The sequence below is a fragment of the Nicotiana tomentosiformis genome, chromosome 11 (assembly GCF_000390325.3).
Source record: "Nicotiana tomentosiformis chromosome 11, ASM39032v3, whole genome shotgun sequence".
In the NCBI taxonomy this organism is placed as follows: domain Eukaryota; kingdom Viridiplantae; phylum Streptophyta; class Magnoliopsida; order Solanales; family Solanaceae; genus Nicotiana; species Nicotiana tomentosiformis.
This window is the reverse complement of record NC_090822.1, coordinates 34,667,816-34,739,904: the sequence shown is the minus strand read 5'-3', so window position 1 is coordinate 34,739,904 and position 72,089 is coordinate 34,667,816. Positions and strand designations below refer to the sequence as shown.

Below are 72,089 nucleotides of genomic sequence, written 5' to 3'. Positions count from 1 at the left end.
GCAATCAAGTTAGAAACTACGAGAATATTGTTTAAATCCAATCCATGTGGATACGATATTATACTATACTATATTTGAATAGCGAGCATAATTTAAGTGTGTGATTCGAGCTCGTCAAGGAACCTGCCCTCGATTCCAAGCTTGTACTTATGAAGAACTTAAGAACAAAAATAAAAACTTTGAACAACAAAGAGAATTGAAATAAATTGCCTTGATATGTGTATTACAATGTGTCGCATGAATAATAAGCTTTTCCCTTTATATAGTAGGGGAGTTTTACCCTAAGTACAATTCTAAGTAAGGTAAAAATCTTATGTTTCGCTAATCACTAATTTTCTGCCGATACGGGCCAAGATTTACGTTGTGATATCCAGTTGGGCATGGACATCACGTCCCTTTGTAAGTCGTGTACAGCTATTTGGTTATTCTCCGAAGTCTTGATCCTCAAACCGGACCTGGAGGACATGGTCCCGATACCCCCGAGGGCAGATGTTTTGCCCGAGCCCCAATACGAGAGGCTCCTTGCTTTGACTCTGATTCATTACGGTCGTGCTCCTACTCCGTTTGACTCACCGGAAAATCGAGGTGTTCAGTGGACTCTATTTTACCCGTATACAGGCATACCTAAAAAAGAGAGGTGGCATTGTTTCGATTTAATTTACTCATTTGACCCAAAAAAAGGTTGTGCCTAACAATGAAAAACCTCTTTATTAGTCTTGAGTAGGGGTGACAAATTGGCGGGTCGGGTCGAATATTCACGGGTCAACAACGGGTAATTCATAAATGGATAAATTATCCGACCCAACCCGTATTTGAGACGGATAAAAAATGGATTATCTGGCGGATAATATGGATATCCATATTATCCATGATTTCTTGAATATGATCACTTATGGGAAAATTCCTAGTCTCTCAAACTTAAGGAACTCCCAATTTGAGGTTTTATAAATGTAAAAGCTAACACATTAGTTATCTATTGGTTATCCATTTGGTTAACCATTTTTTAAGTGGAGAATATGGTTCTTATCCATATTCAACCCGTTTTTAAAAAGTTCATTATTCAGCCCATTTTTTAATGGATAATATGGGTGGATAACTGTTTTTTTTTACCCATTTTGGCACCTCTACTCTTGAGTATAGTTTTATACTAACTAATACATAATTGATTTAGTGTGTATAAATTACCTTATGATTTATAAAACTTTTTCTTTTTTAATTTCTCCACACTTAGATCTTCTCAAGCTTTCGATAAGTAGCAACAGAGATCTTATAGATAATAAAATTGTTGTTTAGAATTTTGGCCAAGTAGCAAGAGTGCAACCCGTGATGTATAGGTTAAATGTGTCACAAGTTCGAACCATGCTCTAAATAAATATTGATATTTATGTCACGACCCAAATTCACCTGTAGGTTGAGATGGCACCCAACACTACAGCTAGGCAAGCCAACTAATAAATGAAGCATACGTTGATAAAATTTAAAACCAAGAAAATATAAACCCAAAATCTACCAATGTGTGTGCCAAGACCTGGTGTCACAAGTGAATGAGCATCTAGTAGATTATAAAAAATTTCAAATACTGTCTGAAATGAAATAGATAGAATGTAAATATAAGAAGAGACACTGGTAGCTGCATGACGGCTCAGAAAGGCAGCTCACCAATATGCCTCGGGATGACGTGGGTATGTGATGATAGGTCCTCCACTAGTGCATGTCTCAGATCCTGCACAAAAAGTGCAGCAAGTGTAGTATGAGTACGTAAACAACGTGTACCCAGTAAGCATCAAGCCTAATCTAGAAGTGGTAGAGATGAGATGGCCGACTTTGAAACTCACTATGGGTCAATAATAATAACTGAAATAAAACTAGAATTTTTAACTCAGCATGATTTACAGAATTTACGATAATTTATTAAATCAGCGGAAATAATCAAATTCCTTCCAATGTAAAAATTCTCAATATATTAATTAAATTCCTTCAATTCAAATAATTTCCAATTTATAAATTAAATCTCATTTACAAGAGTAACAATTAATTCCTTAACAAGCAAGAATAATAATTCATTAAATTCCAAGGATTTTTTAATTTATTAATTAGCTTCACAAGCTGAAATAAATTATTAAAATATCGTGTAATTATTATTATTAAGCACGATTTCTGCCGAGGACGTACGGCCCGATCCAAAGTGTCGTGTACACTGCCGAGGGACATGCGACGCGATCCATAGATGCATCTATCCTGTCGAGCCGTTCGGCACGCTCCACAAGAAAGGAGGACATTTTCTTAAGTGCCTCCGAAAGGAGAGTATATTTATTATAAGGTAAATTCGGGAGGAGAATAATTTTTTTAACAATTAATTGATTTAAAAAGAAAATCAAGCCTATGAGATTTCCATCCTTTAATATCTTTATCTAGCAATTCACAATATATTCATATATATCAATTAATATTAATTAATCAAAGAATACAATTTATACAATTAATTCATGCTTTGAGTCTTAAACTACCCGGACTTTAGCATTAATAGTAGCTACGCACGGACTCTCGTCACCTCGTGCGTACGTAGCCCCCGCAATTAGCAACAATTATTCAATTTAATCCATATGGGGTAATTTTTCCCTCACAAGATTAGACAAGAGACTTACCTCGTCTTGCTCCAATTTAATCCACTATAAGGCCTTTTCCATGATTATCCAACTCTGTCTGGCTCGAATCTACCCAAAGTAATTCGATACAATCACTAAAAATTATAGGAATCAATTCTATAAGAAAATACTATATTTTAAATAAAAATCCCGAAATTAATTAAAATTTTGTCCGTGGGGCCCACGTATCGGAATCTGGCAAAAGTTACGAAATCCGATAACACATTCAATTACGAGTCCAACCATACCAGTTGCACTCAAATCTGACTCCGAATCGATACCAAAATCTCAAAAATTCGTTTCTATGAGATTTCTAAATATTTCCCAAATTTAAATCTCAAAACACTAATTTATGGTGAAAACAATGATATACTTGTATATGTAGACCAAATCCGAGTTAGAATCACTTACCCCAATATTTTTCCCTTGAAAATCTGCCAAAAGTCGCCTCTGCTCAAGCTCAAGTTCGTCAAAAATGGCAAATGGGACGAATGTCCTCTGTTTTTATAACTTACAACTATGTCCAGTTCGATCGAGGAGCTCGATCAGGGGAGCTCGATCTCGGGGAGCTCGAACTCAGGGAGCTCGATCTCAGGGAGCTCGATCTTGGGAGCTCGATCAAGGAGCTTGATCAAGGAGCTCGATCAGGCCTCGAGCCTGGGAGCTGGTCATGGCCTCGATCAGGCCTCGAGCCTGGGATATGGTCATGGCCTCGATCAAGTTCGATCTTGGGTCTTGATCCTGGCCCTCGATCCTTGCCTTTGATCGTGGCCCTCGAGCCTTGCCTTAGATCAAGGCTTCGATACTGAGCCTCTTCCCTGCCTTTGACTCAGGCCTCGATCGTGGGCTCGATATCTGGGTTCGATCTGGGGCTCGATCACAGCCCAGAATATACAGCAGAAGGGAAAATTGCAGCAGCTTTTTAAGTCCAACTTTTGACCCGTTAACCATCCGAAACTCACTCGAGGCCCTCGGGACCTCAACCAAATATACCAACAAGTCCTAAAACATCATACGAACTTAGTCTAAATCACATCAAACAACGCTAAAACCATGAATCATACCCCAATTCAAGCTTAATAAAACTAAGAGTTTTCAACTTGTACATTCGATGTCGGAACCTATCAAATCAACTCCGACTGACCTCAAATTTTACACACAAGTCATAAATTACATAACAGAGCTATGAAAATTTTCGAAACTGGATTCCGACTCTGGTATCAAAAAGTCAACTCATCGATCAAACTTCCAAACTTAAATTCTTGTTTTTAGCCATTTCAAGCCTAATTTAACGACGGACTTCCAAATAAAATTTCGAACATGCTCCTAAGTCCAAAATTACCATACGGAGCTGTTGGAATTATCAAAATTCTATTCCGGGGTCGTTTTCTCAAAAAGATGACCGAAGTCAAACTTAGCACTTTAAGGCCAACTTAAGGAACCAAGTGTTCCGGTTTCACCCCAAACACTTCCAAATCCCGAACCAACCATCCCCGCAAGTCATAAATCATTACAAGCACCTACGGGAAGTTTTATTTTTAGGGAACGGGGTTCTAAAAGTTAAAATGACAGGTTGGGTCATTACATTCTCCACCTCTTAAACAAACGTTCGTCCTCGAACGGGTTCAGAATTGTACCTGGAGTGCTGAATAAGTGTGGATATCTGCTTTGTATGTCTTCCTCGGCCTCCCAAGTCGCTTCCTCGACTGGTTGGACCCTCCACTGGACTTTTACTGCAGAAATCCTCTTGAACCTCAACTGGCGAACCTGTTTATCAACAATGGCAATTGGCTCCTCTTCATAACCCAAGCTATTATCTAGCTGAACTGTGCTGAAGTCTAACATATGTGATAGGTTGGCATGATACTTTCGGAGCATAGATACGTGAAAAACTGGATGAACTCCCGATAGGCTGGGAGGCAATGCAAGCTTATAAGCAACCTCCCCAACTCGTTTCAACACCTCAAATGGGCCTATAAACCTTGGGCTCAACTTGCCCTTCTTCCCGAATCTCATAATTCCCTTCATCGGCGAAACCTTCAAAAGAACTTTTTCATCTACCATAAATGATATATCACGCGCTTTCTGATCCGCGTAACTCTTTTGTCTGGACTGTGCTGTATGAAGTCGCTCCTGAATCAACTTTACCTTTTCCAAGGCATCCCTTACCAAATCGGTACCATATAACTTAGCCTCACCTGGCTCAAACCATCCGATAGGTGAACGACATCGCCGACCATATAAAGCCTCAAATGGAGCCATCTCGATGTTGGATTGGTAACTGTTATTATAAGCAAACTCGGCCAAAGGCAGGAAACGATCCCACTGACCTCCAAAGTCAATCACACATGCCCTTAGCATATCCTCCAAAATCTGAATTGTCCTCTCTAACTGTCCATTGGTCTGCGGATGAAAGGCTATGCTGAGCTTTACACAGGTCCCCAACTCACTCTGTACTGCTCTCCAGAAATGTGAAGTAAACTGAGGGCCTCTATCTGATATGATAGAAATTGGCACACCGTGCAACCGAACTATCTCCTGAATATAAATCTGGGCCAACCTCTCTGAAGTATACCTAGTCACAACAGGAACAAAATGTGCCGACTTAGTTAACCTGTCAACAATCACCCAAACTGCATCAAACTTCCTCAAGGTCCGCGGCAACCCAACTACAAAGTCTATAGTAATTCGTTCCCATTTCCACTCTGGTATAGTCATCTGCTGAAGTAGGCCACCTGGCCTCTGGTGCTCATATTTAACTTGCTGGCAATTTAGACACCTAGATACACACTCAACTATGTCCTTTTTCATTCATCGCCACCAATAATGTTGCCTCAAGTCACGATACATCTTAGTAGCACCTGGATGAATAGAATACCGAGAACTATGTGTGTCATTCCAGGATTTTTTTCCTCAGTCCATCCACATTAGGAACACATATACGATCCTGGAGTCGCAGACCACCATCCGCTCTAATAGTAACTTCCTTGGCACCACCTCGTAGTACTGTTTCACGAAGAACCATCACGTATGGGTCATCATACTGTCAAGCCTTGATCTACTCCAATAGTGAAGATTGGGCCACCACACATGCAAGAACTCGGCTGGGCTCTGAAATATCCAGCCTCACAAGTTTGTTAGCCAAGGACTGAATATCTGAGGCTAATGGCCTTTCCTCTGCTGAAATGAAAGCCAAACTACACATACTCTCTGCCTTCCTGCTCAAGGCATATGCAACCACATTTGCTTTGCCCGGATGATACAAGATAGTAATATCATAATCTTTTAGTAACTCCAGCCATCTGCACTGCCTCAAATTTAGATCCATCTACTTGAACAAATGCTGCAAACTGCGATGATCAGTGTAAACTTCACAAGACACCCTATAAAGATAATGTCTCCAAATCTTCAGAGCGTGAACAATCGCAGCTAACTCCAAATCATGTACTGGATAATTCTTCTCGTGGGCTTCAGCTGACATGAAGCATATGCAATAACTCGCCTTTCCTGCACCAATACACAACCCAAGCCAACGCGTGACGCATCGCAATACACTGTATATATTCCCGAACCAGATGGTAACACTAACACGGGTGCTATAGTCAGTGCTATCTTGAGCTTCTGAAAGCTTGACTCACAATCATCGGACCATCGGAACTGAACACCCTTCTGGGTTAATTTAGTCAAAGGTGCTGCAATAGATGAAAAACTTTCCATGAACCGACGATAAAAACCTGCTAAACCCAGAAAAATCCTGATCTAAGTCGCCGAAGTGGGACGATGCCAATTCTGAACTGCCTCAATCTTTTTGGGATCAACTTTAATACCTTTGCCCGATACAATATGTCCCAAAAATGCTACACACTCTAGCCAAAACTCACATTTAGAGAATTTAGCATATAGCTTTTGTTCCCGCAATGTCTGAAGCACTACTCTCATATGTTGCTCATGTTCCTCCTTACTGCGTGAATAGATTAATATGTCATCAATGAAGACAATGACAAACGAATCAATATATGGCATGAATACCCTGTTCATCAGATCCACAAACACTCCAGGGCATTAGTTAAACCGAAGGACATCACCAGAAACTCATAATGACCATATCTAGTCCAGAAAGCAGTCTTCGGAACATCCGAATCCCGAATCTTCAATTGATGGTACCCCGACCTCAAGTCGATCTTAGAGAATACCCTAGCACCCTGCAACAGATCAAATAAATCATCAATACGTGGAAATGGGTACTTATTCTTAATAGTGACTTTGTTCAATTGGCGATAATCAATACACATCCGCATTGTTCCATCCTTCTTTTTCACAAATAATACTGGTGCACCCCAAGGCGATACACTCGGTCTGACGAACCCTTTGTCTAGTAACTCTTCAAGTTGTTCTTTCAATTCTTTCGGAGCCATGCGATACGGTGGGATAGATATAGGCTGGGTATCTGAAGCCAAGTCAATACAGAAATCAATATCACAATCAGGTGGCATACCTGGAAGATCTGACGGAAATACATCGAGGAACTCCCGAACTACAGGCACTGAATCAATAGACGGGGTCTCTGCAGTAGTATCCCGAACATAGGCTAGATAAGATAAACAACCCTTCGCAACCATGTTTTGAGCCTTTATAAAAGAAATAACTCGATTAAATGAACTAACAGGCGAACCCTTCCACTCCAGCTTAGGAAATTCTAGAATAGCCAAGGTAACAGTCTTGGCATGACAATCTAAAATAGCATGATATGGAGATAACCAGTCCATGCCCAGAAAAATTTCAAAATCGGTCATCTCAAGCAATAGGAGATCTGCTCTAGTTTCATAACCACAGAATGTAATAATACAGGACCGGTAGATCCGGTTCACAACAACAGATTCGCCCACAGGAGTGGACACATAAACAGGAGTACTCAAGGACTCACGAGAAACACCCAGGAATGGAGCAAATAGAGATGACACATATGAATACGTAGATCCTGGATCAAATAATACTGAGGCATCTTTGCTACAAACAGAAATAATACCTGTAATCACGGAATCTGAGGCCTCTGCATCTGGTCTAGCCGGAAAAGCATAGAACCGAGATGGAGCACCAACTGTCTGGCCTCCGCCTGGCTGACCTCCACCTCTAGGACGGCCCCTACCCACCTGTCCTCCACCTCTGGGTGGTCGGACTACTGGTGGAGCAACTGGTCCGGTAAGCATAGGCTGCTGACCCTGCTGTACTGGTCTACCCCGAAGCCTAGGGCAAAACCTCTGCATGTGACTGGGATCCCCGCACTCGTAATAACTCTTCGGTGCGATGGGCTGCTAACTAAGTGTCTGGCCCTGGGGACGTGAATACCCACTGGGAGGACTCTGAATAGCTGATGGGCGGTAAGAACTCTCTGGGATAGCACTGAGATAAGGTCGCACTGGAGCACCTCGAGGAGGTGGTGGTGTTGGATATGGGGGTCTGCTGGACTGCCCCCTCACTAACTGACCTCTGCTCCCGGACGGAGCACCTCTGAACTCTCCAGAGCACCTGAACCGCTTATCTCTCATAATCTGCTCTCGGCTCCACTGACGTACACCCTCAATCCTTCAGGCTATCCACAACTCGCTCATAAGAAGTACTCATCTCAACCTCTCGATCCATAGTGGCCTGAATACCAGCATGTAAACCGGCTACAAACCTTCGCACTCTCTCCGCCTCAGTAGGGAGTATCATTAGTGCATGGCAAGATAATTCAGAAAACCTCGCCTCATAATCAGTCACTGACATCTGACCCTGCTGGAGCTGCTCAAACTGAAACCGCAACTCTTTCCTCTGGGAGGGTGGAATATACTTGTCCAAGAAGATACGGGTGAACCTGTCTCAAGTCATGGGAGGAGAATCTGCTGGTCTGCCAAGAGCATAAGACTGCCACAATCTACGGGCTCTACCCTCTAGCTGAAAAGTAGCGAAATCAACCCCATGGGATTCCAATATCCTCATGTTATACAGTCTATCCTTGCAACGATCAATGAAATCATGTGGATCCTCATGTCGCTCACCCCCGAAGACAGGAGGATGTAGTCTAGTCCATCTGTCCAATAATTTCTGAGGATCGGCGGCTACAGCAGGCCTGGGCTCAGGTGTAGCTGCTGCCACTGGCTGGGCTCCACCCACGGGTAGTGCACCCTGGGTATGATCTACAGCTGCATGTCCACGGTAGGGGTCTATTCTCCCCCGCCCGCCTGAGATGTGGTTGGGTCTGCCGGAAATAAACCGGCCTGAGTCATATTGTCCATGAATCGCAGCATACGACCCATGACATCCTGAAATCCCGGTGCAGATGTGAAGTCCACCAGAGCTGGCTCTGCCACAGGCACCTCACCCTGCTCCTCAATAATGGGATTCTCTGCTGGATCCACTGGCGGCATAACTGGAATAGTCTTGGGACGTCCTCTTCCTCTACCACGGGCTGGAGCCCTCCCTCTGCCTCTAGCAACTGGGGGGGTAGCTCTTCCCTGGTCTGGAACTTCATTCGAGCGCGTTCTCACCATCTGTGAGAAAATAGGAGAGGGATGTTTAGTGCTACATTAATTGCACGATGGAATGTGAAGAAAGGTAATTTCCTAACACCCTATAGCCTCTCGAAGATAAGTACAGACGTCTCTGTACCGATTCGCAAGACTCTATTAGATCTGCTCATAACTTGTGAGACCTACGTGAACCTAGTGCTTTGATACCATGTTGTCATGACCCAAATTCACCTGTAGGTTGTGATGGCGCCCAACACTACTGCTAGGCAAGCCAACTAATAAATGAAGCATACGTTGATAAAATTTAAAATTAAGAAAATATAAACCCAAACTCCACCAATGTGTGTGCCAAGACCTGGTGTCACAAGTGAATGAGCATCTAGTAGATTATACAAAACTCCAAATACTGTCTGAAATGAAATAGACTGAAAGAAAATATAAGAAGAGACACTGGTAGCTGCATGACGGCTCAGAAAGGCACCTCACCACTATGCCTCGGGATGACGTGGGTATGTGATGATAGGTCCTCCACTAGTGCCTGTCTCAGATCCTGTACAAAAAGTGCAGCAAGTGTAGTATGAGTACGTAAACAACGTGTACCCAGTAAGTATCAAGCCTAATCTAGAAGTGGTAGAGACAAGATGGCCGACTTTGATACTCACTATGGGTCAATAATAATAACTAAAATAAAACTAGGATTTTTAAATCAGCATGATTTACAGAATTTACGATAATTTATTAAATCAGCGGAAATAATCAAATTCCTTTCAATGTAAAAATTCTCAATATATTAATTAAATTCCTTCAATTCAAATAATTTCCAATTTATCAATTAAATCTCATTTATAAGAGTAACAATTAATTCCTTAACAAGCAAGAATAATACTTCATTAAATTCTAAGGATTTTTCAATTTATTAATTAGCTTCACAAGCTGAAATAAATTATTAAAGTATCGTGTAATTATTATTATTAAGCACGATTTCTGCCGAGGACGTACGGTCCGATCCAGAGTGTCGTGTACACTGCCGAGGGACGTGCGGCACGATCCATAGATACATCTATCCTGTCGAGGTGTTCGGCCCGCTCCACAAGAAAGGAGGACATTTTCTTATATGCCTCCGGAAGGAGAGTATATTTATTATAAGGTAAATTCGGGAGGAGAATAATTTCTTTTAACAATTAATTGATTTAAACAGAAAATCAAGCCTATGATATTTTCATCCTTTAATATCTTTATCTAACAATTCACAATATATTCATATATATCAATTAATAATAATTAATCAAAGAATACAATTTACACAAGTAATTTATGCTTTGAGTCTTAAACTACCCGGACTTTAGCATTAATAGTAGATACGCACGGACTCTCATCACCTCGTGCGTACGTAGCCCCCGCAATTAGCAACAATTATTCAATTTAATCCCTATGGGGTAATTTCCCCCTCACAAGATTAGACAAGAGACTTACCTCGTCTTGCTCCAATTTAATCCACTATAAGGCCTTTTTCACGATTATCCAACTCTGTCTGGCTCGAATCTAGTCAAAATAATTCGATACAATCACTAAAAATTATAGGAATCAATTCTATAAGAAAATACTACATTTTAAATAAAAATCGCAAAATTAATTAAAATTTCGTCCGAGGGGGCCACATCTCAGAATCCGGTAAAAGTTACAAAATCCGATAACTCATTCAATTACGAGTCCAACCATACCAGTTTCACTCAAATCCAACTCTGAATCGATACCGAAATCTCAAAAATTCGTTTCTATGAGATTTCTAAAAATTTCCCTAATTTAAATCTCAAAATACTAATTTATGGTGAAAACAATGATATAGTTGTATATGTAGACCAAATCCGAGTTAGAATCACTTACCCCAATATTTTTCCCTTGAAAATCTGTCAAAAGTCGCCTCTAATCAAGCTCAATTTCGTAAAAAATGGCAAATGGGACGAATGTCCTCTATTTTTATAACTTACATCTCTGTCCAGTTCGATCAAAGAGCTCGATCAGGGGAGCTCGATCTCGGGGAGCTCGATCTCAGGGAGCTCGATCTCAGTGAGCTCAATCTCAAGGAGCTCGATCTTGGGAGCTCGATTTTGGGAGGTCGATCTTGGGAGCTCGATTTTGGGAGCTCGATCTTGGGAGCTCGATCTTGGAAGCTCGATCAGGCCTCGAGCCTGGGAGCTGGTCATGGCCTCAATCTGGCCTCGATCAGGCCTCGAGCCTGGGACATGGTCATGGCCTCGATCAAGTTCGATCTTGGGTCTTGATCCTGGCCCTCGAGCCTTGCCTTCGATCGTGGCCCTCGAGCCTTGCCTTAGATCGTGGCTTCGATACTGAGCCTCGTCCCTGGATTTGACTCAGGCCTCGATCGTGGGCTCGATATCTGGGTTCGATCTGGGGCTCGATCACAACCCAGAATATACAGCAGAAGGGAAAATTGCAGCAGCTTTTTTAGTCCAACTTTTGATCCGTTAACCATCCGAAACTCACTCAAGGCCCTCGGGACCTCAACCAAATATACCAACAAGTCCTAAAGTATCATACGAACTTAGTCGAACCTCTAAATCACATCAAACAATAATGCTAAAACCATGAATCATACCCTAATTCAAGCTTAATGAAACTAAGAGTTTTCAACTTCTACATTCAATGTCGGAACCTATCAAATCAACTCCGATTGACCTCAAATTTTACACACAAGTCATAAATTACATAACAGAGCTATAAAAATTTTCGGAACTGGATTCCGACTCCAGTATCAAAAAGTCAACTCACCGGTCAAACTTCCAAACTTAAATTCTTATTTTTAGCCATTTCAAGCCTAATTTAACTACGGACTTTTAAATAAAATTCCGAACATGCTCCTAAGTCCAAAATCACCATACGGAGCTGTTGGAATCATCAAAATTCTTTTCCGAGGTCGTTTTCTCAAAAAGTTGATCGAAGTCAAACTTAGCACTTTAAGGCCAACTTAAGGAACCAAGTGTTCCGGTTTCACTCCCAAACACTTCCAAATCCCGAACCAACCATCCCCGCAAGTCATAAATCATTACAAGCACCTACGAAAAGTTTTATTTTTAGGGAACGAGGTTCTAAAGGTTAAAATGACAGATTGGGTCATTACAATTTAAATGAAAAAGAGTGGAGCACGAACCCATTATCTACTAAAATTAGAACTATTCAACACTAGTCATCGGAGATCTCTTGATTATAAAAATTTATAAAATAGGTATGCCGGCTGATATGAAGAACCAAGCTGATAATTGTCTTGTCCCATAAAAAGTTCTTGTGGCAAATGTGTTTGGTAGATCATCTCATGGATATTCTAGAAAGCAAAGGGATGATTCTCCAACATTATTTGAAAGAATTGCCTCTTTAAAATGTACTACTTTGACCAATAATTCAAAAGAAAAACTATATTTGGCACGATATATAATCATAAGTCTAGTACATCAAGAATTGGTCTAGTTAAAAATCATGACAAAAATGGGTCATACTCATTTTTGTAGCTTTCACCATTTCATATTCTCATTAATTAAAAACATGTTCAAAAAATAATTTGAATGAGGGACATTTTATTAGTAAAATTGAAAACAAAATGTTTAAATTCAAAATTGTCTCATAAAAAAAGTCTATGTCCAAGTTCCTTGGGAATTACCATCAAAATAAATTGGTCAACTCCTTTCAATAGACCAAATATAAAATTATAATTAAGACCGTATTTTACTTCGTTGGTACTACAAACCAACAATGTTACAGTTTACTAAAACAATAAGCTAAGTTTCATAGTTCGATGGTCTTAAAATGACTCTCACTATGATTAAAGATTTTTACTGTTACTGTTACTTAATCGAATTTACTTGATGAACTATCAATTTTGTTGAATAATATTTATTTGAATCGTTAAAGTAAACACATGTACTAAAATACTTGAACCAAACCAAATGTGAATTGTCAAGGAAAGAAAGAAAAAAAAAAAGAATTGTGAGTCATTGATAGTCGTGGGCTCAAGTCTTCCATTTGCCCATTTTTCCATTACAAGTCATTCTCTCTCTCTTTTTGTTTAATCCTGTGTTCAGAATACATCCAACTAATTCGAATTAATGTCATACGGCGTCTGACAAAGGGGAAGCGTTTTTACAACAAGTTTTTTTATTGTTAGAGTTTAAATTTAAAATATTTGTTAAGGGATAAATGGATCTTAGATATCACCATTGATGTATGACCTGCGAGGATGAAAAAGTGAAAATTAGATCAACAAAAAACTTTATTAAAATGGGATCATCGAAGATTTGGTAGATTAAGTTCCATGTATAGTTGTTGTGGTCAGCATCTCTTCTTTTCGACAAGTCCTTGGAGGCATTTGAATTTATTTTCTTATGAAAAAATTGGGTATTTGTTTTAATTTTTGAGATTCTTTTTTAAGAGATCATGCATTTTAGTTTTTGTGAAATTATGTGTTTGAGTTGTTTTTAGTTTTGAAAAATAAGTTCACTTATTTAGAAATTAATATAAATGTTATAATTCAAATATCACTGTAGAAAATTCTCTAAACCAATAAGTAGAATAAAAACTTCTAAAATGAAAATCGAAGGTTATCAATTAGAAGAAGCAACACATTTTTTTAGAGTAAACTAATAACTTCTAAGATTCCGTTTGACTGTTTCCTTACTATAATCAAATAAGCAACACAAAACAAAACACTCCACGCCACTAGGCTGTGTAAAATTACAAATAAACTATTTTTGAGATGGTTCACCAACAAAGAAAAGAAAGAAAGGGGAAAATGATGAGACAAGTGGTCAACTAATCAAACCAACATAAATAGGAAAAATCTAAAATCATTAAAATTAAAAAAAATCGCATTTTATATCTTAAATCTTAACAATTACCACTATTAGCTATGATCTCATGACCAATGTCCACTATTATCAACTACTGTAATTAGCTTTTTAGAGCATGTTTCATTAAAAAAAAAACTTTTTGTATCACCATATCAATTAAGATTCTCTATAAAATTTGTTGTTGTTCTAACATTTTTTTAATTGATTGTCTCATCACATTTTATGTTTTTGTATCGCTTTAAACTATGTTAATTGACAATTCGTTATATTAAATACAAAACAAAAATGAGTTAATTGTTTTCATATTTTGTAATGCATGAAATATATGATTGTATGAGTTAATTTTAAAATTTAATCCACACAAATCACATACAGCCTGAGAATTGAGATCATTTCTAAAAGTTCAATTTTTGAACTTTAACATATACTAAATTGGACGTTAGAAAAAATAACCAGCACAAATTTTGGATGTCACGACCCAATTTCATTATAGGTCGGGATGGCGCCTAACTCCGTTGTTAGGCAAGCAAAAATTAATCAATTTAGTGGTTTCCACTTTTAATATGTTTGCTTAGTGAATAACATTACTCATTGATAAACGTTTTAGCAATTTACAGATGTAAAGCAACTAAACGAAAGCAACTGAGTGCAAATCGAAGTCATAATATAGATCCAAAATCATAAGTTTACTAGTGTGTGTCAAGACATGGTGTCACAAGTATATGGGCATTCTAGTAGAATATACAAAAGAATACTAGTCTAGTGTCTGAAAAGGGAATAGACAGAAAATATAACAAAAGGAAGACTTCAGCTGCTGTAGGACGACTCAGAAAGTAGCTCACTATGAAGTATCGAAATGCAAGTCAAGCGTGCGCGCCAGACTGATATCCAGATGCACCTGCCTTAGTTCCTCCACATTTAAGTGCAGAAGTATATAGTGAGTACATAAACAACATATACCCAGTAAGTATCTAGTCTAACCTCGAAGAAGTAGTGACGAAGGGTCGACTTCGACACTCACTACGGGCCAACAATATAATAATATAGAGTTCTAATTAAACATGAATTATACAATGACAATAGAACTCAAAGTAGGAAATAAGTAAACAATCATTTTGTTCAAGTAAGAACTAAGTCATTTCTTTCATCTAAACCTTTCAATTTCCAAGTCTCTCAAACAATACCAAATAGGTAAGGTGGTTCCAATATCGTTACACACGAGTTATGCCGAGGACGTACGGCACGATCCATATAAATATATATATATAATATATTGTGTACTGCCGAGGGTCGAACGGCCCGAACCATATAATATATTAATAAATCCTGCTGAGGCGAACGGTCCGCTCCCATGAGAGTAGTGGAAGTTTACCCCGCTCGTGGAATATACTTGCGAAGCGGTTGAACATAGTTTTTCTTAAATTATCATAATACTTCTCAATTTCTTTTAACATAAGAAATTCAACTTGGAACTTAAAAATATTGAGATTCTCAACCTCCACTTTAATCCAACAGTTAGTAAACATAATCAAGCAACGGTATCAACAAATAATGGTGTAAGCCTAAATCTACCTGGACATAAGCATTAATAGTAGCTACACACGGACTCTCGTCACATCGTGCGTGCGTAGCCCCCACAAATAGAAGTACATATTGATTTAAGTTCACCTATGGGATTAATTTCCTCTTACAAGGTTGGAAAAGAGACTTACCTCACCTCAAGCCTACTTCCCGGTTCAAGAATGCACTCATACCCTCAAGTCGGTGCCGAATCAATCCAAAACTAATCAAATAGTATATAAACTAATCAATACATGCTCAAAAATTCGTACTCCAACTATTAAAGAGGTTACCCAATCCTAAATGTAAGATTCTAAGAATTCACCCCCGGGTCCACGTGCCCGGATTCCGGAAATTTTCAAAGAAAGCTATTAACCATAACCTTAAGAACATAAATATATAATTTTCACTAAGTTCCATAACTATTTTCGTGGTAAAATCCCATTTTTATCAAAACCTAGGTTTTTCATCTAAACCCATGATTTTCACAAATTTTCATGTTAAAATCAACCCATAATCTATGTATTAAACTCACATTAGGTAGAAATTACTTACCTTCAGAAGCTAGGTCGAAATTCCCTCCTTAAAAGCTCTCAAATCGCCCAAGAGTGAGAGAAATGTGTTAGAAATGGCCTAAGTCCTGTATTTAATGAACCCTTCTGCCCAACGATTTTTAGCACCTACAGTGCCTTGGTCGCATCTGCGGTCCCGCACCTGTGGCAAAATCCTCGTAGGTGCACATTTCCCTTACCTGGCCAAGCTCCACATCTGCGGACAAAAGGGGTCGCTTCTGCGAGCCCATCCGCTCATGCAACCACTAATCTCGCACCTGCGGTCATATAGGTGCGCCAAAACTTCCGCACTTGCGGTGGCTAGGCTTCCCTTACTCTTTTTCTTCTGCAGCTCCTAGCTCGCACTTGCGGCTGGCCAAGCACAAGTGCGATTATGACAGCAATTGGGAGCTTCAGCTGTTGCTCTCAATTTTCAACTTGGTCAAGCCTCGTCCGATTGACACTCGGGGCCCCCGAGGCCCCGCCCGAACATACCAACAAGTTTAGAATCATAAAACAGACTCGCTCGAACCCTCGGAATGCCCGAAACAACATTAAAACTAAGAATCACACCCCAAAATCAATTGAATCAATCTTGTGAACTTCAAGTTCTTCAATTGACTCACAATGCGTCGAAACGTACTTAAACTACTCGGATTGACACCAAATTTTGCGTGCAAGTCTTATGTGACATTACGAAACTATTCCCAATCTCAGAATTCTATTTGAACCTCGATATCACTAAAACCCGCTCTAAACCAAATTTAAATAACTTTTAAAACCTTTAAAGAATCAACTTTCACTATTAGGCGCCGAAATGTTTCCGGGTCATCCAAAACCCGATCCGAGCATATGTACAAATCCAAAATCATCATACGAACCTATTGGAACCATCAAATCCTGATTCCGAGGTCGTTTACTCAAAACATTGACCGAAGTCAAACTTGGTCTTTTAAGGCCAACTTAAGGAACCAAATACTCCGATTTCAACTCGAACCTTTCCAAATCCTCAAACTAACCACCCCCGCAAGTCATAAAACAGTAAAAGCACATATTGGAAGTCTTATTTGGGGGAACGGGGTTCTAGAAAGCAAAAAGACCAGTCGGGTCGTTACATTCTCTACCTCTTAAACAAACATTCTTCCTCGAATGGGTCTGGAATCATACCTGGAGTGTTGAACAAGTGAGGATATCTGCTCCGCATGTCCTCCTCGGACTCCCAGGTCACCGCCTCGACTGGTTGGCCCCTCCACTGAACCTTTACTGCGAAAATCCTCTTGGATCTCAAATGGTGATCCTGCCTATAAACAATCGTAATTGGCTCATCTTCATAACCAAGACTCTCATCTAGCTGAATCGTGATGAAGTCTAACACATGCGACAAGTTGGGATGATACCTCCGGAGCATAGACACGTGGAAAAATGGATGAACTCCCGATAGGCTAGGAGACAAAGCAAGCTCATAAGCAACCTCCCCAACTCGCCTCAATACCTCAAATGGACCTATAAACCTTGGGCTCAACTTGACTTTCTTCCCAAACCTCATGATTCCCTTCATCGGCGAGACTTTCAAGAGAACCTTCTCGCCTACCATAAATGATAAGTCGCGTGCCTTCTGGTCCGCGTAACTCTTCTGTCTTGACTGTGCTGTGTGAAGTCATTCCTGAATCAACATTGCCTTTTCCAAGGCATCCTTCACCAAATCAGTACCATATAACTTAGCCTCACCGGGCTCAAACCACCCGATGGGTGAACGACATCGCCGACCATATAAAGCCTCGAATTGAGCCATCTCGATGCTTGACTGGCAACTCTTGTTGTAAGCAAACTTGATCAAAGGCAAGAATCGATCCCACTGCCCTCCAAAGTCAATCACGCATGCTATGAGCATGTCCTCCAATATATGAAATGTTCGCTTGGACTGCCCGTCAGTTTGGGGATGAAATGCAGTGCTACACGGGTCCCCAACTCACTTTGTACTGCTCTCCAGAAATGCGAATTAAATTGAGGACCTCTGTCTGATATGATGGAAACAGGCACACCGTGCAGCCGAACTATCTCCTAGATATAAATCTGGGTCAATTTCTCCGAAGTATAAGTAGTCATCACAGGAATGAAATGTGTCGACTTGGTCAATCGGTCTACAATGACCCAAACTGCATCAAATTTCTGCAAGGTCCGCGGCAACCCAACTACGAAGTCCATAGTAATGCGCTCCCACTCAGGTATAGTCATCTGCTGGAGTAGGCCTCCTGGCCTCTGGTGCTCATACTTAACCTGCGGGCAATTCAGGCATCTGGCTACATACTCAACTATGTCTTTCTTTATCTGCCGCCACCAATAATGCTGCCTCAGGTCGCGGTACATCTTCGTAGCACCTGGATGAATGGAATATCGAGAACTGTGCGCCTCCTCTAGAATCCTCTCCCTCAAACCATCAACATTTGGAATACATAGACGACCCTGGGGTCATAGGACACCATCATCGCCGATAGAAACCTCCTTGGCACTACCTTGTAGTACCGTCTCCATGAGAACCATTAAGTGCGGATCATCAAACTGTCGAGCTTTGATCTGCTCTAATAGTGAGGATTGGGCAACGACGCAAGCAAGAACTCGGCTGGGCTATGAAATATCCAACCTCACAAGTCTGTTATCCAAGGACTGAATATCCAAGGCTAGTGGCCTCTCCTCTACTGAAATGAATGCCAAGATACCCATACTCTCTGCCTTCCTGCTCAAGGCATCCGCGACTACATTCGCCTTGCCCGGATGATAAAGAATGGTGATGTCATAATCCTTTAGTAACTCAAGCCACATACGCTGCCTCAAATTGAGATCCATTTGCTTGAACAAATGCTGCAAACTGCGATGATTAGTGTAAACCTCACAAGACACCCCATCTAGATAATACCTCCAGATCTTAAGAGCATGAACAATCGCGACCAACTCCAAATTGTGCACATGATAATTCTTCTCATGAGGCTTCAGCTACCGTGAAGCATATGCAGTATCTCGCCCCTCCTGCATCAATACACAACCCAAGCCAACGCGTGAAGCGTCGCAATACACAGTATACATCCCCGAACCAGAAGGCAACACTAGGACTTGTGTTGAAGTCAAAGCTGTCTTGAGCTTCTGGAAGCTCGTCTCACAATCATCAGACCAACGAAACTGAGCATCCTTCTGGGTCAATCTAGTCAAAGGTGCTACAATAGATGAGAAGCCCTCCACGAACCGGCAATAATAACCTACTAACCCCAAGAAGCTCCTGATCTCAGTCGCCGAAGTAGGACGAGGCCAACTCTGAACTGTCTCAATCTTCTTGGGATCCAACTTAATGCCCTCGCCTGATACCACATGCCCCAAGAATGCCATAGAATCTAACCAAAACTCACACTTGGAGAACTTAGCATATAGCTTCTGTTCCCACAAGGTCTGAAGCACCACTCTCAAATGCTGCTCATGCTCCTCCATGCTACGTGAGTAAATCAAAATGTCATCATTGAAGACAATGACAAACGAATCAATATAAGGTCTGAACACCATATTTATCAAGTCCATAAACGTTGCTGGGGGATTAGTCAAACTGAAGGACATCACTAGAAACTCATAACGGCCATATCTAGTACGAAAAGCAGTCTTCGGAACACCTGAGTCCCGAATCTTCAACTGAGGGTACCATGATCTCAAGTCGATCTTAGAGAACACCTTATCACCCTGCAACTGGTCAAACAAATCATCAATACACGGCAACAGGTACTTGTTCTTAATTGTGACTTTATTCAACTAGCTATATCATTGCACATCTGCATAGTCTCATCTTTCTTCTTCACAAATAATATTGGTGCACCCCAAGGTGATACACTCGGCCTGACGAACCCCTTTGCTAGCAACTCCTTAAGCTGTTCCTTCAACTCCTTTAATACTTTCGGAGCCATACGGTACGGTGAGATAGATATATGCTGGGTACCTGGAGCCAAATCAATACAAAAATCGATAACGCGATCTGGTGGCATGCTTGGAAGATTAGAAGGAAACACATCAGAGAATTTCCAGACTACTGGTACTGAATCAATCGCTGGGGACTCTGCAGTAGTATCCCGAACATAGGCTAGATAAGCCAAAAAACCCTTCTCGACCATATGTCGAGCCTTCATAAAAGAGATAACCTAACTAGATGTACTGACAGACGAACCTTTCCACTCCAATCTAGGCAACTCTGGCATCACTAAGGGAATAGTCTTGGCATGGCAATCTAGGATGGCGTGATATGGAGATAGCCAGTCCATGCTTAGGATGACCTCAAAGTCGGTCATATCAAGCAACAAAAGATCCGCTCTAGTCTCGTAACCGTAGAATGTAATCACACAGGACCGATAGATCCGATCCACAACAACAGAATCGCCCACATGAGTGGACACATAGACAGGAGTACCCAAGGACTCACGAGGAATATCCAAAAAGTGAGAAAACAGAGATGACACATAATCCTGGATCAAATAATACTGAAGCATCCCTACCGCAGACAGAGATAATACATGTGATCACGACATCTGAGGCCACTGCATCTGGTATGGCCACAAAAGCATAAAATCTGGATGGAGCGCCACCTGGCTGGCCTCCGCCTGCCTAACCTCCACCTCTGGGATGGCCACTACCCACCTGCCCTCTACCTCTGGGCAGCTGGACGATTGGTGTAGCTAATGAAGCTGTAATTGTGGGCTACTGACCTTGTTGCACTGCCTTGCCCCGAAATCTGGGGCAATGTCTCTTCATGTGACTAGGATCCTCGCACTCGTAACAACCTCTCGGAGCGGTGGGTTGTTGCCCTGAAGTCTGACCCTGGTGGCCTGAATACCCACCGGAAGAACCCTGAGGAGCTGGTGGGCGATATTGACTCTCTGGCATGGCACTGCAATAGACACTGGAAGAACCCTGATGACCAGAGTATCCACTAGAAGGACCCTGAATAGCTGGCGGGTGATAAGAACTCTACGGCATAGCACTGAAATAGGACTGCACTGGAACACCTCGAGGAGGTGGTGGTGCTGAATATGGGGGCCTTCTAGGCTGACCCCTCCCAAAATGACCTCTGCCCCCAGCTGGGGCACCTCTGAACTCTCCAGAAAATCGGGACCTCTTGTCCCGCTGCATCTGCTCTCTACCCCTCTGACGGTAACCCTCAATCCTCCGAGCAATCTCCACTACCAACTGATAAGAAGTCCCCATCTTAACCTCCCGAGCCATACTAGCCTGAATACTAGAGTGCAACCCCGCAACAAACCTCCGCCTCAGTAGGAAGTATTATAAGTGCATTGCGAGACAGCTCAGAAAATCTCACCTCATAATCGGTCACTGACATCTGACCCTGCTCGAGCCGCTCAAACTGACACCGCAACTCTTACCTCTGGGAGGGTGGGATATACCTGTCAGGAATAGGCGTGTGAACTGGTCTCAAGTCATAGGAGGAGAATCTGCTGGTCTGCCAAGAAGATAAGCCTTCCACCACCTACGTAAGTTGCCCTCCAACTGAAAGGTAGTGAAATCCACCCTGTGAGACTTCAATATGCTCATGTTGTGCCTTCTGTCCCTGCTCCTATCAATAAAGTCCTTGGGATCCTTATGTCGCTCACCCCCAAAGACTGGAGGGTGAAGCCTCATCCATCTATCCAGTAGCTTTTGCGGCTCGCCGGTCGCAGCTGGTCTGGGCTCAGGTATAGCTGCTACAACTGGTTGGGCTCCGCCCACGGGTAGTGTGCCCGGGGTCTGATATACTGCAACTGCATGCCCAGGAGCTTGAGCGGTAGGGGTCTGTGCTCCCCAATCCTGCCTGAGATGTGGCTGGGTCTGGTAGAAATAAACCAGCCTGGGTCATAGAATCCATGAACCGCAGCATACGACCCATGACCTCCTGAAAGCCCGGTGTTGACGTGAAATCTACCGGGGCTGGCTTTGATGCGGGCACCTCGCCCTACTCTTCGTCAATGAGATCCTCCACTGGATCGGTTGGTGGTGCAACTAGGGAAACTCTAGGACATCCTCGTCCCCTACCTCGGGCTGGTGCCCTCTTCCGACCTATGCCTCGGCCTCCCGCAATAGGGAGAGCAGCTCCTCCCGGGTTCGGAACATCTGTTGTGCGTGTTCTCACCATCTGTGAGAGAGTAAAAGAAGAAACTTAGTACACCATCAACTGCACAATAAGAGATGAATAAAGAGTAGTTTTCTAACACCCTATAGCCTCTCGAAGATAAGTACGGACGTTTCTGCACCGATACGCAAGACTTTATTAGGCATGCCTATAACTCATGAGACCTACGTGAACCTAGTGCTCTGATACCATGTTATCACGACCCAATTTCATTATAGGCTGTGATGGTACCCAAATCCGTTGTTAGGCAAGATAACACTGATCAATTTAGTGGTTTCCACTTTTAATATGTTTGCTTAGTGAATAACATTACTCATTGATAAACGTTTTAGCAATTTACAGATGTAAAGCAACTAAACGAAAGAAACTGAGTGCAAATCGAAGTCATAATATAGATCCAAAATCATAAGTTTACTAGTGTGTGTCAAGACATGGTGTCACAAGTATATGGGCATTCTAGTAGAATATACAAAAGAATACTAGTCTAGTGTCTGAAAAGGGAATAGACAGAAAATATAACAAAAGGAAGACTTCAGCTGCTGTAGGACGACTCAGAAAGTAGCTCACTATGAAGTATCGAAATGCAAGTCAAGCGTGCGCGCCAGACTGATATACAGATGCACCTGCCTCAGTTCCTCCACATTTAAGTGCAGAAGTATATAGTGAGTACATAAACAACATATACCCAGTAAGTATCTAGTCTAACCTCGAAGAAGTAGTGACGAAGGGTCGACTTCGACACTCACTACGGGCCAACAATATAATAATATAGAGTTCTAATTAAACATGAATTATACAATGACAATAGAACTCAAAGTAGGAAATAAGTAAACAATCATTTTGTTCAAGTAAGAACTAAGTCATTTCTTTCATCTAAACCTTTCAATTTCCAAGTCTCTCAAACAATACCAAATAGGTAAGGTGGTTCCAATATCGTTACACACGAGTTATGCCGAGGACGTACGGCACGATCCATATATATATATATATAATATATTGTGCATTGTCGAGGGTCGAACGACCCAAACCATATAATGTATCAATAAATCCTGCCGAGGCGAATGATCCGCTCCCATGAGAGTAGTGAAAGTTTACCTCGCTCACGGAATATACTTGCGAAGCGGTTGAATATAGTTTTTCTTAAATTATCATAATACTTCTCAATTTCTTTTAACATAAGAAATTCAACTTGGAACTTAAAAATATTGAGATTCTCAACCTCCACTTTAATCCAACAGTTAGTAAACATAATCAAGCAACGGTATCAACAAATAATGGTGTAAGCCTAAATCTACCTGGACATAAGCATTAATAGTAGCTACACACGGACTCTCGTCACATCGTGCGTGCGTAGCCCCCACAAATAGAAGTACATATTGATTTAAGTTCACCTATGGGGTTAATTTCCTCTTACAAGGTTGGAAAAGAGACTTACCTCACCTCGAGCCTACTTTCCGGTTCAAGAATGCACTCATACCCTCAAGTCGGTGCCGAATCAATCCAAAACTAATCAAATAGTATATAAACTAATCAATACATGCTCAAAAATTCATACTCCAACTATTAAAGAGGTTACCCAATCCTAAATGTAAGATTCTAAGAATTCACCCTCGGGTCCACGTGCCCGGATTCCGGAAATTTTCAAAGAAAGCTATTATCCATAACCTTAAGAACATAAATATATGATTTTCACTAAGTTCCATAACTATTTTCGTGGTAAAATCCCATTTTTATCAAAACCTAAGTTTTTTTATCTAAATCCATGATTTTTATATTAAAATCTACCCATAATCTATGTATTAAACTCACATTAGGTAGAAATTACTTACCTTCAGAAGCTAGGTCGAAATCCCCTCCTTAAAAGCTCTCAAATCGCCCAAGAGTGAGAGAAATGTGTTAGAAATGGCCTAAGTCTCGTATTAAATGAACCCTTCTGGCCAGTGATTTTTCGCACCTGCGGTGCCTTGGCCGCATCTACGGCAAAATCCTCGCAAGTGCGCATTTCCCTTACCTGGCCAAGCTCCGCATCTGTGGACAAAAGGAGTCGCTTCTGTGAGCCCATCCGCTCCTGCGACCACTGCTCTCGCACTTGCGGTCATGCAGGTGCGCCAAAACTTCCGCACCTGCAGTAGCTGGCTTACCCTCACTCTTTAGCTTCTGCGTATCGTAGCTCGCACCTGCGGCTGGCCAAGTGCATGTGCGATTATGACAACAACTGGGAGCTTCAGTTGTTGCTTCCAATTTTCAACTTGGCCCGAGCCTCGTCCGATTGACACTCAGGGACCCCGGGGACCCGCCCGCACATACCAACAAGTTTAAAATCATAAAACGGACTCGCTCGAACCCTCGGAACGCCCGAAACAACATTAAAACTAAGAATCACACCCCAAAACCAATTGAATCAAACTTGTGAACATCAAGTTCTTCAATTGACTCACAATGCGTCGAAACGTACTTAAACTACTCTGATTGACACCAAATTTTGCGTGCAAGTCTTAAATGACATTACAGAACTATTTTCGATCTCGAAATTCTGTTTGGACCTCGATATCACCAAAACCCGCTCTAAACCAAATTTAAATAACTTCTAAAAACCTTCAAAGAACCAACTTTCACTATTAGGTGTCGAAACGCTCCCAGATCATCCAAAACCCGATCCGAGCATACGCCCAAGTCCGAAATTATCATACGAACCTATTGGAACCATCAAATTCCGATTCCAAGGTCGTTTACTCAAAACATTGACCGAAGTCAAACTTGGCCTTTTAAGGCCAATTTAACTAACCAAATGCTCCGATTTCAACCCGAACATTTTCAAATCCTCAAACTAACCATCCCGCAAGTCATAAAATAGTAAAAGCAATACGAGAAGTATTAGTTAGGAAAATATGATTCTATAAAGCAAAACGACCTGTTGGATCGTTACATTGGAGGTACATTTTCACTTCAGCGTATGTTTCCATGTTATTTATTGCACTATCTAATAGTATAATTTACGAGATTATCTAATATTTTACAAAATTTAAAATTTATGAGGTAAAATCATGGTACTACTTAGCCAGGAAGATACATAATGGCAGGGATAAAAGTATGTCTAATCAAGTTATTGTTCTCTTCCTTAATCTTGGGCAATTTCTGATTAAAAATAAATTCAAACACGTTTTATGAATTTAAATCTAATGAAATTTTAGCCATTTAGAAAGGTAAAACATATGCTATTTTTGATACCACCGATCTCAACTGTTCTGGACAATGAGTCATGCTAACTGATAAGATTTCGAAAATGAGTAATTTATTTGGTGATATCGGTTGGATTAAATACTAAATGATGTCCTAAATTTGTATAGTTACTTAAATCAAGTGTTAATATTATGTAGCAGATTTGAAAAATAAGAAATATTTGATACTTTAATTAAGAGATGTTTGAACCAACGTTTTTCATAAGTCATCGTTTGATGACTATAAATTTGAAGATCATATGTCTGTTATTCTTCTTATGTTATCAGTTTGAATAATACTCGTGTTGTTGAACTAACTGCTTCAAAGACGGAATTCTTTTTTTTTGGGTTAACTGGATTTATATATATATATATATATATATATATATATATATATATATATATATATATCAAGGGAGTATTGCCCCCAAATAATGTGGCATTATCCACCATTATTAGAGCTATTACATGATATTTGTTTTTTAAATAGTTCTTAAGATGTCTGCCCAAAGCGTTTTAGACCCGAACATTGGAGTAACGACCAAAAAGTGAGTTCTCTCAGAGAGCTTTTGCTTAGCACACAGTAGCTATATCTGATGACTAGATTCCCCAGTTGTTGGTTCAAGAATGGTAGAGTCATAAGGTAGATGTCCATTTGTAATCATATCAATTACCCTTATTGAGTCTGTGTTGACTTGCAGAGGTGTGAAGCCCTTTATCAGTGCTAACTTTAGTTCCTGCATGATAACTAGTAGCTCTAAAAGGTTATTAGTCGTGTTGCAAAGTTCTTTCATGTATCTTACTATCTAGTCCTCCTTGTTATTTCGATTAACACCCCTATTCTTCCTACTCCATATTCCCCGTGAAGGAGCCATTAATGTTCAGTTTAAACCATCCATTGTCGGGAGGTTCTCATTTGACATGTAATATAACTACTTGCTGATTATGTTAGAATCAGAAGTAGGATTATGGTTTTTTGTCAAATGAGTTGTTGTTTCTGGAAAGCCAGATATTCCAGAAACTGAAAGGAAGGAGGTGTCCCCACTAATAGATGTATTAAAAGCCTTACTTCTGATATTATTCCAAGTGGTGGGGCAGTCAGTATGTTTGAATTTAAGCTGGTGGAGACGCGAAGTATTGTGTATTTCTAGGAAAGTTTGTGCCAGAATTATTGTGCATTCAAATAAGATATGTGGAATATCCTCTTGGACGTCAGAACAGTAATAACATAAGAGGCTCATATTTAGACCAATGAAGTGGATGCAGTGATTGGTTGGAAACATGAAATGTGAGAAATCCAAAGAAAGAACTTGATTTTATTAGGGTTTGGAGTTTCTAGATCTAGCTCATGTCAGCATCCTGCATGGCTCGATTACCCCTAGCCTAATTGTGGATAAACTGATAGGCTTATTTGGTGAAGAATAATTCATTAGTTGTCAAATCCCAAATGAATTTGTCCTCCTCAAATGGAGCATTAAGAATGAAGATACTTTTAATGGAGTTAAGGAGAATAGAGGGGAGAGTATAAGAAGGCCTGTTGAAGTTCCAAACAGAGTTGGAGAACATGTCAAAGATGGAATTCTATTGTTACTGATGCAAGGTTATAGATTGTCTTGAGCAAGACAAGTAAATATGTGACCTCTACGAATAGTTGTGAACAATTAGTGTTATGCTTGTGAATTTTGGATTCTAATAAGTTGGAAAAACTATAAATGCTAAGATTCGAGCAATAAAAAAAGCTCTAAAACAAGCGATTCAAAAGTAATGAAAGGAAGTGATACTTTCATTTGATGCAAAGTCTGCAATGACGTGATCCGCAAAAATGCTAGTTTTTCCAGTTAAATATAGTTAGTAATTTCGTTTTCAAATATAAATTTGAATACATTCTCTTTATTATTATTATTATTATTATTATAAATTTAACTTTTTTATAGTTTGTGAAGATATCATCTTACTTCTGTCACACAAATTTTAAATATATATTTTTGAAAGTTAGAACATACTTTAGTTAGATTATTTACCTTTTTACTTCAACCAAATGACTTCCAAGTTGGACCGTAAAATTCTCCTTCATATGCTTATCTCCTTCAAATCATATAAAGGCATGTTAACTAAAACATAAAGTAATGCTTGTATATTTTGATATTTTTATGGTCCTCACTAGGGTTGTGCATGAATCAGATCGGATTTAACAATTTCAGATTGAAATTTTAGATTTTGAATTCTACAAAATAGATCAGATCGGATTTTAAAGTTTGGATCGGATAAATATTTCGGATTGTCGGGATCGAATTGTACGCATTATTCCCTAACGCAGCCAACTCCCTTCATCCTCTCTGACCACACATCATTTCATCCATTCTGCATCAACAACACAGAATAATTTTTTTCAACACACAGTTTAGCAACATAAAAGGCAATTAGTGATCTCATAATGCATAAGATGCAAGCATGACTTAGTTAGATCTTCATTCAGTAACAACTTTAGATCATTTCATACCAAAAGATCTCTGCTGGAAGGTTAGGCAAGCTGAATTCATAGGATTATTCGAGTCGATAAAGGAAGAGGCGTCGTCCGGTTAGTACGAACATAGAGAAGAGAGGCGGAACAGAGCAACAGTCTCTCTGAAGAGAGCTTAGAGATAGAGAGGCTCGATGAAATAAGACCTAACCGTAAAATTAAAGTTTAGTATTTATACATGTCCTAATAATTTCGGATTTCGGATCGGATTGGGTTAAAATTATACCAATCCGAATCCGATCCGGATATCCGAAATTTTAAAAAACATAATACATATTCGATCCAAATATCTGAAATATGAAATTCAAAAATTTGAATTGTGCGGGTCGGTTCGGATTCTCGGATATCCGATCCAAATACACAGCCTAGTCCTCACCGTCCACAATATGGTGATACGTGCTCCGACCCTAAAAAAATTGTGGTTTCCATCAATTTGGCTATTGCAAGATCTATTCTACTCTTCAATTTAATATTAACGATACTCTTATATGTCAAAAAAGGAAAAAGAAAAGAAACCCCCCTCTCCCCCCCCCCCCACAGAAAATACGCAACATCATCATCAATATCATTATTATATCATCATCATAATCGCCATCAGAGACAGATATATCTCTTAGCTCTCATTTTCTCTCTCTGTTGATTTTCAGCTTTTCTAGAACATACCCACATTTCCCATCTCTTCTCCTTTGTTTATATACATATAAAATTGTAAAACCCATCATATAAGTTACTCTTCAATCCCTTTCCTCTTTGTTTGTTTCATCAAAGATTTGACCCTTTTCGTTTTTGATCCATGATCATTCCCTAATTTGGGATTTAAATGCAATTTAGGGTTTCCAAAATTGAGTCTTTTTTGTTCCTGAAGCTGAAGAAGAATTGTGTAATTTCAATCTAAGTCAAAGGGGCCCCTTTTTCATTTTGTGGGTATTAAGAAAAATAAAATGCTAGCTTTGAAGCAACTCAAGTGTGTGGTGATGCTTGTTGCTTTGAGTTGTGTATGTACTGCTATATAATTGGATTTGGTTTTTGGTTCTTTCTTGGATTTGAATGCTGGAATAGTTGGTTCCCGAGCCAGGGGCTCGGGTTTTGATTGTATCATATTTTGGGATATCAGTACAAAATTTTACCAATGGCAGCTTGTGATATGGAATCTCAACATCAACAGGAACAAGACCAGTTTTCACCAATTCGACAAGGGTTTATGCAGAAATTCAGGCTCTATCAAACTCTATCGGTAATAATTCATTCTCTTATTGCAGGGGATCAAAGGGTGTGCTTAAAAGTCTGTCGAAAGTACTTAAAGACAGTCCAAAAGTTAACAGCTCAGTCAAACTGCATTGCACAAGTTTGAATCTCATGTGGCGGATTGATCACTTGATTTAGCTAATTCGAATCAAGATCTTATGATATATTTGACCATTTTGACTTCCCTCTAGGATAATAATAGTTATTCAGTTTATGGAGTGCTAACAGTGCTTTATATTTGATTATGGTAATTTGTATTGATTCATAGGATAGTCTTAACCTGGCAATTATGCGGCGTTTCATTCTCTTATTCGAAAATGAGCCTGTCAAATCTCCTCTAGCTGGCATGTATTGTTTTGTTAGTACGTTCTTCTTCATCAAATAATTTTAATTACTTTCTATAACCTGTCAGGCGACCTTCAACTTGCTATGCTAATATAACACAATCTTCCTTATTTATCTGTTCAAAGTGCAATGATTATTATGGAACAATGGCATTGTGCGTGTATGGCGTATTTGGGGTCCTTTTCCGTCTTAGTGTCTTGTCCATGTTTTATATTCTTCCCCTTTTCTCTCATAAAAGTTTTCTCAATTGACATACTTTTATTTGTTGGAAAAAAACTGTTACAGAAATTTTACATGATAGGAAGGGACAAAAGTAGAACACACTGGAGAGTGTTGAAAATTGATAGGATGGAGCCTTATGAGCTTAACATACGTGAAGATTCCACTACCTATACTGAACGCGAGTGCTCTGACTTGTTGAGAAGGATACACGAGGGTAACAGGTCTACAGGAGGTCTGAAATTTGTCACTACCTGTTACGGCATTGTCGGTATGTGAATTCTTGGGTTTTAACTTTTCAGATACAAGAGGGTTCCATTCTTCTGATTCCAGTTATCTCTATGCTCTTTGTTAGGGTTCATCAAATTTCTGGGGCCTTATTACATGCTTCTCATCACGAAAAGGAGGGAGATTGGCGCTATTTGTGGTCACTCTGTATATGCTGTCACTAAGAGTGAAATGATCCCGCTTCCAAATGCCGCAACAAGGTCAAAGATGGTTAATTATAGTAGTGAAAACAGGTTTGTCTTTTTCTATGTTTGGGTTCTTTTTATATGATATTGATTTTGTATAAGGTCCATTACAATTTAAACTTTTCGAGTCATCTATATATTCTGGCTGTTTTTTGTTTGATTTGTTACTGGTGGAAATCACCCTTTTTTGCTCCGATGATAGAAGATTAGGCAGCAAACTATAAGAATGCTGAAATGAGTTTGAAAGCTCCCACTTCCTGCAAGTGAAGCTGGAGGTTAAGCACCATCCACCTTTCTCAGTTCCCCTGCATTGGTGGTACACCTTGGTTAATTGCATTTTAACCCAGTTTGCTGTACATCAAACGTTCTCTCGATATTCCTGACCTTGTCGACTGCACAAATTTGAGATTCAGGTCCAAATTGGACCATCTGTCAATGTCATTGGTTCATATGTCAATGCAATATCATGTTTACGATCTTGACAGTGAGCTTTGGTGTGGTAGAATTCAAATGCGCATATTTTTCTTAGCCTTAGGTGTTAACATCTCCAGCTGTTCTTGCGTATTTGACAGCTGGAATGTGGAGTCTGTTGAATGCCACTGAGTAATTATGCCATTTTTAGTTTGAGAAAAGTTCATGCATTAAGGTGTCATTTGGTTATCGGGATTAGAAAAATAATCTCGTATAAAATTTGATAATCTGTATTGTTGTTGTTTGGCATGTCATTTCTGGTATAAGCGATAGTAGTATATTTTTTATACCACAATGCCGGCATTAGTTTATATAGAATTCAACATGGGATAACTTATATGTGGATTAGCTTTACGAGGATAAAACACATAAAAGACTAAAATAACATTGATTTTATCTTTTTCACTTTTTATTTAAGTTAAAATTATTTTTAAACTTTTGCATTATGCACCATATATCCCATTCTTAATGCAATGAACCAAGTGTCCACCAACAACATATGCATTAAGTGATTATTAAATTTTGCTTCTTAAAAAAAAAGTGATTATTAATTTTGTATTGCAACTCCTGCGTCATAATCCCCACATAACTTTGTCTATGAACCGTACATTTAAAGGTCTGTTTGGGAACTTAGATATTTGGGCTAGACCTAATTCAATCATATAATCTAATCTAGTTTGAAGCTCATCTGGATCTACTCCAATTTGTCTTTAATCTTGGATAAAAGTTGGATGCTAATTGTGATGTTGCTCACTAGCATGTGGGCTGTGCAGAAATAGAAAATTGGGAGCGCTTTCGAAGTGGACACATGATGATTTTGTACATTTTTGAGGAATTACCTCTTATCCGTTTTTTTCTTTGGGTGCACTCATGAGGTTCTAATGTATATAAAAGACCGGATGTCTTTCCCAGAGAATCATATTTCCTCATAAGTTCTCTACTTTTTAGTATACTACTTGTGTAAAAGAGTTTTTTTCCATCATCAATAGAATTATTTCACTTTATCAAGAAAAGGTTAATTAGGGATCTCGATCCTGTGTGCAAATTATTGGTTCTGATTTACTGTTAATAGGTCTGCAATTTGTTAATCTGGTATGTAGTAGTAAATTATTTTATTATATGATAGAGATGACATATGCATGCACATCCAATGTCTTCTAGCAAAACATCAAAATTGAATAAAATACGACTCTTATTTTGGAAGACTAAATCTGGATTTAGGCTCCTTTTGGATGGAGCCCCCCCCCCCCCCCCCCAAATAAAGGAAACAAAGCAGAATTACAAAATTGACTGCTGTTTACTTTCACCAAATTTAGTTTGGGAGGTTGCTAGTCAGCTAGTTCCTTTAGTTTTTTCCTATGTGTTTGACAAATAATTTTTGGTCTTTGGAAGAAAGCATTGATGATGACTAAGAAAGTATCATGTTGATTCTCTCTCTCTCTCTCTATCATGTTGAGGGAAGGGATGGTCGATTTCCTCAAGAATATAGGCCTTTGTACGTTTTTGTTGACTTCAACTTATACTAGTTTTATTATTTATTAGTCCTGATCTGCTCATGTTGTAGGTACAAGAAACTCCTTTGCATGGTGGACCTTACAAAGGACTTCTTCTTCAGTTACTCATACCATATTATGAGGAGTCTACAGATGAACATGTGCAATAAGGAGACTGGACCAGACATTTATGAGACCATGTTTGTCTGGAATGAATATCTGACACGTACAGTACGGAATCTCCTTCACAACACTACTTGGACAGTGGCATTGGTTTATGGATTCTTCAAGCAGGTGATTCATCTGGTATTTAAAATTACTTTACATTGCTTCTCACTCTTGCGGAATATATCACAAAGACAATCATGAAAAGGCCTGCTGATATAGCCCAAGAGTGCAAGGAAAACCATATGATTCCACAAGCGTTCTTTTTCTCTTTTCTGTTTGGCTGGGGTGATGTTAAGGATACACTCAAACTTGTTTGATTAACTGATTTTTCTTCCAGCTGTTGAATTATCATGTTAATAGCGCTCCTGTTATTTGTGCAAGCATGGGGGGTGTTTTTCTTACATACATATCTAAAAATGCTAATTTGTGATTTTGGTTTATGGGGCTCTACTGATGCAACAAAAATAGAAGAGAAATTCAGGGGCCGCAATGATGGTTTTGGAATAGGAATGGCATTGTGTAGTAGATGTGAGAAATAATACATGGGAAATTATATTATTGATACGTTTTACTATAATACAAGGACCCATATTTATAACAATACACAATACATACGCTAATCCTATTCCAAGTGAGACTATACTTATTTATACAACTACTAACTATCTAATACTTCCCCCTCAAGTCGGTGCATACAGATCATATGTACCGAGCTTGTTACATATATAACTGATACGAGGACCAGTGAGAGACTTGGTGAAAATATCTGCAAGCCGATCATTCGACTTCACAAACTTTGTAGCAATATATTTTCTCTGACGAAGTGACAGTCAATCTCAATGTGTTTAGTTCTCTCATGGAACACCAGATTTGACGCAATATGAATGGCAGCTTGATTATCGCACACAAGTTCCATCTGGCCGATTTCATCAAATTTCAACTCCTTGAGCAACGGTTTGATCCAAACTAGCTCATATGTTGCCATAACCATTGCTCAATATTCTGCTTCTACAGTAGATCGAGCAATCACATTCTGTTTCTTGCTCTTCCAGGCACCAAATTACCTCCTACTAAAACACAATACCCAGACGTAGAACGTTTATCAGAAGGTGATCCTGCCCAATCAACATCTGAGTATCCAACGATCTGCTCATGGCTCGATCCTCAAACAATAACTCTTTGCATGGTGCTGATTGTATATACCGAAGAGTGCGGACAGCGGCATCCCAATGGCTATCATAGGGAGAATTCATAAACTGACTCAACACTCACAGGAAAGAAAATGTCAGGTCTAAGCACTGTGAGGTAATTTAATATCCGGTAAAGGGCCAAAACTGCCCCTGAACTATTGGCCAAGGGCTAAATATCACCTCAATTCACCTATCAGTTCAAAAATGCTCCCAACGTTATCTTTTCCGCTCATTTTTGCCCTTATGACTAACGGTCAACTTGAATTAAAAAAGAGTTTTATTTAAATTCCACGTATCAATTTTTACTGGTCCAATCAAATTAAATAAATGGAAAAAGGCCAAAACTACGCTTGAATTATTGGCCAGGGCTAAATCAGTGTTATCAAAGGCGAAAAACGCAAAAAAGCTCTAAGGTCTGTTGGAGCTTTAAGCGCAAAACGCAAATAAAACGTGAGGTTTAATGAAAAAAGGGGCAACTGGAGAAAAAGTAAAAATATGTATATGCAGTCTAAGACTAATAATTATAAGCATGAATAACAAATATATGGACAAAGAAATTGGAAAAAATTTATGATAAAGTGATGTATCAATTGTTTAATGATGCCTTTTCAGGATTACACTCATTGGCGAGTAAAAGTATGCCTAAGAGCCTTGATGCGATACTAAAGCGCCCACAAAGCGAGGCGAAACGCTCAACCTGTTTGAGCCTCGCTTCAGGGCTTAAGCGCGCCTTTGACAACACTGGGCTAAATATACCCTTCGTACATCTATCGGTTCATAGCCTGTCGCCATCTTGGATAAGACAGTGCATTTGAGAAGTTTATGTCAGTTTCTGTTAGTGTTGGAAAGCAGCAAGAGCGACGACAGAAAATGTGTTTAATTCTTACACTCGCTGGACTTTCTAATGACCTTGATTCAGTATGCGATCTGATTTTGGCTAGTCCGACTGTCCCTACAGTTGATGAACTATTCTCTCAATTACTTCGCCTTGCTGCAGCGCCCAGTCACATAGTGATCTCATCGCAGACAACTGACTCTTCTGTTCTCGCATCCCAGATAGTGGAAAATCGAACATCTCAGACTATGCAGAATAGATGGAAAGGCCGTTTTGGAAGGTCTCGGCCCAAGTGTTCTTATTGTAATAGGCTTGAACACACCCGTGAGGTGTGTTACTCTTTGCATGGTCGACCACCTAAAAATGTTCATGTTGCTCAAACCGAGACTGCAGGTAACCAGGGATTTTCTTTAGAATTAGTGAGTTCCTTCAATATCGAGCAAGTAAGCAGACACCTCCACAAGTAGTCTATGTTGCTCAAACTGATACTTCTGTTGCTGGTAATTCCTTTGCTTGTGTTTCCCAGTCTACTACTCTTGGACCGTGAGTTATGGACTCAAGCGCCTCTGATAATATTTTTGGTAATAGGTAACTTTTGTCAGATATTGTTTGTTCACAGTCTCTTTCCAATGTTACTTTAGCCAACGGTCTCCAAACAAAAAGCAAAAGGAGTCGGACAAGCTAATCCCTTATTCTCTCTCACTTTAGATTTTGTTCTTTATGTCCCTAGTTGTCCTTTTAATCTTGCATCTGTTAGTCGGTTGACTCGTGCCCTCCATTATGGTATAGATTTTATTAATGACTCTTTTGTTATACAGGACCGCAGTACGGGACATACGATTGGCATAGGGCGTGAATCACAAGACCTTTACTGCCTTGACTCATTCAATCCTTCCACAACATGTCTAGTTACAGATCCTGCAGACCTAATTCACAAATGTTTAGGACATCCGAGTTTATCCAAGCTTCAGAAGATGATGCCTAGTTTTTCTAGTTTGTCTACATTAGATTGTGAGTCGTGTCAACTTGGGAAACATACCCGAACCACCTTTTCGCGTAATGTTGAGAGTCGTGTAGAGTCTATTTTTTCTTTAGTTCATTATGATATATGGGGTCTTAGTAGAGTCCGTTCAACGTTAGGGTTTCATTATTTTGTTTGTTTCAGTGATGATTACTCAAGATGTACTTAGATTTTCCTAATGAAAGATCAGTCTTAGCTGTTTTCTATATTCCAGAGTTTTTGTGCTGAAATAAAAAATCAGTTTGGCGTTCTCATTCGCATCTTTCGCAGTGATAATGCCATAGAATACTTATCTTCTCAATTTCAGTAGTTTCTCAATATATTATTCATCAGACAAGATGTCTGTGTATCCCTCAGCAGAATGGGGTAGCAGAGAGAAAGAATAGGCACCTTATTGAGACTGCTCGCACACTTCTCATTTAGTCCCATGTTCCACTGCGTTTTTGGGACGATGAAGTTCTCACGCCTTATTATTTGATTAATCGGACGTCTTCATCTTCTTCCTCAATCACCCTTACACTCTTTTCCCACTCGTGTGTTCGGGAGCACATGCTTCGTTCATAACTTAACTCCCGCAAAAGATAAGTTAGCTCCTCATGCTCTCAAGTGTGTCTTCCTTGGATATTCTCGAGTTCAAAAGGGATATCATTGCTACTCACCTAATCTTCGTAGGTACCTTATGTCCGCTGTCACATATTTTTATGTCTCGACCTTTCTAACCATTTTGATATATCTGAGGTCTCACCTATACCGACTCTTAAGGAGTTTACTACAACTCCTTCTGCATCCTCAGCCTCAGACGCCTTACCAACACCGACTGTTGAGGAATCTAGTGTTGCTCCTCCTAGATCCTCAGCCACCGGAACACCACTCATAACTTATCGTCGTCGTTCGCGTCCAGCATCAGGGCCAACTGATTCACGTCCTGCACCTGACCCTGCTCCTACTGCAGACTTGTCTCCCCCTAGTCCGCAGATTGCACTTCGGAAAGGTATACGGTCCACACTTAATCTAAATCCACATTATATCAGTTTAAGTTATCATAGCTTGTCATCACCCCATTATGCTTTTGTTTTTTCTTTGTCCTCTATTTCTATCCTTAAGTCTACAAGTGAAGCCTCCATGACTACCTGTACTTGTCCTAATTAAGTAGACAAATCCAATTCCTAGTTCTTCAAATTTGTCATCCGCGATATCACATCATAGAAACGTGATATGTCATTAGTGTATAAAGTACGAGCCTTTTCCCAAACTAAATGACATGTCTGGAATGGACGAAACAAAGGCATCAACTTGGAATCAATAGATCGCCATAGGATACTATATAACTGAGTATCTGTCTTTTCCCAATGTGCTTTGGCCTTTTCATTTTCATCACTAGCCTTCTTGGATAGATGATCTTGAACACCTTGACCCTTGCACCATAACTCAACAGAAGAAGCCCGGGCTAAATAGTTTGAACTTCCCATTAAGGGTTCCGAAGTAATCATCAAACTTGAATTTTCAGAACCCGTGCTTTTAGAACCAAAAACGTCAGTCCAAAAAACATTGTTGGACCAAATAGCAGAGACAATCAATAACAATAGTAACTAAGAGGAACAATGAAGAAAAAGACATTGTAGTTCGACGAAAACTGAGCAGCCGCCGGAATCTGCACAGGTCCGGAAAATAAAAAAGGACGGAATTTGATGAAACTTGGATGAACATACTCGGAATAACCTCGCAAGTAAGCTGTCCAAAAATCGTCAGAAACTAATTGAAAGGTGGTTCATGTTTTGGCGATCTCGCCGGAAAATTTCACTTCTGGGAGGCACGCGAGGGCGCGTGGGGGGTAATTTTCCAGTGGGGTTTGGTCGTCGAATGGCCTGTGGTGGTGTTGGTTTTAGCACAACATTGACGGAAACGTAGGTGACGCAATAACAACCCTAGAAGTCGCTTAAAATTGACCCATGGCGACCGTCTGACGGAGTTCTCTTTCTCGGATGTTTCTCACCAATGCTCTGATACCCTAAGTTGCTCGGACTCGGGTGCGAGTGCCCGACACCGGTCGGATTTAGAGGTCGGATCCTTCGAGATGTAAATTCTAAGATTCGGAGATACAGATTCTAGTACGGATACAGGTGCAAGGGTCCGACTAAAAATAATTTAAAAAATTAAAAATATAAAAAAATTCTTTAAATTATGAGAAATTTTATGGAAGATTTACGTATAGCTTGTAAAGTGTGAATTTCTTTTTATTCTCAAGTTGTAGATAAGTAAAGATTGATTTTCTAGATAAGGTATGCTATTTTCTTCAAATTTACCCTAGTTTTGGTTATGATTTTGGGAATCAAATTGTATCTCATCTCGTATTTTTCCTTCCGTCGTGGTCAAAATACCAAAAATTGTTGACCAGATCCGATGTGGATCCCGTACCCACACCCATACTAGTGTCGCCTCGACACGGGTGCGGCACCTAAACTGCCGTGTCGGAGCAACTTAGCTGATACCATGTGAGAAATAATACACGGAAAATTATATTATTGATACGTTTTACTATAATACAAGGACCCCTATTTATAACAATACACAATACATATACTAATTCTATTCCAAGCGGGACTACTTATTTATACAACTACTAACTATCTAAATGTAGCATAAATAATACTCCCTCCGTTCCAATTTATGTGAACCTGTTTGATTGGGCACGGAGTTTAAGAAAAAATGAAGACTTTTGGAATTTGTGGTCCTAAACAATTCAAAAAGGGGCCCAGAGTATTTGTGTGGTTATAAAAGCTTCTCATTAAGGGTAGAATTGTAAGTTTAAGCAAAATTGTTTCCAAATTTAGAAAGGGGTCATTCTTTTTGTAACGGACCAAAAAGGAAATAAGTTCACATAAACTGGAACGGAGGTAGTAATAGACAACAAACATGAAGGTAGGTTGTTCTCACCTGGTGAATGGTGAGGGAAATTGGTCTATGGATATGAAAAGGGGAAAAGTCAAAAAATAAAAAAGGTTTAGGAATTTCACGGAGAATTCCAGAGGCAGGATATTCAGAAGAACTTAAGTGCCTGCCTACTTGCTTATTCCTTTAAGGGTTTCTCCTACACATTGAAATTTCTATAGTTTTGGCTTATTAGACAAGTAAGGCTGGTCAACAATAACAACATACCCAGCGTAGTTCCACAAGTGAGGTCTGGGGAGGGTAGAGTGTACGCAGACCTTACCCTTGTCTTTAATGGCAGAGAGACTGTTTCCGCTAGACCCTCGGCTCAGGAAGGGACAAGGGGAGGGGCAATAACAAGCAAACCAATCTGACAACCGAAGCGAAAATACAAAACTAGCACTAGATAATGCAATTAGAAAACCAAAACTACATTGGCATGATTAAGATAGCGAAAGTACTTTTGGTGGACTTTTATGCTATATAATATTCAAGTTCTTCGAAAGTCAACTTTATGTACATTTCCATCGTTCAGTGAATGGGTACTATTGGTGGACTTTTATTCTATATAATGTTCAAGCTCTTCAAAAGTCAACTTTATGTACACTTCTGTCGTTTATTCCTACGTTTTTTATATAAATAACCCTCATCCATTAAAATGTATTGAAATTCTAAATTCTTTTTTTTGATAAGCATGTTGAAACTCTAACTTCTATGGTCACTCCCTATCGAATGGGGCTCCTAAATTGGGATAGAGGGCATGAATTCTATTAATGTTACTACCTTGAAGTTGGTTGGATTGTTCTTGTCCTGGACAAATTACATCATCAACTTTCGTATAAAGCTGTCAGAGTTAATGCAATCTAGGTAGCCAGAAGAGCCTTCACAGCCAAAATGGCCAAGCATTATGTAGCTCTGTTAGCATGCTGCCACATAATTTGCTACTTAAGAAGGTTTATGGGATTGAAATGCGAGGCTGCTTTGTTTAAAGCATAATACATTATTCTTACTGTTACTTTTTTTGATGAGTTATTCTTACTGTTACTTTGATGGTTTGATACTTAGATTGGTTTTTTGTTTCCAAAGAGCAGCCCTGCCAAACAACATTGTGCGACTTACTCTAATTTGCATACTTAAGATGTGCCATTAATGTAGTTATTCTGGTGAATTCAGGATACTTTGTCTCTCTCTGGGCGGGACTTCAAGTTGACTCTAATAGCAAGACGTTCACGTCATTATGCTGGTACCAGGTAAACAGTTGAATATATTCAAGATGAATATAGCTTGTTATTATTGTTGTCAGATTATTATTTTCTTTTTAATAAGTCAAAACTCCTTCATTGATTCACCAAGGCAATGTCAAAAGTATATATGGCGTGAGTACGTATGCTACTGATCTTCTAAAAAGTCCAAGTGTCCAACCAACTGTCTATACTAAGTGATATTCTTTCTTTGAGCCAAAAGTACAAATGAATCATAAATCTTTCTTCATCTTAAATTTTCTTTCAATTCGGAACATCACCCCATTCCTTTTCTGATAAAGTAATAAATTTCATTAAAAGAGAGTGAAAAACACATCCTTATACAAAAGTATACCCAAAAAAAAAACTTTACAGAAAATATGGTTTTCTACAAAAGAAAAAACCTAATCTTCTATGCATATAGGAACCTTGTGGGTGCGCCAAAAAAAAGGGATAAGACTCTATTCCTCAAGTGTGCAGAATCTTTCTATACTCCATCAAATGCTCTAATGTCCCATGCCCTGCTTCTTCTCTTCCGTCTTTTGAAGGTCCAGCTAAACATTGTTTCTTTCATCGTTCCTGACATCACGTCTGGAGTCCAAACCATCTTAGGATTTCCCACCACAAACAGGACACTATCCGACAATATAAAAGGAGATGATTCACATCATCTTCTAAGTATTTACACATGAAGCATCAACTGACACAACTAATCTCCCTCTTTCTCATATTCTCCGTTGTCGAGATCAACCTCTCGTAGCTAGCTAAGTAGGGGTGGGCATGATACCGACCGAACTGGGAAAACCGGCCGAACCGATAATTTCGGTTTATTCGGTTCGATGTATTCGGTCGGTTTGCGGTTTATAATTTTCTAAAGTTTGGTGTTCAGTTCGGTGATCGGTTTTGGGGTTCGTGTTTTTCGGTTAACCGAAAAACCGAAGTTTTCTTAATAAGAGCTCTGGTGGGCTCTCCTCTCCTTAACCACATATGGCATAACTGAAGTCTAACGCTGAAGCCCAATGCAATTTTCTTACTCACATATCTGAAATCTAAAACTAACAAGCCCAGCGGATAATAATTTTTTTTGATGAAGTTGTTTCATTAACAAAAGGCATCTAGGAGATGCAACGTTACAAGGAAATTGGAATGCATAAATACTACTACATGTTAGTCCTTCTACATCTTGTCAAAGACAAAGGAGCTAACAAAATCCATTAATTGGTCAGTACTGATTACAGTAGCTAACTTAGTCCAGCAAAAAAGATTTGAGTAAGCATTTAGTTTTGAGAACGTGATTTGGAGTTGAGATTCCATCAAAACATCTGCAATTCCTCTCATTCCATAAACACCAAAAAATAGCAGCAGGGATCATCAACCAAATCTTTTTGATGGTCTTATCAACTCTCCATAAACTCCAGCTCATGTGTGCATCTCTCAAATTCTGTGGCATGACCCACTTCAAACCAGAAAGACAGTAGAACATGTTCAAGAGGTCGGTGGCCACTGGGCAGTGCAAAAATAGGTGGTTGACAGTTTCCTCGTTCTCCATACAGAGGTAGCATCTGTTGACCAACTGAAAACCTCTTCTGTTTAGGTTGTTTTGTGTTAAACATGCCTCATTGAGCGCAACCCAGTTATGACAAATGACTTTAATAGGTAGCTTAGTCTTCCATATTAACTTCCAGGGCCATGCATCTAACACTTGACTAGGGTTCCAGCCCAGCGGATAATAATTAGACTAGGGTTCCAATTCCATTTTTTATTTTCCCATTCACCAGTCATAATGATTGCTGAATTTGCCGTTATTGGATATCCTGCTGCTGCAAGCCTGCAGGGCACGTCTGTTCTCCTCGCGTTCTCTTATGTTCCCTAGGCTTAACATGTCCTTGAATGTTATTCGACATACTAGCCAACACTTTGCCTATTCTTTTGCTTGACTAAAGTTAAATGACAAGATCTATTATGTTCATTTTGTTGAGTTTACTACAGTTGATGCATGTTGCTGCACTTTCTCTATAATTGCTCAAGCTTAAGTGCTTTAACTGATAAGATCTGGACATTTTAGTGTGCAGTAAGTATTGATGCTACTAAATTCTTCGTTCTTTGTTCTGTAATACAATTTTGAATATTTTTTGACATACTTAAACCGACTGAAACAAACCGAAAATCGACAGAACCAAATTAGTAAAAACAAAAAAAAAAACTAATTTCGGTTCGGATACTGATGCAACAAGTAAAATATTGGAAATCGAATAGACCGAACCAAATTTCATGAAAACCGAACCGAACCGACCGACGCCCACCCCTAAGCTAAGTGAGAAAACACACATTTCTCTGTACCCTAGGGATCCGTACCGAGAGATTCGGGAAATTTGACCCCTCCCAGTTCTGAATATCTCTTGGGATGCTTACTTCCCAAGATGGGTTATGTAATGAAAAGAACCAGTGGTGATGCTAATCTATTGCTTGTTATAGCATAGACTCGTGGCATGGAGATGCTTCATTCAGGAATAAGTATCTAAACCACTCATCCAACTAGTTGCCCTTCTCATCTGGTACTTCATTAATTTTAAAAAACTGGTACGAAGAGAGAATCTTTCCCTTTCATAATTCCTTTCCAGAAGCTTACTTCATAAGGGCTTGTTACTTAATCCATTACTCGATCTCCCATATTTATCAAATATCTCCTCTCTTTTATGCATTCCTTGTATTTGCGGATGTCCATAGCCATTCCAACAGGGACATATGGAAGGCCTCTAGTCTCCTTATCATAACCCTCCCTTCCATATTGAAGGATCTAGTCTTCTCATCCACTACTTTTTAATCTTTTATCTTGCTTTTGGAGGGTGACAATTTGTGCAATCTTGTCACTAGTGATAACTTTTAGAACTGACTATAATGTTTGAGTGCATTTATGTCAGTCATGCATTCTGGAATATGGCATGTGATATCTTCTGTTTGGTTACTGTATATTAGCCTTTTTCTGCCCTATTAAACAGTTTATTATGTACTGTTCTCATTATAAAATATACATATGCTTTGGGCCTCTGCATGGATAATATGTATAATATATTTGGGGGGGTTTAGGAGGGGGTGGGGGGTGGGGGGAGTTGTGGTATTTAAAGTTTTTTGTATTGTGTGTGTAGAAGTACTTACAATTTGTCTTTATCAAAAAGTAGTCACAAATTATCTTCTCAATTTTCTCAAGATTAGTCTACATCTGCAGTTCTGCACAAGGTATTCTATTTTGGCACGTTAGCTGATTTTCTGTATGATCTGTGCCTTCAATCCATGGTTGGAAGTTAATAGCATAGCCATACATGGCTACTAATGAGCTATTATAGCTTATGTTTCCAGGAGCAAACATGGTTGCAGCATAACTTTATGAGTTACTGTACAAAGATGCCCAGGCTTGTGATATTCTATTATTGGACCTCTTAAATGGGTGATTGTGTTGTACTTTCTTAGCATGGTCTATTATGCAATGCTATAGGTTTCAGTTTTGTGTTCTACTACTTGGGTGTTCCCATCAGTCTTCTTTAGATATATTTCTCATCTGGACATCATAACTGTCTTTCTTCTTGGTGCTTACTCTGCAATTCTGGTGCTAACTCTTTTTTTCCCCTTTCTAGATATCTGAAACGAGGCGTAAATGAAAAGGGTAGAGTTGCAAATGATGTTGAGACTGAGCAGATTCTATTTGAGGATGTTCCAGAAGATTTCCCAGTGCATATTAGTTCTTCTGTTCAAAATCGTGGGTCTATCCCGCTCTTTTGGTCTCAGGAAACTTCACGACTAAATATCAAGCCCGATATTATATGTATGTTCAAGCAAGTTCATGCTCCCTTTGTAAGAATTTAAAACTGCTGTTCGGTTAACTTAGTGTTTGTCATTTAGTGTCTAAGAGGGACCAGACATATGAAGCTACAAGACTTCATTTCGAGAATCTTGCTGTGAGATATGGGAACCCCATCATTATTTTGGATCTGATTAAGGTGAGGGATGCTTTTGTCAGTCTGTTGTTTTCTCTTGTAATAATCTGACAAAAGATCAGAACTATACTGTCATGATGTCCTAAGGGGTAAGTAAAAGCATTTCTTCTTAGGAGCAGAGCGCCTTCTTCCCGAACAACCTGATTACCCCTACCCTAGCTCATTAGGCATGCTAATTTGCTAAAAGAAGGGTGAATAAGGAAGAAAGCATCTCACTACTGTGAAATTCTTTGGCAGACCCAAGAAAAAAAGCCTCGGGAGTCTATCCTTCGCACCGAATTTGCTAATGCAATTGAATACATCAATAAAGATCTGTCTGAGGAGAATCGACTTAGATTTCTCCACTGGGATTTGAACAAGCATTCACGAAGGTATTTGACTTGTTCATTTCTGTTTCTTTAACTTCTTTTTCAAATATCTGATTTGCTATAACTTTTGCTCTTTCTTTTTTCCCCTTTCCAGCAAAGCTACAAATGTCTTGTTTTCTCTGGGAAAAGTGGCTACATATGCATTGAATTTGACTGGTTTCTTCTATTGTCAAGTAACACCAGCCTTAAGATCTGAGGGATGTCTGAAATGGCCCATATTTGAGTAAGTTTCTCATCCCATTTGACAAATCTGCAAGCACTTGTAAGACATAATTTCTATTCAAATAACCTGCTTTTATCAGTTTATGTGGTAGCACATATATACAATTGAGTTGATTATTTACATCATGTCCAATTGGTCATTCACATTCCTTATCTTCAGCAAAGCCAAATCTTTCTTATGGTGTTTCATTCTCAATGATGCTTCACCTTATCCCTCTTCTTGCATATTTACTTCTTTTTGGTAGTTATACCTCTATGCAGCAGTCAGAAAACCCATCACTTTTGTATTATTATTTGTCATGGTATTGAATCTTTAGGATTTTGTTTCCTCTTTGGCGTATTGTGCATTAATTATCCTCCTTCGGGTAGTGATCCCCTTTTTTATCCATTCTTAGAGGCTTTTGTAAATTTTATTGAGGAATGAATGTAAATCTTTGCCAAATTGCATCAAAGGGGTGGTAATGGCCGTCGTTTCTTGAACTTCATGTATTTGAATTTTGGATCAGTTATTGGTAGCATACATCCTAACACACTCTAATAAATTACCCCAGGAGAAAACCAATATTCTCGGAATTGCTAAAGCACAATAGTTTATGCTGTGTCGGTCATCTCAGTTGATTAGCTGGGTATAATTGTCTTAAGACGGCAATAGGCTGAAACTTTTTGGACATCTCATTTTTGGCATTTGACATATTGGTTGTCATATTTGAAGTGCTAAGTGATCAGCCCATGACTGCTGCAATCTAGACAGGCGAAGGTTCACTAGCCATATGATTGCGCTGCAGCAGGGAAAACTTGTGCTGATTTGATATTGAATTTGTGGAGGAATGCTGCAAAAAGATTTAGGTTTTAGTCCTCATTATTGTCGGATGGCATGATGAAGGGATAGGCTTATACTTGAAGGAATTACTTTGATATACATGAATAATTAGTTAGTTTTGAAATAAACTACTAAGTTGATATAAGTACGAAACATATTGATATTTTAGTTCTTTTTAAAATCTATTTTGTTTTTGTTGAAAAGGTAATATATAAATAGATTTCTTTTTAAAATCTATAGTAATTATTCATCATCAATTAAGATTCTATATATATATTGTTTCCTTGGGATCAGATTTTATCCTATGAGATGGGACAAAGGGAAAGATGTTTTATACATAAGTAGGTCCTAGTGTGGTTGAAAAGCCTAGTTGAATGCGAAGGGCGTAGGGGAAGACTCTTTAGACTATTAGTTGCTGGTTTTAACTTGCTTTCCAACATTTCCTAATGGAGCCCGTGTCATCTATCATTGTGCGTTGATTCTTGTTCCCCAATAGGGGATGTGAATACATCTATTCCTAAATGATGAATACTCAACGTCCGGTACGACTCTTTTCACATATTGCACTCGCTTCTCTGCAGCCACTTTCAATTGGCAATAATACAACCGTCTGGATCATTTGCTTCCTCATATAAATCAAACAACAACAATAACATACCAGTATAATCCCACATAGTGGAGTCTGGGGAGGGTAGTGTGTACGCAGACCTTACCCCCTACCTTTGTGGAGGTAGAGAGGCTGTTTCCAATAGACTCTCGGCTCAGGCAAGCATAGGTACCATAATAATAACAAGAAACAATACGGGACAACACCAAAAAACCATGTAAAAGCAGAGGAAAAAAAAATCAAATAAGCCTACTACCAACCAAATACGAGAGTACGTACTAACACTACCGGTATGAATAATCTAGACTACCTAACCTACTATCCTAATTTTAGACCTCCACCCCTTCCTATCACGGGTCATGTCCTCGGTTAGCTGTAGCTGCGCCATGTCATGCCTAATCACCTCACCCCAACTCTTCTTCGGCGTACCTCTACCTCTCCTAAGGCCCTCCAATGTCAACCTCTCACACCTCCTTACCGGAGCGTCTGTGCTTCTCCTCCTCACATGTCCAAACCATCTAAGTCGTGCTTCCCGCATCTTGTCCTCAATAGGGGCCACACCCACCTTGTCCAGAATAACTTCATTCTGAATCCTATCTAATCTGGTGTGCCCGCACATCCATCTCAACATCCTCATCTCTACTACCTTCATCTTCTGGACGTGAGAGTTCTTGACTGACCAACACTCAGCCCCATACAACATAGCCGGTCTGACCACCGTTCTATAAAACATACCTTTAAGTTTTGGTAGTATCTTCTTGTCACACAAAACACCGGAAGCAAGTCTCAATTTCATCCATGCTGCCCCAATACGATGTGTGACATTTTCATCAATCTCCCCATACTCCTGTATAATAGACCCAAGGTACTTAAAACTCCCCCTCCTAGGGATGACTTGTGAATCCAGCCTCACCTCCCCTTCCACTCCCTGAGTAGCACCACTAAACTTACACTCCAAGTATTCTGTCTTGGTTCTGTTCAGCTTGAAACCTTTAGACTCCAGGTCTATCTCCACACCTTTAACCTCGCGTTAACACCGTCTCGCGTCTCGTCAATCAAAACAATGTCGTCTGCAAATAACATGCACCACGACGCCTCTCCTTGGAGGTGGCGAGTCAGTACGTCCATCGTCCATCGTCCATCGTCAGGGCAAACAAAAAAGGGCTGAGTACCGACCCCTGATGCAACCCCATCATGACCGGAAAATGGTTCGAGATCCCTCCCACTGTCCTCGCACCGGTCTTCGCTCCCTCATACATGTCTTTAATCACCCTAATGTAGGCCACAGGTACCCCTCTAGCCTCCAAACATCTCCACAGAACCTCCCTCGGGACTTTATCGTAATCCTTTTCTAAATCGATGAACACCATATGCTGGTTCCTCTTCCTCTCCCTATATTGTTCCATCAATCTCCTAACAAGGTGAATGGCTTCCGTACTCGAACGCCCGACATAAACCCAAACTGGTTCTCGGAAATAGACACCCTTCTCCTCACCCTTAGCTCCACCACCCTCTCCCACACCTTCATAGTGTGACTAAGCAGCTTAATACCCCGATAGTTGTTGCTTCCTTATATAAATCCTTGCTATATATATTTTCTTGATGCCATCTGTTATCTTTCAAGTCATTGGGTTCACGATAAGAGTCAAAAAGCTCTTCCATATTCAATGATGCAGCATAGAATTTCTGCACTTCTGTGTTTCCCAAAGATGATACGAAAAAATATGCTTCTTATATGTTGATGTGAGCTACCATTTAAAGTAGGTCAATAAAAAATGGATAAATTTGAATTGCATATACATTAGGTTTTCTGTTGTATGCTTGAGCCACTTAGAATTGTATTTAAAAATAGTTGCAATGATGTGGCACAGGAATGCTGCTGCTAGTAATATGGTTCCTTTGAAACATTTTGACCCTGATGTTGAGAAACAATATAATAATGACGTCGGTGACTCAGATAACTCAGAGGGAAAATCTAGTGGATGTAATAATGTGAGTAATGGCTATCCTTCAATGAAACCACCAATGTTCCAAAGGGGGGTGCTAAGGACAAATTGCATAGATTGTCTGGATCGTACTAATGTGGCACAATATGCATATGGATTGGCTGCTTTGGGTCATCAACTCCATGTTTTAGGAGTTACAAATTCAACAAAGATAGACCTTGATGATCCTTTGGCAGAAGAATTAATGGGGTTCTATGAGAGGATGGGTGATACACTTGCTCATCAATATGGTGGCTCTGCAGCTCACAACAAGGTAAAGCTAGTGCTTAGCATTTTCCTTTCTTTTTGCGCAATTTTATGAATCAATAATTTCATTTAGAAAATATAGGTGTCAAAAATATGTATAAGTTGCGAAAATGACACAACCGGAGTCATTCACAATCGTCCATTAAGTTGTCCAACTATCAATTAATATGATTCTTTCCTTGCACCAAAATACAGATGAAATAAGAGAACTTTTATGGTTTTCTTCATCATTCTTGCTATTATGAAACAATCTTCCATTTCTCTAATTTTCTTTTTGCAAATTATTAGGTTGGCTAGACTGTGATGAAAAACATTTGCGTTAATGATTAATGAGGTAGATAATTCATAAATCTTTCAGTTATCTTCTTTGAAATTTGAATTGTGGTGGAGTCTGATTATGTTGTCACCTCACTACCATCCTGACTCTACTCCCATGGTAGATAAAAATAGCATAGAAGTTTTTTTAAATAAATAAAAAGAAAAATATCATAGAAGTTATTGTTACAAGCAACTTCCATAATGTCGATTCAGGGGGTGCGTGGGTGGGGAGTTCATGTGTTTGTACATCCAAATTCTGTTTCCTCTTTTGTTTGTTTTCATCCCATTTGCAAATTGAGAAAGGAAAGAACCTTTTGACTTGTAACTAGAACCAGTGACCTAATAGATCTTTTTTTGTGTAAATAGAAGATACGATGCAGCAATCAGAGAATGAAACTTAAGAAGAGAGAATGGTAGGGACCCAAAATTTAGTCAATCTTGCCTCATTTTTATTAGCTATTATACGCCTCTTTGATATTAATGGAAACAAAGCCCAGGGCATTCTACACATGTAGGTTTTATCTTTTCTCACCCAATGTTAATAGTTTAAGCTTGGGGTTAGTTGACAACATTGTAATGTGTCATGTAGATATTTTCAGCGAAGAGGGGCCAGTGGAAAGCTGCAATTCAATCGCAGGAGTTCTTTAGAACTCTTCAGAGATATTACAGCAATGCCTACATGGATACAGAAAAACAAAATGCTATTAATGTGTAAGCTCATTTTCTTTCTATTCTTATGTGCCAATGCAGTCTGAGTGAGTGGTCTAGTTTGTTCAAATCCTTTAGGCTTTAAGTTCAACTTCTCTTCTTTCAATATTCTGTTTGCCCACTTGCTCGAAATTTCAGATAATATGAAAAATGGCTGTGGTCTGCACCTTGACATTTTGATGACATTTTATGAGCAGGTTTTTGGGACACTTTCAGCCGCAAGAGGGTGGGCGTGATATATGGGAACTGGACTCCGATCAGCATTACTTTGTGGGTAGGAATGGGGAAAGCTATGCTGGTGACAATGGAAGGTATAATGGTCAAAGCTGTGGTGTCATCCCTTTAACTTTCTTGTTTTTCATAGATTAGATATTTATCATCCAGATTAGGATGAGACAAATATTGTGAAAGTAACTAATGAATCTATTTCATTCCAAAGACTTCAATATTCCGTTGCATTTTTAAGGCTTAATTAATTTACGCTGAGATAATGTGTTACAAAAGAGATGGCAGAAATGCCTCCTAGTCTGACTTGATCTTTTCCTGTAATTGCTGTTTTAAAGTATGTAAAGGTTAACTGTATATTCTTACGGTGATAAACAGGTCGCTCTTCCAAAGATCATTCTCAGATGGGAATATTCTTCATGAAAGTCAATTTCCCATATCAACTCGCAGTATTGGAAAGTGTCTTTCTAAGTCTAACCTGTCTCATCAGTCAAAAGAAGGGAGCAAAGTGCTCTCTGAATCGACACCAGAAATATCAACTTGTGGAAGTGATTTGACATATTCAAGGTACAGCATATTTGATTGAAGGAAGTGTATTCAGTGATGCATCTTTATAATTCTGTGCAATTATGGATCCATAGCATGTTTTGCAATGTATTATCTAGTGACTTGCTAATTTGGACTACTCTCAACATCATTGTGCAATTACGATTTGTTAGTTGTTTCTCTACTTTTTTCCTTTTTTGCTCTTATTTTATATGTGGAGCTCCAATTTTGACCTGAAAATCGTGTCATGTCGTTCCGAGATGGGTTCTCACTTAACCCCATTGTCTTCTCCCCAACAACAACTACACTTCAGTCTCAAACAACTTTAGGGTTGCTTATATGAGTCCTTGTCCATTTAAGCTCAACTCATGTTATTATCATACCAAATAAAATAAAAGCGAAAAAGAAGTTTTACATACAACATATATATATAGTAACAATAATAATATTAGAAGTTCTCTAACAATAATAAAATCTATTCACAACTAATAGATATCATTTGTATGTGAAAAATAAGTTATGTCTTCAACGCGCCTCCTTACGTGCAAGCTTGATTCTTTTTCATTGGTCCAAGCATATGAAAATTCTTTTTTGATAATGAGTGATGGTGAGACTTGGACCCACTACCTCTACTTGCTCTGATACCATGTTGAGTGTGTGATCATCTCATTTAAAAGCTTGAGCTTTTAAATGAGATGGTCACGCACTTAAACACTCTTGGTGTTGGAACATAACTAATAAAACATAAAAAGACCAAAATTACCCTTTAACTATTCGAAATAGATCACTTTTAGCCTCCATTAAATTTTGGTACTAATTAAGTCCTCGCTGTCTAAATGTTGGACCACTTCTATCCTTATTTTTTAACGGTTGAATCTTAAACCCTAATCCTTGTCTAATTAGATTAATTAGCATAGTTGAAGGGTATTTTGACCCTTTTTCAGAAATTTTAGTACTCTTTTCTTTTTCTCTCTTCCTTCCCCCCTCCCGTGAGATTCTTGCTCCAATGCATGGTAGCAATATTGCGGCAAAATCATCAGACAAAAAGTAAAAGAAAAGTGTCGATTTGCTTCTGTTGGGGGAGATTGAAACCACTTTGTGCTAAGTATCGATTTAGCCGCTATTTGAGGGGTTTTGTTCCAAGTGGGAGTTCAGTGAATTTGAAATTGGAGCTTGAATTATTGAGTGCTGATTCGTGAACTTAAGCCGATATCTGGACTGATATCTTTTTAAATTTCATTCAGAATCCAGTTTCATTCTTTTGGTGCTGATTCGTGAACTTAAGTCTAATTTGAAATTGGAGCTTGAGACCTAATCGCTAAACACTCATTTAGAGTTGGCACGAACAACTGTGAACAACTCTGAAGAAAAATTTTGAAAATCCATTTTGAGCTAACATATTCGGATCTGGGTTCTTTTAAAACCAAAAATGTTTGAAGGTGAAATACGATGGGTATTGCTGATGTGTAATTAGATTCATAGTTATACGCTGATTTGGAGCTTGGGTGTAAAAAAGTGATGAAAATAGAAAACTCACTTTGTGATTTAAAATTCTGGTGCTGGAAACTTACAAGATTGAGGTTGTTTGTTGTTGAAAATTATCAGTGTTACTCATTGGTACTTAAACATGAAGATTGAACTGATTTTGGAGCAGCTTGTGGAAGAATTTTAAAACCAATAAGAGCTTGAAGAAACCAAATGGGGTGTTTAGATTTGAATTTATTTGCTGAGATTGACCCGGGTAACAAAACTTTAAAATGAATTTTAAAAGAGGAGGATTAAAATTTCGGAAAAGGGTCAAAATTACCCGTCAACAGAAAATTCATCTAATTAGACAAGGATTAGGGTTTAAGATTCAGCCCTGGACATCGAGGACTTAATTGGCACCAAAATTTAACGGAGGATGAAAGTGGTCTATTTTCAAATAGTTTAAGGATACTTTTGACCTTTTTTCGTTAATACAATGATGTCACTTATAAAAAATTTAGAGTACTGGGGTTATCCAGGGATCCTGTCCCAACCCTTATTCGATTACCCTATTGCGTTTCTTTTGATTCCAAGCCCATCCCAAATCATGCTAATCTTTGGCAAGTCAGATGAAAACTAGTTGAAACGTGCCCCAATACCTTACCAATGTTTGAGTTCCTTCAGCTTTCATTCTCAATTTACCAAGTAGACAAGGAAGCGCGTGATGACTCCTTTCCCTGAAAAGGTTCCAGCAAGGGGAAACCTTAGTAGTGTAAATTTTCAGTTTGCCAACGCTACAGTTCCACAGTAACATCTTAGCTGACATTTGACACATGCACTGTAGTTTGAAAGTTTGGAATGACAAGCTGGAAGTTGAGGTCTGATTGAAGTATAAAGAGTAGGTAAGCCATAAGAACCACAATCTGCAATAGTTGTGTGTTGTCTTACCATTATTTCTGTGGTTAGTTGATCTATGGTCTATGGATTCTATTTCTCACTGCATGCACAAGTGAGTATGTGACTTCTGAGAATTCAAATGAATTTACATTTAGCATGAAAATCTAGTTTAAGTTTCTGTTATCCTAGAAAGCAAAAACTTCCATATACATCGTTTTCTTTCTCGCCTTCTGCTCTGCTTATTTATCTTTCTTTATGCAGGTATGCTCAAACAGTTCCTGGAAGGGAACTTTTTGTAGAAATGCAAAGAGATCAATCCCTGGAACACCGAAATGCAGATGCATATGACTGCTCCAACTTTGTTGACTTAGATTGGTTGTCTTCTTCTGGGAATTCCTGTGAGGAAGAGTTATTGGACAGGTAATTGATTGACTTAAATTTCAGGTTTTTGGATAATAAGGTGAGGCTGGACATTACAGCTGAGATATTTGCTTTCTTATGACATGTCTCGTCGCGGTTTAAATTCTCTCAAGTTCAGTTGGCTTTAGAGTCTTAGAGGAACTAAGTCACTGCTGATGCCATCTTTTAATCTGATTCCTTTAATGAAACGGTGTTTATTTCTGCATTTTTCAAACATAAAACTTATATGTCCCATCAACTCAGTTAGCTGAGAGCCTGAGAAACTTTGCACTTAGGTCATTCCAAAATGTTCACTACTCTTCTATGCAACTCTTAATTTTGTGAATCCAAATTATCTATTTACTGATATTTCAAATGTTTTAGTATGCTTTCCTTTTCATTTCAACTTTTGTTTTATACTGGTATCTAATTTTAAGACTAAAGCCCGTTCTTTTTTGCTTTGGCGATGGATACACCGACACGTCATATTCAAGGGGAGGTGCCATGGTGTATGTTATTCGCTGACGACATAGTACTGATTGATGAGACGCGAGGCGGCAATGGCGGATCCACGTTATGTACTATGGGTGCTTAAGCACCTATTGCTTTTGAAAACAACACTACTACTTATATAGAAAATTAGTTATTTAAACAAATATATTAGCTAAGCACCCAGTCTAAGTAGTAAATTTTAAATTAAGAATAATTGAGCACCCACGATCTAAAAATTCTAGATCCTCCACTGTGAGGCGGTGTCAACGAAAAGTTGGAGGTTTGTAGACAGACCTTAGAGTCTAAGGGTTTCGAGTTGAGCAAGACGAAGACGGAGTACCTAGAGTGCAAGTTCAACGTAGTCACATGGGGAGCAAATATAGCCGTGAGGCTTGATTCACAAGTCATCCCCAATAGAGGAAGTTTCAAGTATCTCAGGTCAGTTATCCAAGGGAGCGGGGAGATTGGCGAGGATGTCACACATCGTATAGGGGCGGGGTGGGCGAAATGGAGGCTAGCATCTGGCGTCCTGTGTGACAAGAATGTGCCACCAAAACTTAAAGGTCAGTTCTACAAGGCGGCGATTAGACTGGGTATGTTGTATGGGGCAGAATGCTGGCCAGTCAAGAACTCCCATATCCAGAAGATGAACGTAACTGAAATGAGGATATTGCGATGGATGTGCGGGCACATTAGATTGGATAAGGTTAGGAATGAGGATATTCGGGAGAAAGTGGGCGTGGCCTCTATGGAGGATAAGATGCATGAAGCGAGGCTTAGATGGTTCGGGCATGTGAGAAGGAGAAGCCTAGATGCCCCAGTGAGGAGGTGTGAACAGCTGGCACTGGCAGGTAGGAGAAGAGGTAGAGGGCGGCCTAAGAAGTATTGGGGAGATGTGATCAGGCAGGACATGGCGCGACTTCAGCTTACATGGCCCTTGACATGAGGGTATGGAGGTCGAAGATTAGGGTAGAAGGGTAATAGACCATCGTGTGTTTTTCTGATCTGTTCCAGGTTTATTAGGGCTAGCTGACTAGTACATTGTCTTCGATTCTTAGAGTGCCAGTATTAGGGTTGTTTTAGTACTATCTTCTGTTTCGGTTTTCGAGTACCTTCTTGTGTTACTACTTGTTTCTATTGCTTTTGCTATTGCTATTTCTACCGCTTTCTTCCATTTGTTTTTCTCCGGTTCTTACATTGCTGGTGTCATTTTCCTGGCCTTGTTGTTGTTATTTACTTTTTCCTATTCTTCCTCTCGAGCCGAGGGACAACCTTCTGCCCCCAAGGTAGGGGTAAGGTCTGCGTACACATTACCCTCCCCTCCCCGGACCCCACTTGTGGGATCCCACTGGGTTGTTGTTTAATTTTAAGACTAAAGTGTTGTGCAGTGAAATTAATTTTTTGTGAAATAGGAGATCGAATTGCTTTCAAGTTCTTAAATCTTCTATCAGTTCTAGTACTCTTTAGAATTCACTTGCTTTCCACTATGCCTTTAATTTTCTTGGGTTGTATAATTTACCACTGGTCATGCTCTATCAGTTGGATATGTTATGTGGGCAGTATTCCTGTTGCCAATCTGTATTTTTTGGTTCAAAAGGTTTGCTTCAACTGATTATTTTGGTGATATCTATTTATGATAAGGTGGTTTTTAATCTTGATGGTTGTGTAGGAATTAGGCAAACATTGCAAAAGAGTTGAGGGTTGACAGTTACACTTACTTTTTCTTTCCCCGTGTTCTAAAATTTCTCATAATGGTGTTGTCAAGTTGCTGTTCCATAATCGTGAACTGCAGGAAGAGTAATTGTTGACTTCCTCCATCTAGAACTGATTGCACATATGATGTAAATGTTACTTGGAGAAACGATGTCATTGATGCCTTCTATGGATGCAGGTCATTGTTCACAAACTCGCCAATAGGTGGACTATCATCAGAGAATGTTGTCAGTGACATAGTGGGGGAAGCAACTACTCCATTCTCCAGTGAAGGTGGATGTAGCATGAATGTTGGTATTTCAGTTACTTCACAAGTAAGGCTTCTACACTTATTTTTTTTGCCAAACCACTCAAGTGATGTTCTTGAGTGCTACTTCATATCACCAAAAAAAGATTGCATGAGGAGGTGCTTATAAAAGCCTTGCCTCCTATGTTACACTGGGAAATAAGTAAACCTATCCCTATACAAAAGTTATGTTAAACGAAATGAGGAGGACTTCTCCTTTACGAGATGTATGCATTTGATATTTTAAAAGCATATCTAACTAAATGTTAGAACCTATCTATTGACAAAAGTAGTGGTTCATCCAGGTTCAAAAGAAAATTTACCTTTCTTCACACGAATTCAAGGAACCTGGCAATCCATTTTCATCATTCTTCAATGTGGCTATAACTTCTATAGGGAAATTTATGTCCTTGGGGAAGAATGAATTCAAATTTGCTCCCCCAAATTTGAAAGTTGGTCAGCCACAATTAGCCTCCCTGTAACAATACCTTGTGTGCTCATTTGTTGTGCCTCCTGGATGTCTTCTTTTATCTGCTAGCAAGCTTTAATTTCCTTCTTGATTGTGATAAAAATAAAATTAGGTTCTACTCTTACCCTGTGATAGTCATGATCAAAGCACCATTGTAGTCCAATCTTCCAGGCTTGGATCTCATCTTTATTGTTGTTGCAGCCAAAATAGGCAGTGAATGCTATCACCAAGTGTCCTTTGTGATTTCTCCATGCCAGCCCTTACTACAACCATCAACATTCGGTGTAGCTTGGTTTAATTCATCTAACCAACTTGATAGCAAGTATATATGGCCGTGAACTGGAAAGATCTAAAGAAGGAAATTGTGAGTTAAGCAAAAGTTGAATCAAATTGGAAGCTTGATCTATAATCATACTAGTTGAACTTTTGTTCCATCATACTCAATCGCACATATGTGCTTCCCTATTTCCCATAGCAAACTGATGGTAAACATTGCAAAATCTGCTCATGAACTTTGTTGTCAGGGTTAGTCAGCCACCACCTAATAACTTTAGTTCTGAGATTTCCACCTGAGAAGACAACAATACCACAGGATTATTGGTAGTGATTGATTATTGGTAACTGGGCAGCTACTAACAGAAAAGTTGTTGAAGAATGTCTTGCTTAGTGGAGAAACAACTATTTCTTGTATGTCATCGACACTTTGCTAGACTTTCTCAACTCCCTGAAGGATTGAAATAACTGTTTCCTTGATCCTCCCTGTACATGTCCAGCACTCTGTTGGTGCTAGTTTCATAAAAAAGAAAGAAGAAAAGAACAAGGTTATCTGAACAATTTTAGCAACTTTCCTCAAATGTGCTGGTTCATTACAGTCACCCTTGACATACGATTGTAGTTGCTTCTGATTTGAAGCCATGTTTTGACCGACTCAGTTTTTGTTTTCGGTAAAATTTACAAACCATATTAACAATAAATTAATGCTATATTAGTATGTCTAAGTTACTGGGCAGTGTTGTCTACTTTCTCTTTGCTTGATATTCAACTATAGAATTCATTATCTGCAGGTAATCGAAAATGCTGGAGCAGAGGCATCCTATAGTGATACCCAGAGCTTTGTAGTTGTCGAGGAACTTTCAGATAGCTTTGTACGTTGGATAAACTATGGAGAGACACTGTGTCATTGATGCCTTTGAACATTGTAATTCATGCCTTTTTCTGCGAGTCGTGATAGTAAACGGGCCGGCACCTTCAACTCATTCTAGCACTGGCATGCCTCATGTTTGGAAAAATGTTGCGTGAGCAGTATATGAGGAAACACACCACATCTGTTGTATCAGCATTCTTTTTACAATTTTTCCTGACTAAGCAAACCATCTAGGCTTGCATTTATTTGATTGTTGAAATCATCGGTCCAGTTGGATAAATGGATACCATTAGTACATAGCCAACAGTTATAAAATTCTTTGTGGAAGTCTTTTCACGGAATGTAGGTTCCAATGTTGTAAATAGACAGGTTTGACTTGCTAAAGCTCCATTCGACAATTGTAGAACAATTTTTCAGTGCAAACACATACTTCCATATATTGGAAGTGACGTCTAATCGTGAAATAAGCTCTTGAAGAAACTAAATTGCTACTTGTATGGTCCATATGGATTTCTAGCAGCAGCCTGGTCATCTTAAAGTTGTTAACTGTTTTGATTCTTTTCCTGGCAAATCAGAGTTATTTTCTTGCTCTGGGCATGAGTTATGCCCTGATACATGTATTTTGATCTGTCAATTTTATGTTTTTCCCCTTCTTTAAGTTGACAGTTAAGAGCAAAACTTGAAAACATACCTAGGATTTTGGAAATTCTAGATATTAAACAACATTAATTATAAGTTCTTAACTTGAATTCGTGGCAGGAATCTTACCTTGGGTGGATTGGAAAACTTTTAAGTCGTTATTGCTTTCAAAAATCTCTCAAAAATGTTATAGAAATAAGTGGATTTATCTCTCCCTAAAGTAAGTTTATATCTGATGAAATTTTGGGCTTGGAGAATTACTGTGGGGGGACAATCGGAGCACCAGGCAAAATTTGAATTTTTTTCAGATGTTGTTTGAGCCACAACCGTGGCACAAGAACTCCGAAATTTTTCTGATTTTATGGTGCTATGCTTGTGCGACATACTAGTCTTGGACCAACCCTTCCGGCATTTTATTTTGTCCATTTTGAGTATTTTCAAGCCACCTTATTATTTATACTAAGTTTTATAATATATTAAATGTTTGTTAATATTATTTAATCACTCTATTTGCCTTAAGAAAGCTTCAAGTTAGCTAAACTACATGTTGGTTATTAATTTCTTCTCCTCTTATATGATATTTAACCTCGAATATCGAATCCTAGTCACGAAATGAATCTTCGGAAAAGCTTTCTGAATTCAGATCTTCTAATAGTGATAGATTCCTATACCGTGGTCCCAATAGCCGGGATTAGCAATCATCAGTTTAACTAGGTAAAGATACTTTTCTTTTTCGTATTGATTTTCTCTTAAATCACACTCAACGTGGAAGCTAGAGATAATCAAGCCTTTTATAATTTAGCTCAGGGATTTTCATCTACCTTGCTTTGCCTAAAGCCATTCTGATGCACTCACTTGCATCCAACACTGGCAATACACAAATGAATAATAAACCCTTACACCAACGCCCATTCTAACAACAGTCACTTAAAATCTAACTCCAGCATTAAATCAGCCAAAGCTATTAGATGCACCAATCTTCCCTGCTCTCATGCCTACTTTAGCAACGAAGAAAGGGCAGAACGAAGATACAAAGAAACATGGCGACCATATAGTTATAGAAGTGACACTGAAGCATAGCTAGAAGTATAATTTTACACTAGCAGCTGAAGATACAAGGAATTCGATGTGTAGAGAAAGTAAAAGTAAAAAACTGGTAGATCTTTGAAAGTTACTCTACACAAGTTAGTCTGAGCATGAATTCACTACCACATCATGGAATTTGCATACATCCACTAGGACATGCAACATCCATCATCAAATTCGTGGGGCAACACACATAATGCAATAAACACTGCATTTTCGAAAGATGACTTTTCCTGTGTCAGTAACTGATTCTGCAACAAATCATTCGCTAAACGGCGGTGGAACACATTGCCCGTCACATGGGATGAAGGTTAAGTAGTATGAGAGTTCTACAGCAGGTTGTAATCTCCAGAAGACTCAATAATTATGCATGCATTATGTTGCGCGGACTCTCCAAAATGCTGCTGCACCCGTATCGAATCCTCCAAAAATGAACTACTTTTGGAGGATCCGTCACGCACCCAATGACATTTTGCGGAGAGTTCGAGCAACATAGTGCATGCAAAATAAGTTTTTTTAACTTAATTAAACATGCATAATACGTTGTTAGAACTGCCAATGCCTGAGATTGTTACCAAGATGAGATCTCCGGCATTTACTACACCGGGTAAGAAGTTGAGAAGAAATCCCTCATTATTATAACCGAGGCTGGGGTAACCTCCCCTTAAAGGAAAAGGCAATAAACAATACATGACAGGTAGTTAGATGAAAACTATACATTTGAAAAATTTGTCAAACGCAGGTGAGAGATAACACTCACTTATTCTTCAAATTTAATTGAAAAGGGAATTCCATGCCTACCACATAAACAAGAAATTAAATGTTTTCTTTGTAACATATGATGAAATGATATCATAAAATTATCAAGTATAACCACTTGGACAGAGGTTCAAATATTTCAGGATAGACAATTGAATCATCAAAAGAGTGAAAAGAAAACCTATTAGAACAACTGAATAAGACCATGTGCTTTTACCAGCCACCTCCACCTCTTCTATCTTGCAACTCCGCTTGCCTCTCCTCTTTCAGTTTCTCCGCAATTTTAAGAATATCTCGGTTATAGAAACGATCGTGCACAAACTTTCTTTCTTCAGCTTGTATCTCCTTGATAGCACTTGGATATGGATTAGGAGGTGGTTTCTTCCCTTGAAGTCGTGCAATCTGCTTCAGTCGAGAATATGCTTTCTTTTTTGCTTTTCTCTCTGCTCGATACTCCATCTATAACAACAAAGACACAGTTTTTAAATGAGAGATCCTAGAAGAAGATTGAGCCTCAACGAATTTGAATATAGAAAGACAAAATACGTACATCAGCAACAGCCATTGCTTCCTCTTCACTGACCCCCTGCTCCTTTAAATCGAGCACTCGCCCTCCGAATATACGGGCTGGAGGAGGATCAAATCCGGAAATCCTGTTAGAAGTATTAAGAAAATAAAGCCTCAATTGTGCAAAAAGGTAAATTCAACATGCCAACTTCTCCTATAGGAAAATAACGAATAACATAAAATACTGATTCTGTCCTCGAGTGGACAACATAAGATGTGCTGAGACCATAGATGATCTTTTACTTTTACTCCTCGATATAGTACTTTTCATATTATGTAATTAGTAGCACCTTTCCCTACTTCTTCCCTTGACGGGCAGCATATTGCATGTTAAACTAGCAAGATTAAAGCCTACACATTCAAGTTGAGACCTTAAACTAAAGGATCAACAGTATAACACGGCATACGCCTCGAGGGTAATTTATTATCTGAGCACATTATAATGCATATGATGATTGTAGGAGTCCAAAAATACATACTCAGAACCATGAATAGGTTAGAAGCCATACTTAATAGCATCCTCGTGTTTAGATTCTGGATGCTTCTGGAAGAACTTCTTGATATAGACATCCTCTGGTAGACTGATGGGTTTCAGTTTCTTTTCGGCACGAGGGAATGTTGCCGGTGGAGCCCTGGTTTCAAACAAAATTCCAAGCAACAACCAGCATTACGAGCACAATTTCATACTTCAAGGCAAAATGGATAAAGTTTATAGCAAAATTACGCCTAAGAATTCTACGAGCATTTTAACACTTCTATTAGAAGCCTGTTGCTCATCAAAGTCCAGGTAACGGAAGAAAGATAGCATTCTGGCAAGACAACTCGAGAGGTCACTTACCTGTGAAGGAGCAATTCCCTGAACTTTTTCAGTTAGCCAGAACAAGGAGGCAAAGTTGTACTGGTACTTTTCAGACACAGGATAGAACATAACTTTGAGAAGGAATGTCAATGACTGGGTTCTACTAGACGAACTGAGTTCTTTATATTTTTACAGGGATACCAAGGCTGCATACTGAGAAGGATAAGTTATTCTGGAAGCAACAAAGTAAAGGAAACTTCACTGTCAAATCCTGTTACAAGGCCCTAACACTAACAAATACACAATTGAGGAGCCAGTGACGATGCAGAAGATTTGGAAAACAAATGCTTCCTACAAAGTCAAGTGTTTTTCATGGTCGGCATCCCAGGAGATAAACAAAGGAAAGGATACAACATGTGCAACATGTGTTTACTTAGGCGAAAAGGAAAAGTGAAGGAAATAACCACATATTCCTTCACTATGAAGTGACTGCAGAATTAGGGAACATGTTCCTGAATATATTGGGTGTGAAATGGTCAATGCCAAAATCAACATAGTTTCCTGGAAAGCTGGTATAAAGTATAAACCTGATTTGAGCAAACAACACAAAAGAAGATACAGGTAACAATTGCGGCTTGTATTTGGTGGAACCATACGAAATGCTAGGAGGTTTGATAGCAAAGCAGAGTCAATCAGTACAAATTCCTAGCTAACATTGTTGTCTTTCTGGTGCAAGAATGACTATATTGAGGATGCTGTTAATATGCTGGATTTCATAAGCAAGCTTCAGAATTAGGAAAGGATGTAATTACTTTTGTTTGTAACACTGCAGCACCTACTTATAACGCTGTTATTTAATAAAATTATCTTTTACTGATAAAAAAAAAAACGAAGGGAAAAACAAAAAGAGGGAGAGTAGGAGCTTACTGTTCCATAGCCTTGAGCCAGACAGGCTCGGCCTTGGCGAAGCCTTTGACAAGCTTTCTCGTTCTACTCAGCAAATCACCTTTCATGAACGACATCCTTCCCCTGATCTCAATTAATTTCATGAAATTAACATCCTAATATGATTTTTCACAAAAAAAAAAAAAAAAAAAAGAAGAGAGAGCGTGAAAGAAGACAAGATTCTCACCTTCGGTGGTGGAAAATGAGGACTTTGATGTGGCGGCCGGCGGAGGAGGAGAAGGAGATGGGTTTGGGGGGTTTTCAGTTCAGGAGGTAGGAGAGGAGAAGATGCCACTGGATTTGGGCCCAATCCTTAATACATTTGGACTCCAGCCCATTCTGCTTCAGAACGCCTCCGGCCCAGATATTATGTCGACCACTTGATTAGTTGCGTGAAATAGTCACTTTATTATCATTTAGCCAGTATTTAAAAAGCCAGTATAATAAATACAATAAACCGAACATTATTATCATCTCCAAAAATCACTCAATCGTAAATTTCACTGATAAAGACTACATAAGCGACACGCATACCCTAAAATTAGTTGCATAATTATATGTAATTGAAATGTTTTGAGAAGAAAAATTTACTGTCACCACATTAAAATAAGGGTTTCGATGTAAATTTACTTCTCTTATACACAACTCCTCAACGTCCTTCAAAACAGAACCTCTATTTGAATTGTGAGCAAGGTTTGACGGGTGATTTTCTTGACTTTGGGATGAATTTTTCGTTCTGAGTATTTGTCACGTGACATTTTTTGGCAAACTGAGCTATATGGAAAGAAAAAGGGATAAGCTGCTGGGGTTGAGTGGTGGCGTTCGGATTTGGGCGGGACTTGTTGGTCATCATATCCGTTGAATTATCATGTGTAGATACTTTCTCCACATTAACAACCCCTTTTGATATAATGTCTCGAATAAAGTGATGTCTGACTTCAATATGCTTTGTCCGCTCATGAAACATCTGATTCTTAGTCAGATAAATGACACTTTGACTGTCACAAAATACCGGTGTCTTCTTCTGAGCTAGTCCAAGATCACTTACCTAGCTTGTAGCCAAATAGCCTCTTTCACTGCTTCCATAATTGCCATATACTCAGCTTCTGTGGTAGACAAAGCAACAACAGACTACAAAGTCACCTTCCAACCGATGACACTACCAAAAGGAGTAAAAACATAACCCGTCAGAGATCTTCTCTTATCCGAGTCCCCTGCATAATCTGAATTGACATAGCCAACTACGGATTCACTCAACTTGTCTTTGTAAAAAATCAAGCCTACATGTGCAGTACCCTTCAAGTATCTCAAGATCCACTTCACCGCCTGTCAATGGTCTTTACCAGGATACGCCATGTGTCTACTCACAACACTAACATCATGTGAAATATCCGGGCGAATGCAAACCATAGCATACATAATGCTACCTACAACACTCGAATATGGAACACTAGACATCTGCTCCATCTCCTCGTCTGTTTTTGATGACATGTGTGTAAACAACTTGAAATGAGAAGCAAAAAGAACATACACAAATTTAACATTTGTCATATTAAATTTCTTGAGGACCTTCTCAATATAGGACCGTTGAGACAGCATAAGCTTTTCAACCCGTCTATCTCAAGTAACTCCATCCCCAATATCTTCTTTGCAACACCCAAATTCTTCATCTCAAACTCCTCACATAGTTTCTTCTTCAATCGGATAATATGTGACATGCTTTTAGCAACAATAAGCATGTCATCCATATATAACAATAAATATACACAAGAAACATCTTCAAGCTTTTTGTAATACACACAACTATCATATGCACTTCGAGAAAAGGCATTTTGAATCATGAATATATCAAATCTTTTATACCACTACCTAGGCGACTGTTTTAGACCATATAAAGATTTCTTAAGCAAGCAAACATGATTTTTCTTATCCGGAGTAATGAATTCCTCAGGTTGACTTATATAAATCTGATCATCCAACTCACGATGCAAGAATGCAATTTTCACATCTAACTGCTCTAGCTCTAAGTCATGAAGAGCCACCAAAGCCAGTAAGACCCTGATAGAGTTATGCTTTACCACTGGAGAGAATGCTTCATTGTAATCTATCCTCTCCCTCTGTGTAAAATATTTAGCTATTAATCTTTCCTTGTACCATCAAGTTAGGTTAGGCCAACCTCGAAATTAGATGTGGTCACTTTTCTGATATAACACCACAAGCGATGGTCAAGGATCATCCTCTCAATAGGACAAAAAGATCCTATGAAGAACCTAGACGGTTTCTGAAAGTATCATTTACTTTGTTGTTCACATTAACAGTTTGCCAAGTGGGAGAATGAGGACCGTCAGATCGAGGGATGCTTCAACCCCTGGATTACCCTCTTTTCTTTTGAAAATCCATTTGCAGCCTAGTACTTTCTGTCCCTATGGCAATGGAACAAGTTTCCATGTCTGATTCTTATGAAGAGACTCAATCCCTTCACCCATAACACCAACCCACTAATCTGCTTCTGAACTAAAAATAACTTCTTTATAGCTATTACGCTCAAGCACGTCAATGGTCTCTGCAACTGATAAAGCAAACTCCACAAAATTTGCATATCCAGGAAAACTACCATCAGCTACGATTGCAAACCATTATGGTCAGTTGATCATTCTCTTCTCTCTGCATGTTACAATGCTATATGGTTGTTGTTGCGCAGATGCATCAACATTATCATCTTGATAAATATTTTGCATCCCCTCCACTTCATCTACTTTAGAACTACTGAGCTGAGCTAGTGGAGATTCAATTTCTAGCTCTATGCGGTCACTGACACCACGATTTGTTTCTGCTATTTCCTTCTCCTTTTGACTATCCAATGAGGTAGATTCATTGAATGTTGCATCCATATTGATAATTAGCCTTGGAGTCTTCTGCTCTATGCACCACAACCTACAACCTTTCACTCCAATTACATACCCTAGAATATATGCACTTTTTTGTCCTCAGCTCAAGTTTTTCATCCCTCACATGAGCATAAGCAGGACAACCAAATATCCTTAAATTTGAATAATCAACAGGCAAACCGAAACATACCTCAAAAGGAGTTTTGAACTCAATAGTTGTGGATTGAGATCTGTTGACCAAATAACAAGCTGTATTAATTGCTTCAACCCAAAAATCCTTGCTAACACATGAGTGTAAAATCATGCTTCATGCCCTATCACAAAGTGTTCTGTTTATACGTTCTGCAACACCATTTTATTGTGGTGTTATGACACACGTGCAATGTCTCACTATGCCCTCCCTGCCGTAGAAATTATTGAACTCAAAATTGCAAAATTCTAATCAATTATCAGTCCGAAGACGCTTAACTTTTCTTTCCGTCTGCCTCTCAACCATCGTCTTCCATTTAACAAATATCGGAAATGCCTCATCTTTTATTTTCAGAAAATACACCCACACCATCCTTGAGTAATCATCAATCAAAGTCATAAAATACCTGGCACCACTTTTGGATGAAACTCTATTTGGATCCCATAAGTCTGAATGTATGCAATCTAACTTATCTCTGGTCTTGTGCTCTGCCTTCTTGCTAAGTTTTACCCTTGTATGTTTACCAACACACAATGCTCACAAAAATTCAAACTTGATTTTCGTACCCACCCAACAAATTTTGTATGTTCAACAAAGACAATCCCTTGTCACTCATATGACCATGTCGCAAGTGCCGCAACTGAGACTAATTTAGATCACCTTACCAAGAAGCTACAAAAGTTTTCCCTTCAGCTACACTGGCCAGAAAATGATACACTTTAGAATACAGTTTACCCTTTATGAGTACTATGGAGCCTTTATACACATTAAGTATTCCATTCTCGGAGTGAAACTTATACCCTTGTTCATCTAAAGTCGAAAGGAAAATCAAATTTCTCTTTATCCAAGGAACATGCCAACACTTAATATTTTAATAATTCCATCGAACATTCTCAATCTGATGTTACCAATCCCTTCTACTGGTAATGGATTATCATCTCCCATGTAGACAGTCCTACTCATCTGCTTGAAAGTTGCAAATCAATTCTTGTGTGGACACATGTGAAAAGTATCACCAGAATCAAGAACCCAGGAATTCTGCCCATGATATTGCTAGTGTCAACAATATTGGTCACTATCATCATAATTATTGCAATGTCAATAATATTTGCCGAATTATTTATTTTCTGCTTCCCTCTTTTCTCTTTCACCTGGGACAATCTCTCTTATAGTGACCTTGCTCCCCACACTCATAACAATTCTGCTTCCTTGCTCTAGACTTCAATCGGGCGATTGACTTTTTCCTATTAAAGTCCTTTTATTGTGTTCTTCCTCTACTCACAAGACCCTTGCCCTCAATCCTGCTATCTGGAAAGCTCTTTTTCAACTCTTTAGATTTTAGTGCATTACTAACATCTTCCAATGAAATGTTGTCTTTCCCATATAGCAGTGTATCGATAAAAGTATCATAAGACGGTGGTAAAGAACATAACACAATCGAGGCCTGATCCTCACTCTCAATTTTGATATCCACGTTCTTCAGGCCCATTATAATTGAATCAAACTCATCAAGGTGAGTTTTAACAGATGTACCTTCATTCATATGGAGATTGTATAACTTCTTTTTCAGGTAGAGTCGGTTCGTCAGCGATTTCTTAGAATACACATCTTCCAACTTCTTCCATGTCATTGTTGTAGAAGTTTCTTCAGCAATTTCCCGAAGAACGCTATCTAAGATTGCACTCAAAGCCATCTCCTTCATGTCTGCCTTCTCTGTCTCTTTCATCTCTTTAGGAAAAACCTCATCAATTGCCTTCCTTAACCCTTGTATGCCAGGGACAATTTCATCATAATCTTCCATAGACTGAAACTAGAACCCCCGTCAAATTTCTCTATTTCGTACTTTATTGAAGACGATGAAGATATCTTAACCTTAGATTATATGTAAAAACCCGAACCTTGCTATGATACCAATTGTTGTAGAAGACCGTGGGTTAACTAGCACACAATCACACACAAAGTAAATAGAGAAGGAAAAAATTAACACAAGGATTTAACGAGGTTCGACTAAGCATAATCCTCGGGTAGAAACAGAGAGAGTTTTTCACTATGAATGGGAAGAAAAACACAATACAATCTATAAAATCTCCAACTACAACCCTTATATATAGAGCACAAATAATCTCAAACCTATAAGAGAAAAGTAACCCAATTTGACAAGGACAATAATTTTTTTTTTTTCCAAATCTATTAGAACAATAGGTTTTTTCAAATCTATAGGGATTATGATTTTTCTAAAAATACAAGAAAATAATTCAAGCCACAAAATAACAAAACTAATAAGTGATAGTCATTTGGCTTGAGTAATGCCCAAAATCCTTTCCTAATAGAAATTTAGAAAGTGAAAAACTATAGTTAGACAGCCTTGTAAGAGTTTATAACCTTTTTGTTCTTCCACGAGTTAATGAAGTGGCCAAATTAAGACCAAAAACCCATCTCATTTGTTCATATTCTCAAACACAACCACCAAAGCCAAACTCGTATTTCCCGCATAAGGGTGTGCACTGTGCACCATAGGGTCTGGGCAGAAAATATTATTTGCACCAAATTTATATCAAACTAACTAATGTAATCTTTAGGGTTACAAAACTCTTTGAATCAAAGTTAATTTGAGAATACAACAACAATTTAATTATAACGACCGATAAATTCAATCAAAATTGCTATATTATCAATTCAAAGGGGAAAAATGAGTTTAGATTATGTTGATTTAAAAGAATTTAACTCTTATAAAATTAATGAAGAAGGTTATTGATTATCAAACCTAGTAGTACAATGTATAAGAGCCGAAATAGGAGTAGGCCCCTCCATGCATCATGTAACCAGACATAACGTGGCAAATGGACGGTAACACATAATAACAAATAAAAAATTAACCTCATTATCATAAATTAAATCACTGAATATTCCTAAATGAATATATAAAAGATACACATATCATATATTTAATGGTTTGGTGTAAACATTAATTTTCTTTCGAGCACGAAACCTACTTACACGGCTTGTACATATTTTGCCAATGCTTTGGGGTGTTGGCAGTGACGAAACCAGGATATTCAGTAAGTGTGTTCAACATCTATTTTTTAATCAATAATAAATAATATTTTATCATATACATAGTATAATTTTTCGGCGAAAAATGTTCAGCTGACGCCATACATAGTTTCGCCCCGGGTGTTGGTCATAGATTTTGTGCTCAACCCGATCAGCAGAACTGGATGTAGCGTGAAATAAAGGTTGGGACTTGGGCATGTATAACTCCAAGAACCATACGAGAAAAACACAAGAACAACACCAAATTAGCAGTCTAAGACAATTCACATAATTAAACAACAGCAATTTCCGTGACTATACTAATCATATAGTAGCGTGGATCATGAGCAATTAAGGCCTACAACCAATTTCAACCCCAGTTCGACGACTCTGGCACTCTCTGCACATTCTTGGCAACTGTCTTACGTTATTATTTCCTTCAGCATTTTCATCATTAGTCGGAGCTGCCGCTGCCGCTGCCGCTGCCGCCTGTGTATCATCGCCATTCCTTTTATGCTCTGTAACTTGTATTATCTCCGCCTCCTTTCCAATTTTCTTTATTTCCTTTACAAGAAACTCCGGACGTACTGTTCCAACCACTACTAATTTCCTCTCCCCTGTTTTTATGCTCACAGAGTCTATACCTATTAACCCAATAACAATGACTAGTAATTAACGACTCCAAAAAAAAAAAAAGGTAAAGAATTTAAGTTATACTTCCTCTGTTTCAATTTATGTGAATCTATTACTATTTGAAGAGTCAAACATAATTTTGTTGATCACATTTCTTGCAAATATGCTTAATTATTTTGAATTATTAACTATTGCGACTTAAAATAGTTTTTATGTAAATTTTAAATATATAAATTTTATTTCAATTTTTTTGAGAATTCTATGTTCGAATTCATACCAAAAATTAGTTAATTTAACTCCCAAAGTTCACTTAAACTAAAATAGAGGGAGTATACATTGTTAGTTTAAAGAATTTTTTATATTATTAATGATTTTAACCTGTGATGACATGTTATTTATTATTTTTATCAAATTACCAGTTAATGCTTATAAAGAAACTAGTTTTTCGACACGTGCGTATTTAGATTGGCTGATAATTGTACATAGATAAGCTTTAGGTGCCAGAAGCTTTTTTATGTGCTGAAATTCACTTATAATAAGTAGCTACTTGTTTGGATAGAAATATTAAAATGGGTAATACACAATTGATGTATTTAGTAAAATAATTACTTATAAGTTGTTCCTTTGTTAAATAATTGAAATACCTTTAATTGTTTTATGAAAATTATATATTTAAAAGTATATTAAGAAAAAAAGGAATGATAAATATGGATCGGAGAGAAAATTTTATTTGTGGAAAGGTAATTTGAGAATTTAAAAAAATAAAAGGATAACACAATTTATTATGACTTTTGGCTGATATAAGGTTATAAAGACTTGGCTTATAAGCACTTTGGTTCTTTACTAAACGTATAAATAAGTCAAAATGTGTTTATAAGACAGTTTGACCAGCTTATAATTAAGCAGACACGAATTCATGATTTAAACTATATGGGTTAACCTTTAAGATTTTTCACGTTGAGTCTATTAGATTTTTAAAATTGTGGGTTTAGATCTCTTGTTGCAATCCTAAAATAAAAAAATATAATCACTTACTTAGAGTGTGTAATCAAGTGCTTACTTCCAAGGGTTCAAAAAGTATTTTTGATCCAGAAGGAGAAGTCAAAGGAAAATAGGTTATACAAACATGCTATCTCGTCAATCCATCATTACAACCCTCCCAAATATAAAAATAAATCTAATGATACCATGCAATTAAAATTGTGAAAAGTTAGCCCCATATTGATATGCTCTAATTATCTAGATGCTTCTCACATAAATTGACCATTTAATCAAAACAAAATGAGCATCTAGTCATAAAGTCACCCAAAATATATTTGCAAAATAAAAATATTTGATGAGTAAATTTCTTGGATGGTCAACATCCTATCAAAGTTACTTTCATTTTTTTTAGGACAATAAAATCACCCAACTATTGCATTTTGACTCAAAAAATAAATACTATAAATTTTGACATGTTGTGTCATATTAAAACTCTACCCCCAAGGTATATCGTATGATTTACTGAATTAATTATATAGATAACCTTGAATATAAATTACTCATATAGACTTACAAAAAGAAGTCACTATATAAGATTATTAGAAATTTGGGTTATGGATTAAATGAGTTTTATCATTAAAAAATAAAATTTTAATATGACATGGTATGTCAAACTGTATAGTATTTATTTTCTGAGTCAAAATGCAATTGTTGAATGATTTTGTTGTCCTAAAAGAAACAAAACTTGACTTTGATAGGATGTTCTTATAAGTGGAGTGACCATATGAGGAATAAAGATCTAGAAAATAATTTGGTTAAAACTCCATACCAAAACCTCAACAATAAATACAATAAATAAGTTTATGTCACTGACTCATTGCTCACGTTTTAATTTTACAATAGGACATCCAAGTTAGTCTTTAATTATTGAAGAGTTATCATCTGGCAGACATGATAATTAGTTTTCATATATTCAATGTTGGAACAACAAAGACACTCGTTAAGAAATAATTATCTCTACGGAAAATGAAAGAATAGTGGAAGAAATTATCATGAGAAAAAACAATGGATGAATCCGAATTTTATAATTGTACTTTAAAAAAGATCTAAACTTGTAAGTGAGGAAAAGTTGTAATCCTGTGGAGCCTCCGTACATGATTCTTTTGAATGTGAAGCGTTGTGATTGTTCGGTTGAAGCCTTAAGTTATTTATTGGGACTCTTAGGGTATTCATTTAAACAAAAAAAAAATATTTTAGTAATTCAACATTTAAGTTATGAGCTTCCTACTTTTATTATAAAATATAAATTTACTTGTACTTACCTAATAAATGACCCAGCTTGAGTTAGAGTTTGAGTTTGAGACTGTCACATCTTATTTTATTTATTGGTTTCAAAATATATTATTTGTAATTTATTAGATGATTTTCAAACACACACAGAGAATATGAATGACTCAGAAAAACTATTGGACTCAGTTAAACTCTGCCTATTGATTTGATAGACACTTGTTACCTCATAGAAATTAAGCTCAGGAAAAATAGATAAATAAAACAAGGAAGTAACATATTTAAATATCAAGTAATTACATGGTGATAATAAGAAAACTATTGTCTTTGTTTTGATATTTCTCTTTTTCTCCTTTTTTTGGGGGGTGGGTGGGGAGGTTCAATTACCTTCACGTTTTGCAATGGCTTGCAGAACGAATTTCTTGCACAGAACACAGTTGAAATTAACTTGTAGAACAGTGGTTCTAATCATAGCTGGCTGAATGATTTATTACCAAAAACTTCGCCGCTTATTTGGTTTCCAATATAAACTAACAAGGCATATTTATGGACTTTGAGAGAGATCGAAAATTGTGGTATCATTCTTAATCTTCTTATTAGTAGAATTGGATGTGTATATATAATTAAGAAATACCAGGAGTCGTTTTTAAAAACTTTTTGAAGAGAGGACTAGTATTAGCGTGGACTATTTATAAGATATATATGGTTGGCCACTTAAAAAGTTTGTACAACTTTCTAAAATTGTAGAGACATAAAAACTAATTAAGAAAATAACCACAAATTTGAAGAGAGACCATTATGAGCATGAACCCTGACAACATGCATAGCTAATTAGTAGCACCGTGAAATGGAAGTAATTAATATAGGTTTTACAAAGAAGGTATAAATAGAATTGCAACTTGACAATTTTCCTAATATACTCATGATAATATTTTTTTTTTTGGAACTCCAGGAAAACCTACCGCCGCTACAGCCTACGCCCTTCGGATGAGCATTCTGTGCGCACTAGGTAAACCCCCACTGTGTAATAGCCTGCAAATCACACAGGAGATGTAAATCGCACTAGATAAATCTGGTGCGACATGCTCGGACCTAGAAGACATTGATGGTGGATCGATCTCATGTCATCACTATGGATAACCCCCACAAAACCAGCTGGACAATATAACTTTGAGCAATTTCTGTCACGACTACCATTTTTAATTTGAAGTCTGTTTATGGATTCTTAGACTAAGACCAACTCAAACAGTCGAACCTCAAATTCCGAAACTGAAAGGCTGTGTTTCTTTGGCTTGGAGATTAAGTCATTACCAGCATAGGAATGATCCATATACTCCAATGGCCATTTACAAATAAAGTTAGCAAACATAATATATCTACGAAAAGTCTGCGAGCCGATGACTTCAGCGGAATTTGTTGACTTTTAATTGTTTTATCTAAAACAATATATTCATATGAAGTAATTAGAAGAATAGTGGATAATATTACTCCTTTCGTCTCATTTTATGGGACAATTTTTGTTTTTTGAGAATCAATTTACTTTTCAAAGTTAAATTGGATTAAATCAATTTCACATTTTAAAATTAAAATTAAAATATTAAAAACAATTATGCAAAAAATATTATAAGCTGAAATTCTTTTCATGCCAATATACTAAAAATAATTAATTTTAAAATATTAATTAAATTACACATAGTTCGAATCTCGAGATTCG

General features: G+C 38.4%; 2 protein-coding genes and 1 long non-coding RNA gene across 3 annotated transcripts; 1 reads left to right on the top strand and 2 right to left on the bottom strand.

Moving 5' to 3' along the window:
* Nucleotides 1-28,668: 28,668 nt before the first annotated feature.
* LOC104091769 (phosphoinositide phosphatase SAC3) lies at nucleotides 28,669-57,053 on the top strand. Its single transcript, XM_009597184.4, has 16 exons — nucleotides 28,669-29,248; nucleotides 29,890-30,094; nucleotides 30,179-30,344; nucleotides 32,332-32,554; nucleotides 39,576-39,652; nucleotides 43,276-43,463; nucleotides 43,541-43,638; nucleotides 43,873-44,006; nucleotides 44,098-44,226; nucleotides 47,524-47,911; nucleotides 48,812-48,933; nucleotides 49,128-49,241; nucleotides 49,534-49,722; nucleotides 52,327-52,485; nucleotides 54,848-54,983; nucleotides 56,489-57,053. The coding sequence occupies exons 1-16, from the start codon at nucleotides 29,144-29,146 to the stop codon at nucleotides 56,606-56,608; spliced, it is 2,553 nt and encodes an 850-aa protein (XP_009595479.1). The 5' UTR covers nucleotides 28,669-29,143; the 3' UTR covers nucleotides 56,609-57,053.
* A 1,983-nt stretch (nucleotides 57,054-59,036) lies between these two features.
* Nucleotides 59,037-61,699, bottom strand: LOC104091768 (uncharacterized). The gene is made up of 5 exons (XM_009597182.4): nucleotides 61,551-61,699; nucleotides 61,346-61,447; nucleotides 60,129-60,251; nucleotides 59,603-59,705; nucleotides 59,037-59,511 (listed from the first exon to the last, which is right to left on the bottom strand). The coding sequence occupies exons 2-5, from the start codon at nucleotides 61,438-61,440 to the stop codon at nucleotides 59,266-59,268; spliced, it is 567 nt and encodes a 188-aa protein (XP_009595477.1). The 5' UTR covers nucleotides 61,441-61,447; nucleotides 61,551-61,699; the 3' UTR covers nucleotides 59,037-59,265.
* Nucleotides 61,700-67,496: 5,797 nt separating this feature from the next.
* Nucleotides 67,497-71,011, bottom strand: LOC104091767 (uncharacterized). The gene is made up of 2 exons (XR_011412004.1): nucleotides 70,763-71,011; nucleotides 67,497-68,118 (listed from the first exon to the last, which is right to left on the bottom strand). It is a non-coding gene; the product is annotated as an uncharacterized lncRNA (long non-coding RNA).
* Between the last annotated feature and the right edge of the window lie 1,078 nt (nucleotides 71,012-72,089).

Excerpts from the sequence above, each read along its gene's own strand:
- LOC104091769 (XM_009597184.4), top strand. The coding sequence starts at position 29,144 with ATGGCAGCTTGTGATATGGAATCTCAACATCAACAGGAACAAGACCAG. Across the intron at positions 43,464-43,540 it reads TATCAAGCCCGATATTATAT|TGTCTAAGAGGGACCAGACA; the intron begins GTATGTTCAAGC and ends TTTGTCATTTAG. Across the intron at positions 49,723-52,326 it reads AGTGATTTGACATATTCAAG|GTATGCTCAAACAGTTCCTG; the intron begins GTACAGCATATT and ends TTCTTTATGCAG.
- LOC104091768 (XM_009597182.4), bottom strand. The coding sequence starts at position 61,440 with ATGTCGTTCATGAAAGGTGATTTGCTGAGTAGAACGAGAAAGCTTGTC. Across the intron at positions 60,252-61,345 it reads TGGCTCAAGGCTATGGAACA|GGCTCCACCGGCAACATTCC; the intron begins GTAAGCTCCTAC and ends GTTTGAAACCAG. Across the intron at positions 59,512-59,602 it reads AAGCAATGGCTGTTGCTGAT|ATGGAGTATCGAGCAGAGAG; the intron begins GTACGTATTTTG and ends TTGTTGTTATAG.